This window comes from Rosa chinensis, chromosome 7, assembly GCF_002994745.2.
Source record: "Rosa chinensis cultivar Old Blush chromosome 7, RchiOBHm-V2, whole genome shotgun sequence".
NCBI classification, from domain to species: Eukaryota; Viridiplantae; Streptophyta; class Magnoliopsida; order Rosales; family Rosaceae; genus Rosa; species Rosa chinensis.
Window position 1 is genome coordinate 27,336,824 of NC_037094.1, and position 72,089 is coordinate 27,408,912.

Sequence of the window (72,089 nt, forward strand, 5' to 3'; positions counted from 1 at the left end):
TAGGCCAAGGGTAGCAAAAAGCAGCCGTAGACCAAAAATGAGCTTAGAGAATCGGCTAAGAGAAGTGTTGAACAACAGAAGGTAAACTGATGCAACTAGTCATTTGGTTATTGATTGGTTTTCTAAGTTATTTTTCTTCTCATTATTGTAGAAAAAGAGGGATTAAAAGAAGGCAGCTGCAAGGGCATCAAAAGCATCAACAACTACAGCTGCTTCAAGTAAGGGCATACCTCTAAAAGCTCCTTCAAGCAAGGGAAGACCAGCTGCTTCTTCACAGGCTTCATCAAGGCCATCTGCAAGGATCCGGGAAAATGCAAACAATGCTGGAAAATAGAGCAGGAGCTGTATGGGTTAGCAACCAAGGTTAAGTTATGATTTAGAGATGCATGTTGTAATTTTTTGTGCAACCTTGTGCTATGCCAGAAGGTTGCTAGGTTTAATATTTTGTTTAGATTATTAGACCTATGATTTTGTGCAACAGAGGATCCAAACTGTATTTTTTGTTGGTTTGGATGTAAAACACTTTGATGCATCTATTTGGTTGCTACAACAATTTCTGGTAATTTATGCACTCCATTTTATGCTCAGTTTTAGGTTTTGCTAATTTTCGAGCCATTTTCTAGTCTTCATCATGTTTTGGTAGTTTTATAGTCATTTTCTGGTCTTGTTCATGTTTTGGTAATTTTCTGGTCTTGTTCATGTTTTGGTATTTTTCTGGTCTTGTTCATGTGTTGGTTCAAGTTTTGGTAATTTTCTGGTCTTGTTCATTATTTGTTGTTAAGCAGGTTTATTTGGAGGTTTTGACCTCATTTTGGAACCCTTTTTGTGGTTAAAAAGGGATTAGATTATGTAAATTAAATTTTGGAGGGAAAATATTGTGAAATGTCTGTTATGCCCTTTTAGGGGTGATTAAATCTGACAAATGGGGCCATGCTGTCTGGTCCAGCTCAGCCAATGACGTCACATTTCGAGCCATTTTTGAATATTGGAGGCTTCTGATGGAAAATAGAAGTGAGAGGACCATCATAATTTAAAAAAAAAAAAAGGTTAGGGACTAAACTGAATTAGTCCATTTTTTATCAGTGTGAAAGTCAGTAGGTTTAAAATCAGTGTGGGTTGCTAGTTTTGCTAGTAGTGTGGCCCATTCTATACTCTTTAGTGATCACATATCTAAATAAGTTTGGGGTGAAGCCGTTCTAACCATGTCACAACCCAACCTTGAGTCATGACTAATGTGGTGGTTAAAAACTGAAATCATAGTGAGGCATTTTTTTTTTTTTAAGTGAGAACAAATCTCTGATCACAAAAGAATAAAGGCAAAACTTGATGTTTTCAAACTTTACGTAAAAGCCATGTTTAAAAAAAAATCTTTTGACTAAACAAGACTTTCAACAAAGTTCCAAAGGAACACTTCTCGTAAAGCCTTTCTAAAATCTGAGAGAAAGGTAGTTCATCTTATAAGCTTGAAGAGCAACTTGCTTTCAAAGTTTTCCACTACAAAAGAATGCTACAGGTTAACACTTCAGTTACTTACAACATATGTACATTGCAAAAGTAAAAAGAACAAAATTCTGGAATGATGAACATCCAGCACCATGGAGCAACCATTTAAACAAGGAAAGCACAGTTCAGCACACACTTCACAAGCAAAACAAAGCTCCAAACATTTTCTACTCAAGACAATTCTGGTATCTCACTAACATGTCCACTCATGGACTCCTTTCCTGAATATCACAACAAGAACATAGGGAATGAGCTTCACAAGCTCAGTAGGTACAGCAAAACAATCAATAAGCTAAGATTCTAATTCAGAATGCACTTGGAATGTGAAAGAAGCAAGTGGGATTAAACCTTAAAAGTTGCTGCTGAAACCTTTGGAATGGAATCAATGACACAATTGGTATAAAGTTATGATATAAGGCTCATATTTACATCATAAACATTGTTTAGCTTAAATCAGTTCAAGGAACAACTGAACAAGAAGAGAAGAGTAAGCAGAAAACCAAGAATTTCTTGATAGTCACTCAACCAAGTTGGAAAAGTAAAACCCGTTGTAAATCCAACTAAAACAACAATGAGACCATAAGGCCTTTTTGCTTCAGTCACTATGTTCAAAATTCAGAAATCCTTTTTCTTTCCTTGACTGTAACTTTTAGCAATAAAGGTTTAAAACTCTTAACTCAAATCCCAACGAAATCCTTGAAAATCCTTCTTTTTCTGGTTAGAGCCCATTGCTAACATTAAGGCCACCGAGCACACCCCGTACAAGTGGATCCTAATCAGGTTTTGGGTCTTTCACCCTAGGGAGGCACAATCCCTACTTAACTTTTTCCCGGGCATAACCAATAAAACAATTAAAAATCCAATACTCTTTCCAAAAACCTTTTGTCTCTCAAACCAAACTGAATAGTCCAAGGAATTCTGATAAGAACTTAAAATCTTTTTTCTTTTTCTAAAGTCAAAAGAATTTTGCCAAGATAAGGTTTATAACTTAACTCTCATTTCTTTTATGAAACAGAAATTCAACATAACAAATACCAAAGTTGAAATCTACTCCCCTAGAAATACACCTTCAGTGGGGTATACAAAGCTGAATTCATTAACTCACAGATGAAATGAGAGAATAGTCAAAGAATGGAACCTTGTTTCTGAGTAATCTCATAAATGGAAAGTAGTCTCAAAACTTAATAGCAAGCATGTTAAAATTTCAGATTTCAATAGGAAGGCTGCATGTGATATAGATCTTTAAAACAAAATCAATGTTTTAAACACCATCGAAGACTGATCAAGTGGTAAAGTAAAATAAATAGGCTCAAGAGCAGCTGTATAAAGACTCATTTACCATCGTAAATCCAACTAGGTTGAGGCATATTGGAAGCGAAATAGGCTTTTGATATTGAAAGGATGCATGAATAATTTTCTATACAGTATTTTAATAAAGTAGTACAGTTCTTGTGCAAAACGTAACAGCTGTTGAATCAAATTCAGTCCAATACATCAATCTTTGAATAAAATCCCTTACTTGTTGTAAACATGATTTAAAAGATTAGATCCCTTTTCAAATTTCAATTAAAAGAGAAGGTGGATAAGCATAAGGTAGAGACAAAACTCTCTTGAGAACTTTATGCTTATGTTAATCGGATTGTAAGCATGTGGACATTCAAAGTGCTTTTTATGAAAATTAGTAGAGATCGAAGGAGTTGACTCAGAATCTTGGTGAGAGAATATATATTAAACATTAGCTTTTAATAGGTAAACATGGACATGTAGCCGCTACATGTAAATTTTTAGCTGCAAAACTTTGCAAGAAGAGAACAAAGTCAGTGGCTATCCGACACTACAGTATTGGGAGAGAGAGAGGGATGCTTCCAAAAATCATCGTTAAAACTTTTGCTCAAAGACTATTTCAGATAAAACTAAAAGAACAAGGTGTAGTGATCATAGGAAGCAAGGCATCAGTACTTCATGCAAAACAAAAAAATCAAAGTTGCACAAAGAGAAAGCATTCCTTATCAAACAAGATTCCACTTACAAATCAATTACTACCCAAAACAAAAATCTCGTAACAATTCGTAAAGAAGACATTCCAAAGCAATCACACTCACTACGTACACACCAAATTAGAAACTAAGCTATAAGAGCATCTCCAATGGTTGAGTCAAAATGCCTATGTCAAATTTGAATTTGAAGGTTGAGGTGCCAATTGTCAATTTTGACATACTTTTACTCCAGCAAATAGGTCTAATTTAAATATTATTTTTTTATTTTTTTCAGAATATTTTATAACAAAGAGAAAAACGTTTTCTCTTTCTTCTCTATCTTCTTCTCCTTCTGTTTCTCAGTTCCTCTTCTTCTTCTTCTTCTTCTGCAGCTTTCTTACTTCTGTTTAAATCTCCCCATTTATTTCTCTCCTTTTCTTTCAAGAAACAATAGCACATGAATTTCCATAACTTCCAAAGGTCTAAAATCGTCAATTCCTCCAAAATATAATTACAAACTTGTCCCATGAAACCTCCATATCTCCCAAACAGAGATGATCAGATGACCACATACTCTAAATGACTCAATCTCTATTTCTCTCCCTCTTTATTCCTCAAAATCGATCTCCTACCTCACCTTAATTTATACATACATTATCCTTAGGTTTTACATATATACATAACCTCTGTTGCGCCCCGCCGTCAGCAAAAAATGGCGACCTTTGCTACTCCCAAACTGCTGGTTTGATGCCCAGCTCAGCGAAGACCCACTGAAGAACGGTGGTGATGCCAAAATTACAGATCTACTGAGTTTTTGCTTTTGGTCTAGGTAGGAAGAAGAGAGGGAGGTGAAGGGAAGTGGGATAACGAGAGAGAAACAATAATAAAAAAAAAAACAATTTCATTTGGGTCTATCAAATTTGACAATTTGAAACCAAATTGTCATCCACGGTGGCAATAACACATGAGTTTTTTTTTTTTTTGGGGGGGGGGGGGGGGGGGTACTCTCATGTGTCATTTATAGCTGTTGGACTTCCAAGTGGCAAATGACCAATCCGTTGGAGATGGTCTAAGAAAGTTTTGTCTTTCCTACCTCACGCCTTAGTTCAGTGGCTAACAAAACCACAATCCCTGCTACAAGCGGCAAACCAAAACCAAATGCTAACACCCACTCTATAAACAGCAATTCCAACCACCTAAACCAATTTTAGGAAAAAATCATACCCAAATTCATAGAAAGGCTAAAACAGAATGAATGGGTTTTAGAAGGTTGAAAATTTGACTTACTGGAGATAGCTGCAAATAACCAAGAAATTTCAATTCGTGGTCAGTGGGTTTCACAACAATCTCTCTGAAGCTATTGCAAAAGTGCAAAGTTTTGACCTTTGAGTGAGTAAATGGAGGTCAATCTTTGAGGTAAAAGGCAAAAGAAGCAGTAGAAGAGGAAGTAGGAATGACGTTTATGGTTGAGAAAAAGAGAAGCATAAGAAATAAACAAGTGACTAGCACGTGTTGTTTCTCTAGATGGTGACTAGATGCTTCTATATTCATTCAGATATTTCTAAAGTAAAACCAATTAAATAATCACCTATAGAGACCTAACAAAAACAAACCAATCTCAAAACTATAACTGGTAATCCATAATCTAATCAAAACCAAATCCTAGTCAGAGAGCAAAACACACAAAAGAAAAGGACGAAAGAAACAATTTGATAACATATCCTATTTAAAATTGAAGTCGTCACAAACCACCTCTCACCTTATCAATCACCTTCTCTCTAGTATACTCAAAGAGTCGAAGATCAAACCTCATTTAAGCTTTTTGCAAACATTTCCATATTTCATCCCCCTAATAACCTTCCTCCCCATGTCTTTGATTGTGTGGCATTTGTTGATATATATTTCAAAAAAAATCAAAGAACCAAGTTGGATGCTCGTTCTCTTAAATGTGTGTTTGATGGTTATAGTACCTCATCAAAAGGCTACAGGTGCTATTTACCTCATACCCAAAAATTCTATGTCACTATTGATGTGATTTTTTTGAAGATGCTTGTTATTTCACTCCCACCAAACCATCTTCACGGGGAGAATCATTCATTTCGGGAAGAAAAGTTCAATTAAGTGTTAGTTGTGCCTCAAAAAATTATTCCAAAAGTTGAAGTTGTACTTCAAGATGTTGTGATTATGCCTCAAGGATTTGTCCAAGAAAATGTTGAGGAAGTTGTAGAACAGGATCAAAGTATTGTCTAGGAAGATGTTGAGGAAATTGTAGAACAGAAAGTTGTAGAGAATGGTCATAATGTTGTCCAAGTAAGTGTTGAAGGCCCAAGATCCCCCTCTGATGCTTCTTTTGACCAATGTGCTCCAGAGGTAAGTTCTGGACTCATACATGTGTATGATAATATATTCCGGTTTAATTACCTGGTCATAATGTTGTTACCCTCTAAATGTGTTACCTAACCGTACTACTCGTGGTCTGTCTCCTTAAGTATATGGAACCATTCTTAATGCTAAAGCCAAATATTCTGAATCAATTGTTGATCTTCTGTATCTATTCCTAGTAAAGTGTAGGATGCTCCAAGAGATCCAAAGTCGTCTAAGGCTATAGAAGCAGCAATATATGAACTTGAGAAGAATAATTCTTGGGAACTCTTAAACTTTGGCTTGATCAGATACTTGATCAGAGCAGAATAATAATATCTTTGGCTTGATCAGATACTTAACTAGAAAATGGCTTTAATATCTACAACACTCTAATATCATCTTGTACATTTATTAAGTTAATTGATTACAAGTTCAAAAGTAGTACTCTAACTATAAAGGTGGTCGTGTGAACAGTGAAGTAGACATCTGGTCGTGCATGTAAGCATATGGAAATTCTAGAGTACATTCATTTTTATATTTTACTTTTTTACCGGAGACTTTCGGCGATGAAAAGTTCTCTTTATAACCATATCTTTTTTATTTTATTATTCATTGGGAGTTTTCATGACAAAAATTTCATTCGGAAATTGTGTCTCCATTTTTTTATTTTATATGGGGCTAGGGCTTTATCTGATCAATATTTCCTCGGCAAAGATTCATTTATTTTTTCTTATGATCGAGAGGTTTTTGTCGATTAATTTTTCGTCAAAAAAGGTATGCCCCTTCTTATTATATATAAAGCTTTGGGGCTCATTGGGTTGAAGGCCATAAGCTTTGGGGATCTAAAAGTAGTACTCTAACTATAAAGGCAGATCGATCTATGGCGTGTTGGACTGAGACGTCAAAAAAAGATTTGGGCTCGAAGGAGGCTGTGTAGGTGAGCGGCTCCGCTTGGGCGCGGCCGGCGGTGACGCAAGAAGAGGCAAGCTTGCGATCTGTCGCTCTAGTGACCAACGGCTGTGATTATCGCTGGACGAGTATGGTAGCGGCAGCGACACTATCGGCGTCGGAGTTGCTGGTTTGGCAGATCAGATTCCTCATCCAACCTTTTTCGTTCATCTGGGTCCAACCAGATTCAACGTTCCATGGCGTGGGCTAGGGAGTCCAAATGGTGCAACTAGCCCTGTGGTTGCACTTGAAGCTTTTCAATATGGTGGTCTTTGTAGCGTCCGGTGGCGGTGCAGTCCGTGGCATGGGGCTGCTGGATCATGACTGCACAACGCTAGGATTGACTAGGCCTTTTGGGCTTGCTTACTTCTTTTGGGCTGGGATGAGGTCTTTGGGCCTTATTTTGGGCCTCATGAGGAGTGGGTCAACCTTCTATGGTCGGGTCTCATTTAAGTTTTTATGTACTTAGCCTATTTACTTGTCTTTAGTAACAAAGTTTATAGGCTTTCTTGAACAACTGAGCATGGGTACCGTCAAATGATCGGATCTAATCTATGTATCAATGTGGTATACCACAAACTCTTTTTCTACCCAGAGATGGTAGAGGGAGGATATGTAATGGTCCTTTCTGGCCTGAGTTTATTAATCTATCGACGTGATATTCTTCAAAAAGGACTCCAGTAAGGCAGAGCTAAATTTTAGTCCTTTCAAGTTTTTTATGATTTTACATTGTGTTTTTTAATTTTATGATTTTATTTTATTATACTAATATTTTAGTTTAGACTAAAATTAATGTTTGAGACAAGAGACAAGAGTCACTGTTAACAGCCATGTTTAATTAAGTTTAATTAATGCTCGTTTTCTGTGGATCCCACAAGAGCCAAAGAGCCACTTTTAGGGCTATTTTCAGCCCTCTCCACCCCCTTTTGGACTTTTTGTTATTGGAGTTCATAATTTAGAAAAAAAAATTTAGAAATCTTATTTTAGCCCTCTTATTGGAGATGACCTAAGGTTTAAGAGGTCAATTAACCTCGATGACCTAACCCGCCAACGATGGTTTAGGAGGCTAGATGGACGACCAAATCAGACATCGGTTGGTGGTCTAGCTTCGAGTAGTATTCATGTCTTCTTTTAAAATTGTTTCCCGCCAAAACGAAGGCAGAGAGAAAGAATTTCCAAATATAAATGAAAACATTAACATAGAGGAGAGAAAAAAAACTTATCTTATAACCCTGTTGTTGTTCAATATTACTTCTCTACCATTGCGTCCTCAACACACCTCTCTCTTTTTCCCTCCACAGCGTTTCTTCTCTCTCTTTTTCTGAAGCGACCTTTTGGTTCTAAAAAACGACGGCCTCAAAGTCTCAACCTTTTTTGTAATCGAACTGAAAAAGTTTCAACCTTTTTCAAGTTCAGCGCTTCCAACAACGTCGTAGAGATTTCTGAAGCTGCCGTGCGTCTCCACCCGGTGAGTTTTACTCATTGTTTTTGTTCTTATTTCTTTATTTGTTATCTCATCAGTGTTGCTCATTGTCTAAGTTAGCTTCTTGGATGTTTTGTTGTTCTGCTGTTCTTACTTTAAAGGGCTTCGTATTGTGGATTTATAAACTTGGTTGATGAAAAGGTCGTGAATTTGGGTTGTTCTCCCAAGATTTGGAAACCTCTTCCTCAAATTGGTTTTAGGTTTTTTAGGGTAATATATTCTCGCTTGTGTATTGGTTGCTGGCATTGCTGTGCATATAGAATTATAGATGAATATACTAATGACCCCAAAGGACAATAGTACATTGATCTCCCCCTCATAGCTAATTAATTATTTAGTCTATAATCTAGTTTGTTTGTCTTTTGAACATTGAAGACAACAAAACTGTGCACTATTGATTAATTAGTTACAAGAAAACAAATTTTAAAAAAATTAAATTAAATTTGACTTTGCTCAGCCCAACTCCGTTTTGTTTAGCTTTCTGATTAGCCTTCAAGCCGAGAGTAATGAGTGCTTTATGTCTGCCATGGGGCTTGACATTATGCAGGGGTTTGTGTTTGTGAGTTGAACGAATATGGAACCGCCGTCGTCGACATTGCAACTTATGGGTGAGCTTCGTGAAGATAAGGAGGAGTTAGAGATCACTTATGGTGTTCAAATCCCCGAAGATGCCCTGTCTCTCGCTTGCAGCATTGCCATGAGATACTCTGATGGTTGGGCTACTAGCTAGCTCAAACTGCTACATATAGTTCTTTGACAGTTCTTTCACTATACGTTTCTAACATGCTCCATCCTCTTTCTTTTTCTGGTTTTGTTTTAGTTTTATTGGCAGCCACCAAAGATGTGAATTATAAGACTGAGAAGTCATTACCGGGACAGCTGGCAGTTCACCTCTTAGCTAAAGCATGTTTTGAACTCATTAATGATTTTGACATGGGTGTAGAGAATTGTTTCGACGTGTACTCACTCATCCGCGCACATATTGAGTTGAATGAATGTAAGAAAGAAAAGGCTCCTACCAGCCAATGCTGGATCGACTATGTAAGTTGGTGCATGCTATGTAATATGTACTATTAATTCCTTGGTAAAAGCCAGTCTTGGAATTACTCTGGTTAATGTGGTTTTGGTGCTGACTTTAGGTAACAGATGAGTACAAAGATCTTAAGGAAAAGTGGCATACACTCGAGGGGAAATGGAAGCTAGTCTTGCAGTCCAGGCGGAGATCAGAAAGAAGAACTCAAGAAGTAGAGGCACTGAAGCATGTGCGCGTAAATCTTCTTTCTTATTTGCAGCAACCGGAAGTGGTGAAACCAACAGACCTTATGCAGCTTTTTTCCCTTGTACATGTGCTTGGCAAAGATCAAAATGAGCTGTTAACTATTTACCCTTTTATGATAGCCAAGGTGCATAAGTTTTCCACTTTTACTTTTCCCAGTTGTTTGATTACTTGCTTAAGAATGGTTCTTGAATTTTAAATCTCCGTTTGTGTAGGTAGCGTGGTCCTTGACTGGTATTCCAAAATCATGGTTACTTCATTCTACGGAACCACTATTTCTCCCAGATATTGGCCCCACATTTGCGAAGAGGGTTGTGGGGCAAGAGCTTCCTAAACTTGCTGTCACCGGTGCCTTGACAGAGCTTGGACCTGGGGCGCACCCAATTGCTTCGTTTCTATTTCTTTGCCGGCCTGGTTGTGGCAGAACAGAGCTTGCTAAAGCTATAGCTGAGCTATTTTTTGATGAAAAGGACAGGTTGACTGAACTCAACATGGTAAAATATAAGTGTGCAGATCATGTATCGGATGAAGATGAATATGACTTCCCACGGTATGAACCGAAGTCAGAATTTAGGGAGCATCTCCTAGAAGCCGTGAAGAAGAGTCCTTTTGGTGTTGTCTTGCTTGATAACATTGAAGTTGCTCGTCCATCTGATGTAGACATTTTGGTTGAAATTTTAACCCATGGAAGACTGAGCGATGGGAAAGGACACTATGTTGATTTCACTAAGATAGTGATTATTCTGACATCAAATGTTGTGCAAGATCCATTTATGTTGCGCTGTTGCAAATGTACTGTGATGGTTGAAAACTGTTTTTTTAAAGACCTGGATGAAGATTCACCAAATGGTGTTTGCCGTCACCTTTTGATTCTACGAAAGGTAAGGTGAAAATGTGGCCTTTTGAATCATTGCTCTCATTTTCTTTAGTAAACAAATTTTCTCCGTGTTTCCACAGGCAAGAAAGCATTTTAGGACTGATTTATTTGAAACTCTGAATGATGTCATTGCATTCGAGCCCCTTTCACTTCTGCACTACAGATGTGTTACGAGGTTGTTATTGAGGGACATCGCATGCTCCATTACAGAAAAGCGCCTCATCATATGCCCATCTGAAGCTGCAGTTAGAGCTATATTACTTGATTCGGATTTTACCCGTGTAAGTATGCTGTTGTGTTTTTATGAGTCACCTAGAATCTTATACACATAGATGTTCTTTACATTTGTCTGTTCAGAATTCTGTCAATGTTACCCCTTTTTACTTTTCATACTTCCCCTTATTATTTTCTTTCAATTCTCAATTTTTTCACTTTCCCTTGGTCAATTTAATCTCCTATTCATGTTATATGGCTGTTGTTGGGCGCACATTGGCCTGCCTAATTGAATGGAGGTGAAAGGATGCCTATACCCCTGCATGTGACGTGCAACCTTTCTTCACTCCTATTAGATTGATAGTAGGCCTTTGTCCTTGAATTGGTAGAACACATTGTTGAGAGCACACATGTAACATTGAAAGAATGGCCAAACCACAGGTGGAACTAGACTGATTTCAGTAGATTCTTTTTAAGAGGACATCTGTGTAGGTATGAGCTTCGTACATTTGTTGAACCTTTTTCGACCGTTTAGGAGTTACTTGAAATTGTTTGCTTGATATACACTGTTAACCTATTTCCTAACAACTTTAGCTTTTGGCATAGGGGTTGGCTAACAGTAATGTCAAATCAATTTGCAACGAAGAATCTTATATCTGGTAGCTCGTAATGGTGAATGTTGATTGTTTTTATTAATGTTTCAGGATGGCACAAAAAGTATAAAGAGCTATCTTCAGACCAATGTAGAAGCTATGCTAAAGGATCGCCTTAATGAGATTGATGGCCCGTGTGTTTTCTATATGGATGCCTCCGTGGGGACAGAGGAGTTGTCTTATTTTAGATTTGAGAAGATGAGTGCATTAGATTATGATCAGGAATTAAGGGACTTCGTAAACTCTTCAAGTGAATTAAGATCAACATACAAGAAAGAGAAGGTCTGGCTGCAGAAAGTTTCCATGTTGAAACGAAGTTTTCCTGAATTTCTGGCTAATCAAAAGGCGGTGAAGGATCCGGCCAAAGTTTCTAAGGTTCTGCATATAATAGATAGTCTATTAGAAAATGCAACTCATGAAAATGCCACAGTGGTAAGTACATACTTATTCTTTTGCTTTTTAATAAATAGAACATTGAGCATGCCATTATCAATGTCTTCTGGCAGACTTACTGTGAAGTTGTGAAAATTACATCGTGTATATTTTTTGGTTGGTATAGAATGCATTTGGCTCCTTGGAGAAATCTGTTGAACCTCGGGATGATCAATTGGGGAGATCTAAGAAGATGGCTAAGAATGGTATCAATGGTCTGCGGGCATCTTTGTCCAATCTGATGGTAAAGGACGAATTCATTGGTACAGTAGCTGCCGCCTTGCTCATGTCTATTGATTCTCCACCACAGGGTCTCCCATGTAGACCTGCCAAGACATTTTTACTGTTGGGTCTTACGGAAGTTGGTAAGGCAGATCTTGTTAAAGGTTTAATGGAGCATTTTGTGAGTGATGATGGGATGAGCCTACTGTTTCAAATTGATATGTCCAAGCATGATGACACAGAGACATGTTTCTCAAGCATGTAAGGGAGTTCTGATGCATCATCACCAACACTTTTCTTTTTCTTGGAACTATGGGTCAGAATGGATTTCAATTCTTTTGGTATTTGTCGAAGCATGTCACTATTGAATTTTTTTTTATATTCAGGTACACTAGCAATGGGCAAGCGGTGAAGATAGTGCCTTTTGGTATTTTCCTTATTGATCGAGTTGAAGATGCCCTTCCCTCCGAGTTCAATGCTCTAATACAACTGCTTGACTGCTGTACAATGAGTGACGAGCATGGACGCAAGGTTATTTTTAGTTGCTGCATTGTCATGGTTGCTTCAAGCGCTGGGAACAAGGACTTCATTGAAAAACTTGTCCTCAGGAAATATAGTGCCAGATTTAATGGGAATGTCCTTGGACAGGTACCTTATGTTAAGTGCAGCCAAGTTATCACTTTCCAGGGTTTTAGTTGCTGATGTATTCAACCACTAAATTTCTAGATTCATCACAAATTTATTTTGGTGTACACATCAGGAACTAAAAACATTTAGGTTCGAATTGCTGAATCGAATGGATGAGATGGTACTATTCAGTTCGTTATTTGGTGATCAACTTGGAAAATTCCTAAGGCTGTCAATGGATGGTGGAGGTGATCTTCATGAGAATCCTGTAAAGGAGGCTCTTGCATTTGAACTTGCTTTTCAGGATTTGTTTCTGCCTGCTAAATCTCTAGTGAGTATCATTATAGCACCTATGGGAATCTGTTTTGCTTGAATCTGTTTGGATATTGTTTTCCTGACTAATTTCATACTTTTTGGTAGTCTGATCCACCCAGTCCACAGAACCAAGCAGATTCTATGTTCTATCTTTTAAAATGGCGTGTCATCAGAGATGGACTTGAAGTTATGGACAAGAGTACCTTTTATCGCCACTTCTTGAATGGTTCATCAGGGAATATGAATGAGTCGGATACAGGACCAGTATTTCAATTGTCACTATAGCTTTGTCGGTAGTAGAACTTGTATTTTGCACAGGAACTACTAAGATTGCAAGGCATGTAAGAGAATTTCAAAGTTATACTAGGTTAGATTCAACTCTTGAATCATATTTCAAGTTGCTTTGACCCTGTGAGCCAAGTTTTGTCTCAGGTCAGTCACAAATGTCAAATTTTATGTTTACTAATTCTGTATCGACCCCGACCGTGACTGCCTTTTTAACCATAACCACCGTATGAATTTTGTCTCAATATTCATTGAGGCAAGGGCATCAGCAAGGGATTCGGTATGTAAACAACTGAAGAAATTCTACAGAAAGCGGAGGAAAAGAAGAAAAAGAGGTTCTACCTAGCTGTGAGGCATCATCATATATAGTCTACATACCAGAAGAAATTAGAGATTGACCAGAAAATTGTCTAAGTGAAAATTTTGGGGATTAGAGATTGACCAGAAAATCGTAAAGTGAGAATTTTGGGCCTTATTTTTGTCATTCGTACAACGATGAACCAATTCATCTCAATATGTATAGCTTAAACAGTTCTGTTGGTATTAATAATAGTTGAATTTACATGGAACCTTACAATAAATTGGCTTCTTAGGTCATAAATTGAGAATACTCCCTTAATTCTTAGTCCATTCCCTAGTAGTTGATCGCTGATAATAAATTTCTGATTCTAACACATTCCTATGGCTTCTTCTCCCAAAAAAAAAAACACTAATAAGGCTATTTTGATTCACAAATACCACACTGTTCATGACTCTGGTGGAGTGAATCTCTAGAAAATGGAAGGCTTAATCCGTTACCAAAGTGCAGAATGCATGTAAAGACTCTCCATGACTAATGTCCTTTGCCAGCTATAGTTAGTGATTAATAAAAGATGGAAGTGGAATTGGCCTAACGAAACTCTGTCTAGGACTGCAGATGAGAGGTGATTCTTTGTTTGGATACCCAGCAATTCTGGGTGCGAGAGGTGTCCACACACATGGAACTATACAAAGAACCAGGCCCCTTCAATATCTGAGTTCGTTAGGTATCCATCCATCTTGTTCAGCCAAGCCATTGGAAAGAATTCCTTCTTGGCTGCCCAGCTGGTTAACAATAGGACAGCTACTGGGCTAGGTATCACTGCATTTGTAATTTTGTATCACAACTGCCCGGAAAACAGGAATCACATTCACTTTGAATACTTCAGCCAAAGGCTTAGACAGACTGCTGAGCATTAAAAGCTATCAAGCTTAGAGTTCGCAGGGCAAAGATTGCACACTCTTTCAAGAGATCCAGCATTATCATCAGATATAAAACTCCCCCAGTAGGAGAAAACGAAATTAAACCTCCCTTCTATTTGGGTAATGGCCTTTGTAAAATTTATATTTATATGATATCCTATAGAATATAGATTGAACATTTTGAATTCAAACTTGGTGGCAAAGACTAAAGTAGTAGTCAAACAGAACGTTGGCAATTATATACATTCTATGTGTTAAAGAAGTTAGAACCAAAGCTAGTAAACGAAAGAGCCTGAATAATTGAATATACCATTTGCAATATACTTTGCTGACCATGAAACAAATTATTTAGCTCTATGACCCTATCGTTATGTATGCAGAAGATTTCTGTTTGTTTAGATGCATGTAAAAGAAAATAAACTTAGCTTTAAATGTTCCAAGCATGAAGTAGTTCCATTATGCACTATTAATATGATGATGATCAGACCAGAGGGAACCTCTCTCTTACTTTACCTTGAGAAGCTAATGATCATACATCTCATATATAATGATAGTTATACATCTTATGTATGATAAATACCCTAATGCACTTTATTCTGTTCCATATACAAGAATCATATGAACTCTATTCAAAGGAACCTAATACGTAGCTGGCTGTTATTGAAATGCAGATTAGTAGTGGCTCTAACACATTCCTATAGCTTGAAAACTGGAAACGGGATTTAGATTCACAAATATGGAAAAGATTATGAGTTTGGTATCATTTGCTTGCCCAAATTGCTGATCATAAAAGATGTACAAGTGGAATTAGCCTGATGCAAGGCCTAACGGATTCTGTTGAAAATTGGATTCTGAACTAATACTGAACTAATACTGGGATACACATATTTAAATGCCTAAGAACCCTCAATCTGAGGTGGTTTGGAAACCCTTCATCTAGCTCAAGCAAACCATTCGAAGGCTTTACTTCATGACCCGGCTGCTCAAAACTCATCAAAACTAAAATAAACGAGCAATTGCAACTCAAAATGCACAAGACATACGAATTAACTGATACGTATGACGAAATTTATCTCAATTTTTATGAAAAGAAATGTACATGTGTGACATGGACCGGCTTAATAAAACACCGGTTTGAATCGGATATATGAAAAGAAAAACAGAGCAAGAAAACTTGACCTCATCGACAATGCCATTTCCCAAACTGCCCCTCACTCTCCGTTCACAAAATGCCGGACGTCCTCGAGAATATTGCGACCCTGATGAGGCCTATCCTGTCTTTTCACGTACCGTTTCGCCTCATTCTCTGTGAACTCGCTCAAACCCTCCTTCCCGTTCCTCTCCCACATGGCCTCCCCAAAGCTTCTGTGCGCGAAATAGGCCTCGGCCTCGACCGGAACGACGTCGTCTCTGTCCGCACTGACCGTCAATTGAACCGGGAGCCGCTCGTAGTGCCCGATGGAGGTGCATTCCAGCTCGTCGAACCGGGCGAGTCCCCGGGTCGAAACGGCGTAGAGCTCGCCCCTGATCCGGTGACCCAACCCGGGGAGGTTGATGAGGTAGGGAAGGCCGTGGGGGCCGCAGACGAGGGGGTGGGTGTGGAGGGTAACGTAGGGGCCGATGAAAACGGCGTCGTCTTGGTCGATTAATTCCTTGGTCAGCTTGTGGTTGTGGAAGCCTCGCTTGAGTGTGCCGTAGGAGAAGATGAGGTGGGGTTTGGATTCGTCGTCGGAGATGTCAGCCATGGTTTTGGCTGAGAGAGAGAGAGAGAGAGAGAGAGAGAGAGAATCAAGAAAAAGCTGCAAATGGGATCAAATTGGAAGTCGGAGTCTCGGAGAAAGCCTTTTTGTTCTCTTTGTTTCTGGGTCAGAGCTGAAATTGGGCTTAATTTCATGTGGGTCGAAAGAAGCGGGTAAAAATTGGACACGGTCAGACAAGTCTAAAACGCTGCCGTTTAACATTACGGCACTACCTTGTATACAGTATACCATATGATACAATTAAAAAAAAAAAAAAAATTCGATCACCGTCCATAGTCATTGAAAATACACATAACGACTCATTCTTGTGGAATTAGAAAAAGAGTCAACACCTAAGTAATTTAACATTTTTAAAAATAATAAAGTACTTTCAAAACTATCTACAACAGCCATGAGGATCAAAATGGCATAAATGCTGCAACTACAATATTAAGATAATCAGCCAACACAATTTCAGCATTGGTATCTTCAGCAACCACTAAAGAAGAAATAGTCTCGCTCACCTCAAGCGGATTCAAATTTACTCACCACCACCTCAAGCTTCTGAAGCACACGCTTGCTTTGGACCTTTGGACCCTTAACCTTGTTCTTATTCGTTTAAAGTTCTACCCACTTCCACGTTTATTAGAAGATCAAGCTATAAATTATAATACATGTAGATAGCACTGAGCCTCTCTTACTAAACAATTATAAAAATTAAAATCCAAAACACCTTCTTTTCTTTTTTTTGAGCGATGAAAGAAGGATATAGGGCTTTTGTTTTATTCAACGAAGACTCAACATGCTTAACAAGCCTCAGCTCAAGTACAAATTACTAGTGTCGTCGTCACCGCCACAAGCCGAAACTAATCGTGACACAGAGACGTCACGAAATCTACCGCCAAACGCTTTTGGAAAACCGCCAAATCAATCCAACGCAGGCACACCTTAATAGAACTCATCCAAACACGCACAGGATCTCCACAGTCCAAATCTCATTGTCATCTTCAATCAACAACATCAAATAGCCAGGCAAGTACTGGCCTCTGTAACCAAGTGGGAAAAAAGAAGAAGATCGAGATGAGCAGTAGTGAATCCGCCATCTTGCCGATGTAAGACAAGCGATACATGCAACATCGATTTCGAAGAGGATATCTCTGAGAAAAAGATGAAGCAAAGATCTACCACAAAGAGGGTAGAGAAAGACGACGAGACAAAATGGAAGCCTCCCCATAGGGTTTTATCCGAAGCATCAGAAACACCAGTTCGAATCAGATACATGATCTACAATGCCATCTGCCGAACTGCCCCTCACTTTCCATTCACAAAATGCCGCACGTACGTCCTCAAGAATACTGCGACGCGAATGAGGACTATCCTGTATTTTCACGTACCGTTTCCCCTCATCCTCCGTGAACTCGCTCAACCCTCCTTCCCTATCCTCTCCCAAATGGCCTCACCGAAGCTTCTGTGAGCGAAATAGGCCTCGGCCTCGACCGGAACGACGCCCTCTTTGTCCCCATTGACCACCAACAACCGTGAGCCGCTCGTAAAGCCCGACCGAGGTGCCTTCTAGCTCGTCGAACCGGGCGAGCCCCCGGGTCACAAGTGCGTAGAGCTCGCCGTTGATTCGATGACCCGAACCGGGGAGGTTGATCAGGTACTGAATGCCGTGAGGGCCGCAGACGAGGGGGTAGGTGTGGCGGGTAATGTAGGGGCCGATGAAGACGGCGTCGTCTTGGTCGATCAATTCCTTGGTGAGCTTGTGGTTGTAGAAGCCTCGCTTGAGTGTACCGTACGTAGCAGAAGATGAAGTGGGGTTTGGAATCGTCGCCGGAAGTTTCAGCCATGGTTTGGTTGAGACTTGAGAGAGAAAGAAAGAGAAAGCTCCAATAAGGATAGAATGGAAAACCCGAGAAGCCTTTTTCGTTTATGCACTATCGTTTTACTCATCAGAGAGATATTACGTACCATTGTCCATTCCTTTTTTCACCGCATGCGTCGCAGGGGATCAGCACCTCCAGGATGGTGTATGTCTCTGTCGTTTTGTGGAGGGCCCGAGGGGGGGCACAGAATCGGAGGTCCCATAAAACCGAGTTTCGAGGAGAGACGTTGAGACGTCGAATAAAAATGGGTGACTTTGTCGGCAATTAAAGCTGATTCTTACTGACCATACATCCGAAAACGACGCCGTCACGATGTACGGTGGAGCAGCGACCACATGAGTGGTTCCCACGGCGGCGAGAGAAGGACGGGTTTTTTTTTTTTTCCGATCTTGGGAAAATCGCAACTAAAGGATTTGTTCTTAATCCAAGGCCGTACGCGTGGAGGGATGAGGAAGTGGGACCCAGGGGAAAAGCTACGTTTCAGAAGCGAGTGAGGGGTAGGGGGCCTGTAGTCTGTACCTTGCATTTGCAGCTGACAAATATCCCGTCCAATCCAAAGGCTCTTCTCACTCTTGTCACTTTTGTGCTAACCGAAGCTCTCATTTTAATGCAGATCTTGCTGAATATGAAATAAAAGAAATTATAATTATTATACATCTTAAATTTTCATTTTGGAGAAGATAATTTGGTTATATATTTCTAACCGATCCAGACTCTTAAAGAGTAAATGACTTCTCTAATTTCATTCAATGAATCGTTTGCCATGTCATGTTTGTGTTCATTCTTAGTCAATTAAAATTTAATTAATATAATCAATTATATTAAATTGATTAACTCAATAATAAATATTAGGTTGTACATGTTTGTCTGACACAAATATATCACCCACTAAATAAAAAAAAAATTCAATTTCAAATTACAGTTTACACCTATCTATCACAAATTTCACTGTTCAAATTCACACTCAACCTTTTTTTAGTAATATAAAATTTGTGTTTCTGTAAGGTTTTCAAATCTTCGATGAATGTAAATTGTGAGTTATAGCTTATGAATTTCAATCTGTTTTTATATTCACTAATAAAAATTGAGTGTGTCTGAATTGAATTGTGATGGGAACATATATAGGTGGAGGTAGGTTTAGGTTGACTGTAGAATTAGCTTACCTTTGGTTGTAGTTCTCTTATGTAGGAAGCTTATAGCTATTTTCGATACATAGACGTCAACACAGTAATGGTGGTGAACGCTTTGTTGGACTGCACTTGTATAGTCAATGGTTTGCCTGTATATAGTCAACTCTCCTAGAAGCTATGTATGTGTGCATGCTTGTTACTAGAAGAAAACATTATTTTACAAAGTGTGGAAATAAACCTTTTATTATTATTTTTTGGATACGAAAAGACTAACAAAACAAGCTAAAGGGAGGCTCCTCTAAAGCAACCCGCGTCAAAGATATCAAAGATAATAGCTGAGCTAACACTCGGGGGAAAGTGACTGGTCCAAGAAAGGCGCTCGTCCGATCCATGGCCTATGGAGGCAAGGGCATTTGCCACAAAATTAGCTTCCCGTAAAGTGTGGGTGAAAACGATTGAATTGAAGTTGGATGCTAACTGTTTGATGTCATGGATGATAGACTGAAGATGCCAAGGAGTGTTGGTCTTCCCAATAACACAGTGAGTGACCAGTTGGGAATCCCCTTCAATCAACAGGTTGATGTAGTTAAGCTCTTGAGCTTTTAGGAGGTTTCCCGGAGAGCAACAGCTTCAGTCAGAGGGATACTAGGTTTCCCAATTATTTTAGCACAAGCAATAATAGGACATCCAAAGCTGTCCCTGATGGCAAAGCCAATAGCTGCAATGTTGTTTAGTTGAACGACTGAACCATCAAAGTTGATTTTAACATGGTCTGGAGGAGGAAGATTCCATTTGATGTGGTCACGCTGATCTAGAGGACGCCTTACAGGAGGATTATGAATGAGGAAATCTTGAGAGGTGGAAGCCGCAATATTTAACTTTATGCATTAGTAGACTAACTTAGCTTGATTTTGAGCCAATATACGACTGCAGGGAGCTAATTTGCTGCTATAAAGAATGTATCTATATTTAATATATTAATACGTTAATATACTGTAAAACTGATTTTCTTTTGTTATGAGTGACATGTTAAGGGCTCATGCTTGTATCGTTGTTGTTGTTGTTTTTTTTTTTTTTTAGGAGGAAAATAACTTGCAACTTAAAATCTCTACTACAACCAAAACTAAACTAATAAAAATTAAAAGCAAAAAAAGCCGAGAAAAGTAACTTTCTTGACCAAGTAATAGGAGTAGATGATTTGTGACTGAGATGCTTGTATCGTTCAGTTTATTAAGTATGAATGAACTTATTTGATGAAAAGTAAATTTTTATTCATAAACGATGTTTGCGTAAAAATCCAATACTTCCACGTTTATAAATGCAGATAGCAATTGATCGAAGACTATATCTTTTTTTTTTTTTTGAAAAGGTCGAAGACTATATCTATAGCTAAGCAGTAGGTAGCTATTACAGCAGTACCCGCCTGCCTTGCCCTAGGCTATAGTGACAGCAGCAGCAAAGTTGTGGTTCCCCGAGATGGAGTGTGATTGATCGATCTCGATCTTAGGAGTACTGCAGTGATTCGATTAATATAAATTTGTATGAATCAAGGGGCATGTATTATGAATATTTGCATGAACTAAAGCTACATGAATCTGAACCTATTTGCTTGGCTGTTTGTTTTAAGCAGCTACTGAAGAAATGGATATGTGATCGATTCTCTTTCTATCGAAACAGCTCCCTTTACGACTTTTTGGGTTTCAATAACAGCCACTAACCTACTGACCCATCCACCCAGAGATTCTCGATCTCTTCCCAGTTCCCACTCGATCAACTCCTAAACTCCATCTTACTAGTTAGTCACTTTTCCCTGTCCCATGTATGTGCCCTACAGAGAAAATAAATAAATAAAATAAAAATTCCCCAAAGCTCTTATGATTATCAAAACTAAGATGTGGTAGGAAAGGAAAACCAAAAGGTTCAAGAATGGAGCCTTTCAATTGGGTGGTAACTGAAGGGGATCAATCCGATGTAAGAACGGCTAGCGGAGGAAAGAGTGCAGGCAAAGAACAGGAAAAACACCAACTCTTGTCCACAATATATGGCCGGAAATCGTTTGAACGGTTGGGGAGTCACGCAAGCCAGAAATGATGAAAATGTCACCTGAACTTAAGTATATAATATATTTGTAAAATATTTATCAAAAAAGTTTGAATCTTTGACTTAATTTTTAAATCTTAATACCGAGTAAAAGATAGATAAAAATAAAGAGTTGATCACGTTCTTTTAATCAATGGTGCTAGAATACTATGTGTAGTTTCCATGTGTTGGCTGGGGGACTATTGACATCGAAATCCTCTTTAGTATATTTCTGCCTATAACAATCCCAATATATATGCATGGTACTGATCTATCATTATCATGAAGCAGTCAAACAATATATGGCTGTATGCTTTGTAGATATATGATTGAAGTTAGAACAGACGGGACACTATATATATAGAGAGTTACGTGCAAGTTGGCCAGTTACAAATAGTGGTGGTGATAGCAACAACTCACAAGCTAGAGATCGATATAGGCTATTTGCAGCGAGATATCTCAAATTCTCGAGCATGAATATATCTATGTAGTTCATTTGATGTCCAACACGCCAACCATCGTCATGAATAATTGTTCCCCACTCAAATAGCAAAAGCTAGCTAGCTCGATCATCACCCTAATTTGTGACTGGTCACAGCTTATATATGCAAGTAGATATATAGAAATATAGGTGAGCCTATGGATAACAGAACGAGTATGTGGATGATATATAAAGTGGTATATATGAACATACCTAACTAGCTACGAGTAAAAACTAAAAACCAATGAACGGAGGTACCAAAATGAGACAGATCGATAATGTGCAATTAATTATAGAATATCCGACGGATCGATATTAGTACGGTAAGTCTGTTGCATATCAATTCTCCTCGAAACTTTGATGTACACTAATTAACTGCTCAAATGGTTAAACCATACTATTACCAAAAAAAAAAAAAGGTTAAACCATACTGTGAAGTGAATCTGGTCAGTGTCATAGTTACATTATATAATGTTGATTATGTACTTTAAACATTCATTAATTTGACTTTCCAATTTTTTAACATGTCCACAATGTTCTGGTCCAAAAGCGCTGGCAATCAAAATGCTATAATAAAGGGTTTATCGATCACACTTTTGTGGGCAAAAGGAAAGTCACAATGCACTTTACTTTCGAGTGCCGATCGAGCGGCAAATTAAAATATAAGTAATACTAAATCTATAATCAAAGCAATGTTTAATTTATTGTTGAAGAAGATTTAAACAGTTGGCAGCTCTACTATTTAGTTCTTTGATTATGATTAACAATATAAAAGGACGAAGTGAAGCTCAAGTCCATCTCAAGCACGCCAACAAGGAATATTACTTGGTCAATAATCTTGACACTGATGTGGCTTTCTAAACCCAAATTAGAATTGGCCAAGAAAAAATCACTCAAATCATAAGGGGGTTTGTCTTTTAAATTGTGTGATGAGTTGAAATATTTCTTTAAACTATTTGATTTATTTTTATGAGGTATACATGTGCTAAGGTTCTCATAGTTGCATACAAAATTGCTGGTGTTTTTGTCGATCCAATGGTTACGAATCTATTTGCAGATACGTAATCCAAATAAATATTGCAAACACGTGGTTTAAGGTGTTTACTCAATGGATTTTTGTGTTTAGTTGTTTACTCCGACGACTTGAAGCCGGCGCTACTATTGCGCGGTCAAATGAAAACATTCTGTTTACATGTATCGAGATATATATGGGGTAAAATTAATGAAAAAGCGCGAAGACCTAACCACCATCTTACTAATGAGACATTTCAAGGGCGACATCTATCGTCGATTTGGACAGGTCAACACAACCGTTTTCGATCGAGAAATGACCGTCACTCGTCGGTTTTCAATGATAGCTTTGATCATTGAGTTTTGTAGGTGACTTCTTACATTGGGGTTCACTTATGTTTAGATTAGGCATCTTTCAAAGGTGGCGATATGATGTTAGTAGTTATCTTGGTTCGGGTTTAGTTGGATGGAAATTATTCTATGTACCGACGGTGTAAGTGACCCAAACCTTATAAAATAATCTCAACCCTTGATATTTATTATCAACTTTATTTTTAATATACAAAAAGTGTATTTAATGCAATCTAACCATTCATTTATGTTGGTGCAAGTGTACGGTGGTGCTCTGAATAATCTCTCTTGTGTTTATGGCGTTTTAAGGTTATGTTTAGTCATTAGTAAGTAAAGATTTAAGACTTAAGTGTTTTGCTGATTTCTTGTTTATTAATTTGTGTGCGCCAATTATCCATGTATGAGAAATTCTTGCCATGACCTCTCATATTGAAATTGAGATGATCATCATAGTGACTAGCTATTAGTGTAATATTTCATTAAGTTTGAATGGAATTCCATGACCTCTACTATGGGAAATTATCAAAATGAAAAAGAAAAATATTAGAGTAAATAGTTGGCTTTAGGTGATTTTCAAAGTTTCTGTTTAGTAAACTTGGGTAGACTTTGAACAACATTTTGGAAGTTAGTGCTTTAGAATAAACAAAATGATGATTATTTCTTCACAAATCACCAATTAGGGTTACTAATTTCTTAATCACGGATCGAACATGTCATTATCATCGTATACATTTGGTTGCAAAATTGATTTTTTCTGTGCAAGTCATGCCTCATCATTAGCATCAAGACTTGTATCAAGACTTGTTGATCTACGAATCTAGACAAATAATTATCAAATTGTGGACCTACTCATACTAAGCTATTCTAATCCAACAATAATAATTCAGAGACAATAAGCCGCACTTTCAATATCCTTCATTCACGAGAATAGATATGCCCATTATTTTGAGTTGAGATCATTTGCGCGCTGTTCTTGATCGATGATGATTCTATTATTGTTAAACTTTCACACCAACACTTGAAGACAAGCATTCTTAAAATTTCTTTTGAAATTATTAAGCTCTGTGTGAATGATTACCCAATTGGGAAAAGTAGTACCATTATTATTATTTTTTTTGGTGTGTGCTCTTTTGACATTAATAAGTTATCATAGACATTGTGTACATGAAGGATATATGTATGAAAATGACAGAGATGTTCCCCTGGTCAGCTACTGATCAAGGATTATTTGCTCAACTATCGTCCGATTGAAATCGGACTGTTGACATGTATCTAGATTTTCTAGAGATGAGATCTGTCAACCGTCCGATTTCAATCGGATGGTAGTTGAGCAAATAATCCCTGATCAGTAGCTGACCAGGAGAACGGGACTCTGAAAATGAAATGTGCATCATTTTATGGCTTTTTCTTGAGTTTTTAGGTGAAATACTTTTATTGTATTTCCCTTCCCAATTTGCTTTAAACAAAAATATCTACCATATCCTTCCTGTGACTTGCACAGGTCATATACAAAGATTATATCCTCCAAAAGATTCTTTAAACTAAAACACATCTAAACTGCGGGACATATGTAGTTTGTAAGATGATACTGACTAAGAGTCATAGTAAATCAAATAGCTAAACAGTTTTCAAGTTAATTGATTGATTGCATGAGTGATTCTCGCATGGATAGCTAAGAAAAATAAAAACTTTTTTGCGCACACTCTCTAGTTTCAAGCTCACATTCTTCTCTAGTTAGCAGAATTTATATATTTGGAAGTGAAAGTAACATCCACTCGAAATGGGTAGACGCACATGCTAGTATCCCAAATGCGAGCTAGATATCGTACGAAATATACAAGAAATATTAAAACTTATCTTGCACAAATATTTTCCAAAGTATCCAAACACATTTGTTACATTCGACTAGCAGCTTCCTATAAGTGATCCCAGACATAAAGTTACACAACAAGCTTAATAACTTTTTATCTAATTCAAATTTAGAGGGAAAAAGAAAAATGTCAAATCCATATCGTTGTTACGATTTCTACATCCGAACCTTCCTCTTAACCTAAACACTTGCCTTTAGTTTTGAATAATGAAAGGCTTCCAACCTTTCATCTCCACCACCATCATCATAACGTGCCGCCCCCCTCATCCTCTAACTAATGAAGTGACATAAGCCAGGTCCCTAGTCCCTACAAACATCCAAATCCCAACCTTACCCAAATTAATCAATCCCCTAACTGCTGGACAAGTCTTGCAAAGTACACTAATGTCATTCTTGAAAAATTAAACCAAAACCAAACCCTGGTACCACTAAAGTATCCTTTTCAATATTCAACCCCCATTGATTGGCATTATATACACGTGCCATGTGGACCGACCTAATTAGGTTTGACTCCTCACATTTTTTCAGTTAAAGACTCCCATCGTATGCTATGCTAGACTGGAACTCGTCAACAAAATCCGCTATATTGCAATTAAAATCTGCGGCTTATTCACACCCGAATGAGTGTTACGAATTACATTACGAATTAAATTAGATTAAGAGTTCGAGTAATTAGATAAATATGCTTACTGGCATATAGAAAAAAAAAGAAAAAAAGAATAATAATGACTAACTCAAACTGAAAATTAATATTTAGCCCAATGGATACACAGATGGATTGCAATCATTGAAATGGCTAAACTTTGCACCACATAATAGTTGTGCTTGCTTACAAGGAAATTATTATCATTGCAAATTCCCTTTTCAAACTCAAAAAGAATTAAAGAGGAAATAAAAAAAGGAAGTAATATTATTAGTAGGAGTTTCTTTTTTCTGTTAATTAATAATTGTAAAAGATATATTATTAACCTCTGTACACAGGCGACCGTTCAGAACCAATCTTGGAGATTTTGGAATGCCGGAAGGCCTTGATCGGACTTGGAAAATGCCATCCCCTCCCCTTCGTTGGCGGCTTCCCGGAGGAACCGGAATTGGTCGACACCATCGGTACCGCCACCGACCTCGACCTCATCATCATCGTCCTCCTCATCGCCGCCTCGTCGTCTTGTTGTTCCACCTCTTCAATCTCGCCGAACTTCTTCACCGCCGGGGCCGGCTCGGGTTGTACGCTGAACTCGCTGGCCTGGCTCCTCCGCGACGAGCGGAACACGGACGACCAAAAAGAAGGAGTCTTTGGCCGCTCGCTCCTGTCGCCGGAAGTAGTGAGGTCGAAGAGGCGGCCGCCGCTTCCAACGTAGCGGGAGCTGGAGCGGAGGAAAGAGGGAATCGCCACGGAACGGGATCGCCGGAAAGAGGGCTCGCTCTCGAGAAGCTTGGCGACGCGGACGCCGTCGGCGGGGAAGCGGGAGGAGTTGGAGGAGGAGGAAGAGTCGGAGGAGGTGGTGGCGCAGCAGGGGCAGGGGCGCACGTTAGCGCAGTCGGGGCAGAGCGCGGCGAGGCGCTCGCGGAGGCAAATGTGGCAGATGCCGCTCTTCCGGCGCTTGGAGGGGTGTTTCAGACATTTCCAGACCTCCTCCTCGTCGACGTAGACCGCCGCCATTACGGTGCCGTTTTTCAGTTCCGAGTTCGAAGCAGTCTAATCTCTCCTGCTTCTGCTCTCTCTCTGGTTTGGTTTTTCTTCTGTGGCTTCGCTTCGGCTTAGGTTTATAACAGGTGGGGTTTGATTGGGGGAGACAACTTAACCATGGTTAAGGATGTTAACCGCAGGTGGAGTTTGGAAATTTGGATTGGTAAACCTTGGCGGACGTGGAAACGCCGCGTTTCGGGGCTAATGGAATTGGTAGAGGTCTTGAATGGGTGTCTTCATGTTGCGAGACTACCCCGAATTTTGGGTTTATTTACAGGAGTGCCATGGCTCAGTTCACACGTGCTGTATGGGAATTGGGAATGAAGGTAGAATGGGACTGGTCATAGGCCGACAACTGGTTCGATGGATACCACAGGGAAAGGAGGGTAGGGGTGGGATTATATTGTAAAGTAAGGAATATCTTTATAGGTGTTTATTGACCTTTTGGAGTTGAAAGCATCTAATTTTGTATTGGTAAAGGGGGTATTAACTTGACTTTTGCAAACGACTAGGTCAGAATTATTATCCCATCATTTTCTACTTTAGCTATAATAAATTTAATTTTTTTGGTAGAATTAGCTTACCAAATATCCTCCTGCGAGGAAGGTACAAGTTTCCATGCATGTCTTTTTTTTTTTTTTTTTAGAGATCTAACAACTGGTGTTATTTATTGTGAGAAGTAGTTTTTTGTGATATGTTTATCACATTACGCTATATGAGAAGCAAATTTTGTAATTGATACACTCGTCATTTTGTTTAAATTTAAAATTGAGAGCATTTATTCTCTCTCAATGCATGTATACTATTGTTCTTGACCAATTCTAGTAAGTTTTTATATTGTCTGTTTACTTAAACTAAACGATGAGGATTAGTTTATTTTTTTAGTTAAAGCAAAACGAGCAGTTTTATGCCCAAAGATATTGTAGATAACAAAATTGCACATTCTTCTTCACCAATTTTTTTTTGAATTTGCACAATATTACCGACCATATTTTAGTGCATTTCTCTAATCATTTCAAGTAAGTAATACATGATTAATCCAAAGTGAGAAGGCTCCGAGCAATACGGAGCGACCTTGAGAGTGCGAAACCTAGGGTTTCGAGTGGCGGCGGCGACCGTGCGGTGTCCAGACCAGAGCGACGGCGTGCAGACGGAGCAACAGTTCCTTGGTTGGCGACGTCGGGTTCTGGGGATTGTTCGAAGACCCCATTTGAGGTGGTACTGCTCCGATTCGCGGCGGCTTTAGGCTGAGGTGTTCGAGGGTGTGGTGTGTTCGATCCAAGTGGTGCCGGGCTACGATCGCGTCAGGTTTGTGTGGGTACTGGAGTCTTGGGCGGTGTTTCATACAGACAAGGCGAGAGTCGTCGAGGTCGAGGTGGTCGGGGTTCGACGTCTGGCCATCTTCTGCAGAGTTTGACAGACCGTTTTGATCGAATCTGATGTGGTGGTTAGGTTGGCCGCCGGATCAAACGGCGGTGGAGGCAGCCTGCCAGAAGTGGCCTAGGGTTTCTGCCCTGTTGACTCGAGTTTGGGTTTGGGCCTTTAGGCCTGGGCTCAAGCTTGGTTTGATGGGCTCGAATCTGTGGCAACTTTCTGGGCTTGGGCTAATGAGGCAGGCAAGCCTTCCTAGGAGGCAAGGTTTGATTTGGGCTTGGGCCTCTGGGCTTGGGCTCAAGTTGAGGCCAGCTGGGCCCTAATGAATTAGGGTATTGAGTTTGTATGAGGTTGGATAAACTTCTATGAGTCTTCTATGACGTTTCTAGTTTTTTGCTTGTACCACAATTGCATGATTGGCAAGTGAGGGCTAGTTGAATAATTTTTTTCCGTAGGAGGCAAGGTTTTTTCATTCTTGTATAGGCTCGCTTAAATGTGAGCGTCCCAGTGATCCTTAATGGTGTGCTTTAGCTTAGGTAGGTTAATCCGGATTTTCTTGTCGGATTTCTTATGTAAGTTTCGGTAAACTACATCCTTTTTGCTGTTGATCTAATGATATCAACTTCTATTTCAAAAAAAAAAAAATACATGATTAATCCATAACTTAATATTCTTGTTTTTTTTTTTTGTTTATCATAAAGATATTTACCAATTAGGTATCTAACTCTTATAAATCACACAAGTGAACTATCTCTGTCGCTATGTTGAACATCGGAAATGTTTTCGAGGGTATACATCAAAATTGAAAGGGTGCGACTATTTCCACCCTACTAAATGCTTTGTTCACCCTACAATCAATTTTTTTCTTTAAAATCCCAAAATTATCCTTAATTACAATTATTAATAGAAAAAAAATAATTGGAGTTAAGTACAATTTTATGGATAAATAAAAATTTATCCATCAGACATCCCAATTATCATCTCAACTTTCTATACCAAAAAAAAAAAAATTATCATCTTAGCTTCTTCATCGCCAGTCTATCAAACAATTAGTTAGATGAAATTTTCAATCTATAGCAGCAAGTGAAAATAATTGTTGGTTAGTATTATTTTGTTCTACTTCATGTGACTCGTGTTTGATTCTACGTCACAGTAACTGATGAAGGGAGAAGACAGTGAAGAGGAAAAAATAATTAAAAAGTAACAAGAAAAAAAAGAAAAAGGGGTTGCACCACGATGATGTGCTTATTTTCTTATTCTTTTTTCTTTCCCAGTTTTACATTTTCAATAGTAATATCTTTTTTTTGTTTGCTTAATTATTTGAGGGTGAAATTGAAATTTTCAGGGTAAAAATTTAATGGTAGGGTGAACAAAGCATTTGGTAAGGTGGAAATAGCCTCACCCAATCGAAACCATGTATCTTTAATAGTTCCAACAGTTCCTAAGTTTATAATAACCGATAGCTAACCTACAATATCTAACACTCAACCTAATTTGACTTCTTGACATTAACTTGATAAGTTCTCACTCATTTCTCATGAAACTCAAACAGCTTATAGAACCCCCATGAAGGATTGACTTTTGTAAAATTATAAGGATCGATCTATGAATAGTTTGAAAGCATGTTTCCTGACTGCACATTGATAAATTCCTCTGATTCGTAATAGAACAGTATTGAGAAGCATAGAAGTTTGTTATTCCATTTTAAGGATGCAAGCTAAATGCATCCTTAAAATTAATTAAGTGTTGAACAGATGAATACCATAAAGTTCTATCATAACAACCATACAATAGCATCGCATTAAGATAGCATCGCATTAAGTTCATGTACAATTTGTGATAAAACATATATAACATGATTTGATCCAAATACTTTGATCCATGCGCGTTGTTTGTAAAATATATTTGATAGAAATTTGATAATTTTCTGAATTGAGGGTTGGAAAATATATAGTCTGTTGATATTATAGTAGTTGCAAATATGTACTGCGTACTGCAGACTAGTGAACCATTGTTCATGTACCCAGTTAAATATTAATGTTACATTGAAAATAAGTAGTTAAATCAGCATATATTAGTCATGAAAGATACAACTCATCTAACTAAATGTCCATTTGCTAAAACTAAAGGACAATTTTAATTTTTCATTTTCTAAAGCAAAACCTCATTGCATTCCATACATGCATGTAACAAATTTTTCTTCCACATCGTCGTCAGCTTGACTAAGCAGGACTAACTTGTTCCACAACATTACCAAGCACAGCTCACTTGATTGACCTCCATTGCAGCAACGGAAAATTGAAGCCACATTACACGCCTTAATTGATTGCTAATTTGCTATAGCTAGTTACCATCGATCAACTATTCCACAGCTCCTGTCCTTGTCACTAAGACTCCAGCACTTAAAGCAAGTCCACCGGGCATAACCAAGCCCGGGCACCACCTCACAAAATGACCCAGGACAGTAAAATGTCCATTTTCTTCCTTCCACGCACTGGGGTTGGGGCAAGCCAACAATAAATAACCCAGGCCTATTGCTGGGTCAAGTTGGTGACCCAAGGCAATGAGGCATGACCTAGGCTTCCAGTGTGGCCCAAAGTAAAGAGAGGAGGAGAGACGCGCTGGTGGAGAACGTGCGCTGCAGTCGGTTGTCTTCTAGCGGGGACAGAGCTGCAGCGCGCGTGGAGGCAGTTTTTTGTCGATGTCTGGACGTGGGTTGCTGCGTTGGCAAGTACCCATTGGCTGCTTTTGAATTTTGAAGGAAACGATCAACAGATCTGCCCCGTTGGTTGTAATAGTAATTGGGATCAGATGGTGAATAATTAATGACCTAATTATACCAGGTTTAGGAAGGTGAAAAAAAAAATTATAAATAATAACGGCTACATTACAATGATAAGAAAAAAAAGAAGTCAAAATGTCCTATAAATTCCTCACCTTCTATTTTAGCTCTCACACAAAAAAAATCATCTTTCTTAGTTCCTCCTCCTCATAGCTTTCATTTTCCAAAATTTTTTGATTTCAATATGAGCGTACAAGCCAATACAAACGCACAACCCATAATACATCCAAGTATTGACCGGACGAGATGGCAGCCTATGGAAGACATTCAATTGTGCAAGTCTTGGAGATATGTTAGCCAAAATCAGGCAAAGGGTATGGATCGAAGAAAAGATGATCTATGGATAGACATTCGTAAACACTATACCGAACATTGGAATGAATATGTCCGATCAATTCAAGCTTATATGGGGAGGTGGAAAAATTTGAAAGTCGAACTTTATGCTTGTCATTATTCGTTAAGGCAAGCGAAAAATTGGTACAAGAGTGGTGCGAATATAATTGATGAAGTAATCCTGACTTAAAATGCTTGGTCTATTCAATTTAAGGTTACCCACATTTACAGGGAAGGCAGCAGCTTGGCTGACAAATTAGCTGAGTATGGAGCTACCAACCTAGGTTCTATTTGGTGGATTACAGTCCCCAACTTCATTGCTGGGCTCTATGTGTTATGAATTCGACCTAGAATTCCTCTTGCGGAAGCAGACAAGTGCAAAACAATATAGATAAACGATTGAGAAAACAAACACGAACTTGTTAACAAGGTTCAACAAAGAACTTTGCCTACGTCCCTGGGCTGCTTGGGTTTCACTATAGAAGAAGAATACACGAACAAGAATACAAGAATCTCTCACAAGAAGTTCTCACCAACTCTCGAAACCTCACTTGCTCTCTCTGTTTAATGCTTCAAAGACTTGATCTACTACTACAACCTATGCCCCTATTTATAGATATCTAACCAGACCCTATAATACATTGGAAACCTATTCTCAATAGACATAGAAACCATTACCAAGTATGATTATGTAAGCAGGTAGGAAACAATCAAAACTCCTCTTTGATCAAGGATTAACAAATCCTTATCCTATGTGGAATTGGATCCACACACCCAACACTATGGTCATGATTTGTCCTTAGGCATTATGTATCGTTTCAGATGGTGAGCTTTTGATTAATTAGTTTTTGTCGTTGTATTGCTTTCTCTATTGTTTTTTGCTCCTATCAATAGCACTTTTGATAGGTACTTGCACTACTACATGCCAGTTGATACACATCGGTTCAAAACTGATGTCTTTTTCATTTAGCAACTGATGTCTTGTTAAGTGATGTCTCTAAAAATACGAAGATGTGCTTGGAGATAGATAAAAAAAATATATAAAAAAATAAAAACAACAAAAAGAAACAAAAGAAAAAGGATAAAGCATCCATACTTAGCGGTTCCCCATTTCCCGCTATTCCTCAATCTTTTTGTTTTTTCCAATACTTAGTTGAATCTGCAGCTTAGCCTTATCTATTCACAATATTTCAAAATAATAAAATAATATTAAGTCTTATAAGGACTCATGTCTATATTCTTAATAGACATCAGAAAATATCAAATTTGATGTCTAAATTTTTAAGACATTGGTTTTCTTCTCAACCGATATCCTTTAAGTGATGTCTATTAAAAGGTTTGCAGTAGTGTTGCCATGTTGAATTATGTCCTGTGAAAGTGGTTTTGGCCTAGTTCCCCCTTACTCTTGTACCTTTCTTCTCTTTTAATAAAATTTCGACTAAGGGCGATGAGTTAGCTCTTATGTCGCTTTCCTAAAAAAATAAAGAAAAAAGTATGAATTTGTAGTGTAACACGAATATTAATTTTTATGATCTTTTTAGTTTATATTAAAATTTAATTACTTGATACAATTTACTTTAAATTATTAGTTGATACATTATACATAATTTATACTTAAAATTATTAGTTAATACATTATACTCACCTTATACTTAAAGTTACTAGGTGATGTATTAAAATTTAGGGTTAAATATTGTTTAGTCCCTGAACTTTTGCTGAAAAAAACTTCAGTCTCTCGCCTTTTAATTTGACATGTTTACTCCTTGTTCTTTCAGTTTTACACCGAATAGGTCTATTCCGTTAGACTCTGTTAAATTGTGCCGTTAACTCTCTATTTTAATTATAAAATTACTATTATACCCCTGACTTTCTTTTTCTTTAATTTTTTAATTGTTTTTATTCTTCTCTCTAATTTTTTTCTTGAGATTTGCACCAATAAAATTACTAATTGTTTTTATTCTTCTCTTTTATTTTTGCTTTCTTTAATTTTTTTTCTCTTTTATTTTTTTTTATTTTGATTCGCACCAATAAATTACTAATTTTTTTAATTGTTTTTATTCTTCTCTTTAGTTTTTTTAGTTGTTTTTATTCTTCTCTTTTATTTTTTCTTCTCTTTTAAGGATAAAAATTACTATTATATTCCACCCCTTGTTTCTTCTGTTATGACTAATTTTACTGGGTGTTTGGGTGAACCGGAGAAGAAAAAAATAATCATAACCAATAGGTCTATTCCGTTACAATCCGTTAAATTGTGCCGTTATCTCTCTATTTTAAGGATAAAATTACTATTATAGCCCTGAATTTATTTTTCTTTAATTATTTCAAATTGTTTTTATTCTTCTCTTTTATTTTTTTTTCTTCTAATTCACACCAATTCTTTTATAAAAGTCATATTAAAAGTTAGGACTATTTTTTTTCTTCTCTTGCTCACCTAAATTAACACCCAATAAAATTAGTCATAACAAAAGAAACAAGGGAGGGAATATAATAGTAATTTTTATCCTTAAAAGAGAAGAAAAAATTAAAGAGAAGAATAAAAATAATTAAAAAAATTAAAGAGAAGAATAAAAAAATTAGTAATTTTATTTGTGTGAATCAGAAGAAAAAAATGAAAGAGAAGAATAAAAATAATTTAAAAATTCTAGTAATTTTATTGGTGCGAACTAGAAGAAAAAAAAATTAAAAAAAATTAAAGAAACCAAAAATAAAAGAGAAGAATAAAAAAAATTAGTAATTTTATTGGTGCGAATCAGAAAAAAAAGAAGAAGAAAAAAGAAGAATAAAAACAATTAAACAAAATTAAAGAAAGAGAAAGTCAGGGGTATAATAGTAATTTTATCCTTAAAATAGAGAGTTAACGGCACAATTTAACGGAGTCTAACGGAGTGGACCTATTAGGTATAAAGCTGAAAGAACAGAGAGTAAACATGTCAAATTAAAAGGCGAGGGACTGAAGTGTTTTTTCAGCAAAAGTTTAGGGTCGACTAAACAGTATTTAGCTAATTAGTTGATACATTGTACCTCATTTATATTTGTACTAATACAATTTTTTTTTTAAATAACGTAGCAACTTCAAGCACAAGATTTGTAGAGAGCTGCGATGACCAAAGAGAAAAGAAGGCCAAAAAAAGATGATTTCAATAGTTTAGAATGTTATGAGATCGTGTTGGGCTTTCAACAATTTAGTGACATTCCAAGCCATACCTCTTCGACTGGAGGAACCTTAAGAGGAGGAAGTGAACGGATGCATACACAACAATCCGTTCATGATTCTCATGTCAACTTGGACATAGTTGCAGATGAGGTAAATGTTGATGTAACTCCCAATCCTTTGGTGAGGCCTCAAGGAAAGAAGGCTATCAAAGAAACTATCCGGAAAGGAAAGAAGACATCTAAAAGAAGGCTTCCAACCTCCTTTCACCGGTGGATACTATCCGCAACATCCTTTGCCGGTGGCTTCCCACAATCACCATTCACCAATGGATTCCCACAACCACCATTCACCGACGGTTTTCCACAACCACCTTTCACCGGTGGTTTCCCACAACCACCTTTCACTAGTGGAGTCCCTTCACCTTTCTCTTCGGGTCGATCCACCAACCCCAACCTACTGATGACCCCTCAAACACAAATTGGATTCCTATTGAAGATGAGGATGAGGAAAATTAGGGAGTTATATATTTTAAATAATTGTATTGTTCTTATTCCAATGCTTGGTCTGTCACTTATGTAATATAAATGTCATGAAATGAAAATTTATTTGAATATGTGGGTACATTGAAAGGAAGTCCTCAAGCAATACACTTACAAATGAAAAGCATACAAACATAATGAAAAACACAAAAACTAAATGAAAACCACACAAACATAATGAAAAACACACACACTAAATGAAAAACACACAAAGAGACAGTAGCCAATTATTCAAATAGCAGATCTAGATACGCCTGTTGCCTTTAACTTCCCAAAAGTGCTTAATGAGATCTTCCTGAAGGTTTGAGTGAGTGTACTCAGATCTAATTTTTTGGTATCGATCCATGGATCCGTTCATATAATGATCATCTCTACCAACAGGATCAAAGTCACTACCGGTGAGTCCTTCCCATACCTTAGAAATCTTGGGCCTCATATTGTTCTCCTCTTCTTCATCGGATTCCAACTCATCATCGCTGTCTTCAGGTAGTTCATCCTCGACAATCATGTTGTGTAAAATAATACAAGTCAACATGATGTATTGATTGTCCTCTTTATCCCACAAGCAGCTCCTCTAACAATACCAAAGCATGACTATAATATACCAAAACATCTTTCCACATCCTTCCCATACCCCTCTTGAGCCTTTGAAAACTTGATTTCTTTGGGGCGTGTAGGACTACGAACAGTTTTCAAGAAAGTTGCCCACCGAAGATAAATACTGTCAGCCAGATAGTAGCCTAAATTGTGAATTTTGTTATTCACTTAGAATTGGATCTGAGGTACTGTACCAGCAGTAAGCTCGTCAAACAACGGGGACTTTGCCAGGACGTTGAGGTAGTTGCATGCTCTGGGCATTCTAAAGAATGCGTGCCAAATTCAGGTGTCGTACAATGCGACTGCTTCTAGGATGATAGTGGGGATATGTTTTCGACCATTATATTCTCCAGCCCAACCAGAAGGGCAATTCTTCCATTGTCAATGCATACAATCAATGCTCCCAATCATTCCTGAAAAACCTCTTTTCTCAGCTTTGGCCAAAAGTCGTTTGAGGTCGACCGCATTAGGAGCGCGGAGATATTCTACTGAGTATAGATTAACAATTCCTCTTGTAAATTGCTGAAGGACTGTGATGGAGATGGATTTCGTCATCCGACAATACACAGCACATTGATCTGCCCCAGCACCGTACGCAAGCATTTGCAAGGAAGACGTCATCTTTTGCTCTGTAAGTAGTCCGACTTTCTTGGTTGAATCTAATTTTTGAACAAGTATCAATCATACTGGCAGAGGTCAGTAAATATACGCTGGAAGACATTGCATTGAGGCTCATCCTATAATGTGTTCGAAACTCCCAATCTTTGAACATTCGATGTTTGACAAAGTAGTCGGCCATCAAATTTTTGCCCCTTTCTTCTCTAAGTCTCTCCTCGTTTGTTGCACGACCCGGATGAGAACCGCGCCTTCGAGTTTAGTTTGTAGATTCAAAAACTACTGCGATCACAATGACGTTGGTGATCATCATCTCTTCATCATCTTCATCCCTAGACCGTCGAATTTTATCCCACAATGTATTCATTAAAATCAGGGAAATTGAGGAAATATGTAATGCTAGAGATAAGAAAAAGGTGAAGGTTTGTTAAGCTTGGATTGTGTGTATATGGAGTGCAAAGATTAGGTCTATTTATTGATATTTTTCATACCGATTATGATAACTTGATGAGGATACATGTCAACATTTCATTCTTCGTAATCTTATCCAAAAATTTAGATAAGATTACATTCACAATAACAGTCAGATTGAATAGTGTGCGAGTGATCTAGTTCGTCCAAACTTGTCGGTGAGTTTTTTCACTCTTTTAAAAAAAAATGTCGGTGGTGTGTGATAAAAGTGTCAGTGGAGTGTTAAAAATAAAATTGGCGTGGAGATATAATTTGTCTACCCAAAAAAATATCTTTGGTTGCATTTCCAAAATGTTCATAAATAGTATTTATTTACATCATATGTTTCTCATTTACACTAAAAAAATTAATAAAATATTCAATGAACAGTAACTGACCCGGTGACCCTGACCCAACGGGTGAAAACATATGTCCAGTGGCAGTGAACAGTTTACTGACTTGGTGACCTTGTGACCCTAACCCATTGACCTAACGGTTGAGCTTGCTCTTAGAAATAGTGTTATGGTCTGTTGCAAACTTCTCATTGACGGCAATGATGAGAGTGTTTAATTTTTGAGAATTAAGTTCCTAGTCAAAGACACTCGTACTGTGACTTCATCCTTCATTTCATTTTTTTTACTCATATCTTGCGAGAAGCAAACTTTGTGCTAATATTAGGGCAGACATTAGTTAGTCTTCTACACAATCTCTTTCCTAATTAAGATCACACTCTTCCCCTCTCAACAAGTAATGCTTTTTATTTTGATCAACAAAATTTCAGCTATTTGAGAGTCTTTCGATATTTTCAAAGAAAAAAATATCAAGGTTCCATCATTTATTACGAACCATCAGTCTTTCGATAATATCCCCATCAGTTTCAATAGCTCCTCCATCCTAGCTATAACTCGATCAACTTTAAGGGCATGTTTACTTACTTGGAATGAGAGAGAATGAATACGGAGTAAAAACATTCTTGTGTTTACTAACACATAAAGGAATCGGAATGATTCCGGGTAAAAGAATTCCTGAGTTTACTAACACATGAAGGAATCAGAATAGGTGTAGGTCCCACCTCTTTATCAGGAATCGATTCCCGAATATTCAGGAATTTGATTACGAAGGGAGGAGATGGGTTTATGAATCAATACCGATTCCTTTCTTCTCTCATTCCACTTGTCTCCGATTCATGATTATTTCTATTCCAAGTAAGTAAACGTGCCATAAAAACTAGCTAGAGCTTAATTAATTGGTCCACACTTTGGATATCTATATCAATGTACCCTCTCCCAAAATATCAGGTTGACTATTACTAAGCAGCCATGACTGCAAATACTACTTAAGATAAACTCTTAAACAGAAGACGAATACGAGCCTCTAGAAAGGGGCCGGGAATGATGCTCGGATACCACTAGGAATAGGCCAATAATAACACAAGGCACTTGATGCATGAACATATATTAATTAAGTATTTAGATGCCCCTAATCACAAGGCAGTTGACAAGTCCCCCTTAAAAATGAGTTATTAGACCAGTACCTAAAACACTAATGGCCGAGAAAGAGTAGTGCCGCCACATTGCCACTTTGGTACTTCATTCTTGAGCGATGAAACTTCCAAGTGATTTGTTAGTTGTTGCTAAGGGCAACTCCAACCATTGGGTGCCAAATAAAATTTTTGCCAATTATAAGACTTTGGTTCTCCAACCATGGGTTTTTGGTGGATCTGATCCTATAAATATGTGACTTGGACTCATTTGTATTCTCATATTTAAGACAATTCCAAGACCAAGACTAAGCACAGTGGCCCGGGATCACACTTTCTGCTTACCCAGCCCAACATCGACAAGGATACGCTAGAGGAGTTCGGTGGGTAGCATGCGCAGAAGGGAGAACGGGGGAGGAGGAAGACCCGCCCAATTGCGCTGGAGAGAGAAAAAGCAGCTGTAGTGGTCTGCTCCAGTAGGCCCCGCAAGGCTGGGTTTTTTTTGCTGCCGAGCGTTGGGAACATAATCCACGGCTGAGATCGCTCCATTTTGAATATGGACGGTCCAATGTGCCTTTATTTTTATTTTTATTTTTTTTACTCAAACTGATCTATTTTCAATCTGATGGCTCAGATTTGAGGGAAAAAAAACTTATCAACGGCTCTTATTAAATGAAGGGTTATTATTTCCTTTTTGTTTCGAAAAAATATTTAAAAAATTACCAGAAAATTGAGGGAAAAAAAATATACCCGTTGGAACAGTAAATTGTAGGAAATTCTATAAATACCAGCCCATTCTTTTCTATTTCCTCACACCAAATATCCTTCATCTCATTATACTCATATTATATTTTAATCAGGAATAGTGAAAATAGCACCCCTATATGGCACCTGATTGTTGGAGATGAGAATTGAGTCATATATGAATAGTGCAACAAGGGGGTGCTAAAATGAGAATAGCACCCCCAAATAGAGCCAATGGTTGGAGTTGCCCTAACAGCATTTCCATCGGTTTGTCTATGACCGGCCTCCACATAGATTTGTTGAGGTGGTGACTGGCCTACCCCAAAATCTCTCTTCCACCAACACAAGCTTGACCGGGCAAAGGATGACCTTTCTTGACCGAAGCCAAGAAAAAAGGCAAGAGGATGACATTTTCCTTGACCCAGCCAAGGCCTGTGACAGCTCGGCCCACACCCAAGCGTGGGTGACGTATGCGGAGAGAGAAGAGAAACAGATGCGTTGATGAAGAGACTGAAGCAGGAGAAGCTGACGCGTGGCGCCGTAGCAAGCAGAAACTGAAGCCCAGTCGTTATAGTGAGGGGGCCCGAAGTTGCCACGTGGAAGATAGCCGTTGGTCCTATTTGAAATCTGGGCCTAACGGTCAGACAATCCTAGCCCTTCGTTTCAATTAAATGGCCGATCCTACGGTGGTCAATTAACATGCATTATATATGTTTGTAACGTAAAAATGAACAGTAAAATACTCAACGAACAGTGGAAATGAACAGTAAAAGAAAAACGGGTAGAAACCCATGTCCAGTGGCAGTGAACAGTAACTTGACTGGTCGACGCCTTGACTTTTCGACCTTGACATTTTTTAAGTACAGGTGCACTTGCTCTAAGAAGAGCCTAATATGAGACAAGTCAAGCAACTAAGAGAACCTGTGTTTAACTCCAAACCCACATTTAAAATGACCAGCAATACCATTATATATATAGACTATATAATCACTCGTTTATATATGAACGAAATTCCCCCCAGCTTTCAAACTTAATTTAGATTATCCACTTGCACACACGGTTGGTAATCAACTATAAATTTGATGTAAGTTGTCCGGCCATTTGTTATTTGAATTTGGATATTTAATGATTTTTTGTAGTACACGCATGTTTTTATTATGTATAACATTTTTCAGATAATAATTTATTATTTAGATAATTTTTATTATCTCCATGACAATTCATGTGGTAAGTAAGAAAAATTCTTTAATAAGGTACGTAAATAAGGTCTTTATTAGAGTAATATAGAGTATTGTTAAGTAATGAGTTCGCAAAGTGATAATATTGTATGCATGTGAGATACATGCACTGTAACATGAATTTTTACATCCAAGTAAACTGATTACACCAAGATTAAATATGTTCATAAATATATATATATATATATATATATATATTTATATCCATTGATGGAAAATGAAGTGGTGGCGATCTTACAGAGGAAGTTGTTGCATTTCATCCTTGGTTTCTTCCTTTACCGAGTGAATTTATTTGGCCGAAAAGAATCACAAGCATAACCTCCAAAAGAATACAACGCAGGGAAGAATACAAGAAAAAAGGAGACAACATGAAACTATAATATGCAGAAATGCTTGAACAGCAGCGGATATGCACATTTCGATGGGCATTATTATAATTTTTTTTTACCCTTCCAATGAAAGAACAATTAAGAGTGCCAAAGCAATTGGCTGCTTGAAATGTCAAACAATTTAACAAGGAGAAAATGTCGATAAAAGTTCAGTCATGGGATAATCAAAATGACGAACAAATGGCCCATTTCCTCAGACTCGATTAACTGAAACTACTTGCTTCCTAGGGCATTGTTTCTCCTTGAATAAAGTAGAGTCTTCTGCATCACCTCTCGACTGCAAAGCCAAACAAGGAATTTTTCAGTGGTTTACTTCCAAATATAAAATAAAAAGTGTATAAGCTAACATGCATATAACATTTTTTTTTTCACTTGAGTAAAAGCTATGAAGTTCTGAATAAAAATGGTGTGAACAATAGGAGACACAAAGTTAAGACCATAATAGATGATTGAATAGAGTTAAGAGTCTATACAACCTTTAGGATCCTTAGTTTGGACTTTGTATTCTAGTTACAGCGAACAAATGGTTTATAAACTTTGATTATTTATCACTTTCACTAACTCTTTCATCAAGTATAAGCTTAAAGGTAGACTAGAGATGCACATACATGGTATCTGCCGGCTATAATCAGCACTAATACCAGACCACCTCACTTTGTCAGAGGAGTCTTGACGGTGTGACCTCCGAGAACAAACAAGCTAACCTTCACCGAAAAACCAGTTCCATGCCGAGACTGAAACATGCCTCGACGCACCTACACGCCCCACCCGAAGTCGTCCGTGTGGAAGGGATGAAAATTCATCAGACTGAAGCATATTAGTCCCACATCGAAAACAAGACTGAAGTAACTCATTGTTCCACCTTAAAAAGATCCACTTCTCTCTCTTCATTCATTACACATTTAATAGCTACTTACTGCTACCTTGTCAATACAAATACATCGTCTAACTTTAGCATCGGAAGAGCGAAGACAGCCAACCGCGGCCTCCCCTCTTGATGCCGTTGTATTTCTCTTGATAGATAGCAGGACCTTGCGAACTCACAACATATCGGAAGATTAAACCCTCGTCCATGTTATCAGAAGTCGACGCCTTGCAGAGGTATTCTAAGCATTAACATTGGTGTCGTCTGTGGAAACCCCTTTAAACTAAAGGCCACTCCTCTATAAATCTACCATGGCTAGCGGTAGCGGAAATGGCGTTGACGACCAGACAAACCAATCTGTCAACCCTCAACCCACGAACCCTGCCAATCCAACAATCACAGTCAACCGCAAATTGTTCACTACACCGGCTAACACTGATAGGTGACCCCTCAGCACCCCCGAGGTACCCCTAACATAGTTCGCTGTGGAGAACCAAATCGGCACCAGCCGTCAAGTGCCAAGCCGAGACCTCGCCTCCATGTTGGAACTAGCTTTGGCAGACCTGGACAAAGTAAACAGAGAGCGGGAGAAAGAAAGAAAGGAGAAGACGGAAGCTCAAAACCAAGTGGCGTCACTATTATCAAAATTCGACGAGCTGAAGAAGGCACTAGGGACTAACGCAAATTCGGCACCAAGCGAACACTCGCAAAGCACAAGGCTCAACCCAAGCACAAGGGTAAGGGCAGCACCGACATCAGTAATCTGGATGAATGTCGCTCTAAACCCACCTAAACTGACAAGATTAGGGCTAGCCCCACCGCCACATTTGGTGCAGGAGCAGGTAACAGGTAGCAGACTCACAGCCATAATACCACAACTCATCCAACGCAGGCTAGCAGAGAGGAGCGGCAAATGTGCCAGCTACCTGGAAAATTGTGGCACAAAATCCGCAAATCCCCAGGCCTACTGTCGATGCCACCACCTTAATCCTAGAAAAAATGCGGGAACTAGAAGAAAGGTTAATTAGAGTTGCAACAAGCACCCTACAACCAACTCAAAACCCGCTATTTGACGCGCGTCTAGGCCCATTTACTGCTAAAATTTTGCAAAGCATCAGACCGACATATGCGAAGACTCCCAAGATTGCCCAATTTAGCGGTTTGACAAACCCATTTGTCCACATGGACAAGTTCAAAAAGGTAACCAACCAACAACAAAGGTATGACGACGCAACTCTCTGTCATTTATTCAGCGAAACATTGGACGGTGAGGCAATGAGCTGGTTCTTTGAGTGCCCCCCAGGCTCCATACACTCATTCTCATCCCTATCAAATGCATTTCTGTCACGATTCATCCTCATGACGGACAGTTATCACAACTCAAGCCAATTGTTCAGCGTCAAGCAGAGCATTGACGAATGGTTAAAGGCATTTGTAACGAAATGGAGGACTGCCACATCAAGGTGTCGGGACCTGGACAAAACAATGGCATTGGCGGCCTTCAAGCAAGGGCTCCTCAAGGCAAAATTCTTGTACCACCTTAACTACAATTGCCCAAATGACACATACGACCATGTCATGAGTGAAGCAGTCTTACACGCCCAGGCGGAGTACAACACTTATAGCGCAACCCCACCACCACCATAAACTCCACAAAAGACATCCCAGCCCCCCACATTCCAACAAGGAAACACCACCACCACCACCACCCCAAATATCAACTCACCACCAAATAACAAAAAGAGGGAATGGCAATAGGGCAATTACCAAGACAAGCGCAAAGAGACCAGCAATACCACAACAAGGGAAATAGATTTTTCCATAATGATCGCCGCGACAATTGTAACAATAAGCCCGCTACGAACCCTCAAAAGTTTGAAGTATTCATGGTATTGACGACTTCGTATGAAGAAAAATATGATCAATGTAAGGATTAAATTCCGCCACCACCCCCAAGAAAATATTCCAAAGTAGGAAAGCCCAGAAACATTGGCAAATGGTGTAAACACCATGAAGATAGTGGCCATAACACCAACGATTGCAACGCCCTCAAAACTGCAATCGACCTCCCTCTCAGCTATCTCCATTTTTAGGGCCGCCAATTCGGAGTTCAGGTCAAGGATGGTGGCAATGTCAGCGATAGTTTTGTAAACTGCATGCTTGAACTTTTCCTTCACATCAAGGAGAGCACAATCGAGCTTAGCAATGTTCCCCTAGGTGGTTTTGTTCTTCTCTCTCTGCCACCAAGTCACGTTGAGCTTGCAGAAGTTCCTGCTTCAACTTATGCTCCTCCGATGAATCCTGGTAGAGGTAAAGCTCGTAGGCACCCTTCAAAATAAGGTCCAAGGATGTCTCTAACTTCGATGCCACCACTGGGCAGGGAACTCTCCCCTCGCTGCCAAAACCAAGGCGCTCATACACCTTGTACAGAAAACCTTATTGACTAGTGGGCGCACGTTGCACCAACCCAAGGACAGGATTGTATGAGACAAACCCACCTCCCCTGGAACCTTGGCTACCGCCAACCGCCACATGCTTCTCGACAACCTTTACCTTTTTTGCAGGATCAGGAGGAATGGCGAAGGAGCCAATTTTCCTCTTCTGCAGGACAGTAGATAGCCCCTCAGACTAACCAATGGCGCTCCCGCCAAAGCTTGAACCCTCGACAACGCTCCCACCAACATCTTTCCTGTCATGTTTGACCCCTCCCTTGTCCGCCATAATTTTCTTTCTCTTCTCTCTCTCAACATCCTTCTTCTCCTCCTTGTTACCATCTTCATCTGCCACATTCAGCTCTCCAACAACAGTCGTAGTCTTCTCTTGAAGCTTGCCAGTAGGAAGTTCCAGAACCAATCCAGTCTCCTCTTTTTCCTGCCCAGCCTCGTCCGCCACATCTCTCTCTTTGCAGCCAATCTTCTTCTTCTTCAACTTTACGCGAGTGGAATGCAGGAGAGCTTCCAGAATCTTCGCTTCTGTCCCTCTGTTACCGCCCTCGTCTTAGGGTCGATGGTCTTCTTGTGCACTTTGACAGACTCGTCAAGCATGAAGTGAACATAATCTTTAATCCCACAAGGGTCTGCCATCGCCTTCTTCAGAACTTCGTCGGTCCTCTTGTACGTTTGAATTGCCGCTGCAAAAAAAAAAAAAAAAAAAAAACACACACACACACACACAAAATTCAGGTAACAACAAGAACGTAACAAAGTACATAGATCCAATGACAAGTATCAATTACTGGGCTCACGAGTCAGGGCCAAGTGAATAAGCAGTGACCAATGTGATAGAACGCGGAGATCAAGACAGTTCTTGTTTGTCCGACAGTAGTGCACACGACACACCGGCTATTGTTCACTATCCGTCAACTTCGATCTCCAGCCCTCTGCAAACACACACACAAGTTATCACATAACGAGGCAAACACAATGGTTAAAGGTAATGGCAGAGTCAACAAAAAAAAAAAATGAACACTCAATACAAAGATAAGCAATCAAACAACAACCTTTTATTGCTTGAAACTTCGATGAAACCCTAAATCGCGGAGGCTTGGCCCCTTTTGGCCTTGTGTCATATTCCCAACCTTCCGTAGCAACGCACACGACAACATGTCATGTAGTAGAAGAATCGGGGGTATGTTCCAGAAGTTTCAGAGCTCCAGGCCGACGAGTTAGTTTCAGGGTGCCACCATAATTCTTCCTCTCATTGTATGTCAACTTATAAAAGAATAAAACCTCCGCCACCAAAGGAAATTCTCACCCCGACAAGTCCCATAAGGCGGTCAAGACTAACAACATCTTCTACATATTTATGAAAACTTGGTCAACCGCAACATTCAACTTGTGCAGCAGATACTGTAGACTCGGAAGTAGCAGCAGCTTCACGTAGTGGTGGAGGATGGCTTCATGAATAGCGGTATAACCCTTCTCTAAGTAAGTAGCTTTCTCATCCTTTTGTAATGGCCGCAATTTCATGATACTGGGAAGTCGGAATCGCTCTCGCAGCTTATTTATTTTCCTCCACGACATGATAGAGGAATGTTCATCCGCCCCGGTACCATCATTGAGGGTCTAAGAAAAATTGGTAGGCTGAGAGTTTGCCCCTTCTCAACTCCAACCCCCTCGTCACTTTGACCCGAAGAGTCAACACTATCCTCGCTACTGTCGGACTTCTCCGCCACCTCACTTTGACGAACAATCTCATGCTCATCACTTTGACGCTACACCATTCGTGGCCGAGAAATGGTTTGTAGCGGAGCTATGTCTAGCGGTTCCTCGAAACTACCTCCTACAGAAGTAGGACGATGCAATGAGTCAATAAAGTCTCTCTCCGAGGAGTTAAGTGACGACACATCATGCGCAGATTCTTCGCTACTTGAAATATTGATAACGTCCCCCATACCCCACAAATGCTCTAACCTAGAAGTTAGCAGTCAAGTTAGATCTAAACCTACCCTATGCTAGTAGCCACAGGAACTCACTCAAGAACACAATCGTTCAAAACCCAGAAAAAAAAAACCAAACAAAATCCACAGACCATCAAACACAATACATAGCAAAACACAAGCATATTTGTACGACCCCTATAAGGCACTGGCACTCGCAAAAAAATGCAAAACCCAAACAAGAACATAAAATCTCAAAAAGAGGAGGCATACCTCAACTTTACCAACAGGAAGACAGAAGAACAACAAAACAGTTTAGGCGAAGACGATATCGGTTTCTCCACTCGATTTTTGCTCCTTCACTCGATCGTCAGTACTCTCACTCACTTTCTAGTTCTCTCTCTCTCTCTCTCTCTCAACAAAGAAGACAAAGAAGAGTTTGCAAAATAGGGCAAAGTGAAGAAAACACGACTTCGTTTCCCCCTTAAATACAAACACCCTCAATAAATACCCACTGTCAAAAAAAATAACCGCCATACAAGATTGCACTACGTACCCCCACTAACCGAGACGTTGCCTCGGTAAAACACCCATGAAGTCATAAATGCGCATTTATGGCCAAAAGATTGTTCCAAATCTTAGCACAAAAGTAAAAATTCAAATGGCTCACCGCCAACACCCTCGTTTCACCGTTAACACCTTAGTCACACCGCTAGTAAACATCATGTTTCGACAACAACATTGTTTCTCCTCTAAGGTTATACCCAATGAAAGTCAACATTTACAAAGCCAATATTCCAGAAAACTAGGCTCACTGCAAAAATCCATGCTCCACCGTCAACATCCTTTGTGCACCGCCAACATCTTGTTTGCACCAACAACTTTGGAACAACTAGCATAATTGTTTGTTAATAACGGACCTCCTCGCGGTAAACCAATTTCATTCCAAGTTCATACCCCGTTAACCGCTAACAAACTTAGTTTCCCAACATCGTCATTATAGCCGCCAAAAGGCAACATAATCACACCAATCGACATAATCCAAACATAGCGGGGAGGTAACCAGTAATGGACACCCCACTTATTATCAGTACATCGACCTCTACGAGAATGTGCAGTCAAGTTTTTCTCCTCCGGAAAAGGGTAAGGGACGTATTAACATAGCCTACGAAAACCACTGATCAAGCTGTTAAACTCCCAACATTAAGGCACCCCTCAAGCTGTCAAGCAGCTCCCCTTACCAAACAATCACGTGACCAAAGTCTTTTTTAGTTGGGGAATGGCGGACTCCCTGGAGGGCCCGACAGGGGCCCACCAGAAAGGGCATAAGCGTTCGCTCAGACAAAGGCCATGATTGACGACGCACTCTGACTGATTACACCCGAAATGTAGCCTAGGGTTTCGCCTCAGCTACAATAACTCCCCAACCAAGAAATCCCTCTTTAACTGGGGACTTAGGGGACTTGTAAATACATGGTATCTGCTGGCCATAATCAGCACTCATACCAGACCACCTCACTTTGTCAGAGGAGCCTTGACAGTATGACCTCCAGGAACACAGCAAGCTAACCTTCACCAACAAACCAGTTCCATGCCCAGGCCGAAACATACCTCAACATGCCGACACGTGCCGCCTGAAGTCATCCCTATGGAAGGGATGGAAAGTCATCAGATTGAAGCATATCAGTCCCACATCGAAAACAAAACGGTAGTAACTTATTATTGTACCTATAAAATGTCAATTTCTCTCTCTTCATTCATTATACAATTAATAGCTACCTACCGCTACCTTGTCAATACAAATACATCGTCTAACTTTAGCATCGGAGGAGCGAAGACTGCCAACCACGGTCTCTCCTCTTAACACCGTTGTATTTCTCTTGACAGATAACGGGACCTTGCGAACTCACAACATATCGGAAGATTGGACCCTCGTCCACTTTATCGGAAGGCGACGCCTTGCGGAGGTATTCTGAGCATTAATAAGAGATAATTTCAACCATACACAAATCTGACACTACCATAGTTTACAATTCATGCATTGTTATAGTAGCTTAAGAATATTCTAAAAAAATAAAATAAAAAAATATTTCAATCAAAAGGAGTTACAATCTTCAAGCGAGCTTGTCTTCTGAAGAACAACGGAGGGATGTTGTCATATAGACTAACTCTATTCAATCATCTATTATGGTATTAACTTTGTGTCTCCTATTGTTCACACCATTTTTATAACAGAATCCGAACCGGATTTCAGCCTGAAACCTGAACCGGGCCTGCCGGGGCCTACCTTAGGTAAAGTTTTGTCAAAAATTCGATAGAACTTACCTAAAAATGGACTACTCAAATTTAGCAAAACCTGGACATGAAGCTTAAACTAACATCTCAACACCAAATATACATTCCAAATATTTACATTCCAGGTATTTTACATTCCAGATAGTAATTCATCTTAGCACACCCATAACATCCAAATTCTCAAGTATTAAACATTCTTCCAACTTAAGTTTGGTTATTAGAGCAATTCTACAAATTTAAGCTGATATAATACATAAGTAGGTTAAGTGATAACCTACAGTCAAAAAGGAAGTGGTGGATCCTAAGCCTCGAATTCCTGAATGCACGACCTCGGCAATCTAAAATCTGGGCAGTTGAAAAACCGAAGGGCCCAGGGAAAAACATTCAAAACCGTTAGAGTGAGTGGACAAAAATAAAGTACTTTACTAAAGAAATTAACGTAAAGTGAATGCTTTCCCATCTTCTTCAACTTAAATCCGGCATGCAACTTAGTGAAATAACCATTTAAAGCCATCACTTAAAAATCAAGGTTCAGTGTAAAATATTCGATGACTAGAAGGTACTACCGACTAGTCACCTCATGCCATCTGGAGGACACTGCTGACTAGATGACGCATCGGAGGGTATTGCTGACATAAACCGACCTAAGTTTCACCTCGAAACCCTAGTACGAGCCTGTGGGACCCTCTTTCAGTGAAATCCTACCGAAAAATCTACAGAACCTCCCCTAAAGTAGGCTACCCAAAATTCACAAAACCTGGACATGATTAAAATTAAGCTCCTACTTAGATACGCATTCCAATATTTACATTCCAAGTGTATATGTTACATTCAGGAAGTACGAATTCCACCTTAACCTCCATACGATAACATCAGAGCGGTGCTACATAACTAAGCCGATATCATACAAAGTAGGTTAAGTATTAACCTACAATCAAAACGGAAGCGCTGATTCCTATGCCTCAAGTTCCTGGACGCGATCTCGGCCAATCTGAAATCTGGGCATTTGAAACCAAAGGGCCTAGGGGAAAATATTTAAAAACCGTTAGAGTGAGTGGACAAAACTGAGACAAGTTATGAAACAATTAATTGAATGCTTCCCCATTTCTCTTGTTAACAAAACTGACAAACAACGAGATTTCACAACGTTTCTAACTCAATTTTTTTTTTTTTGAAATATCCTTTTTTAAGAAACCTCGTTTGATGACTAGAGAGGACTGCTGTCTAGTCATCTCATGCCATCTGGAGGGGACTGCCGCCCAGATGTCGCATCGGAAGGGACTGCCGACTAGATTTAAGAGGCGGTGGTTAGAAGGGACTGCCGACTAACCACAGGTAGTTAGAAGGGACTACCGACCAACTACCTCATGTCACCTGGAAGGGACTGCCGACCGAGATGTAGTCTGGAAGGGACTACTGATCAGACTATTATCTAGAAGGGACTGCCGACTAGGTAATGTACGCATGCGCCGAAGATAGCCTCCTTGCCAACTCCTTTCTTTAAATCCATTTCTTTCCATGAAACCACATATACTCAAATAGTATTCCATTAAAAACTTAATACCATGCTACATGCATTATTTAAATAAAATAAAAATCCACTCACAGGTGAGTCTCGCAGCTAATCTGCTGCCTGCCCATGTCCTCCTTGCTCGAGGGATCAGTACGTCCTGTAACAATTGGCAGGATAAAATTAACCTCGATAAGAAATTAATCTAAGAGTCAAAGCTTAATCCTTTGGAAATTAATACTCATTACTCAAAAGAAATTTCCTCTAACAACTAATTCTTCAATTTAGGATTCAACTCTTGAATTTCGGAATTCCTTACAATTTCAATGCTCTCAGAACTCTAATCTTCACAAGGATCATTCCGATAACTTAACCAATTTAATTCCAATTTCTTAACCAAAACTAACCACCAAATTATAAAATAATTCTCTTTCCAAAATCTCCAAATTCTCTCTTAATTTTTCCTTTTCAAATCACAATCTCCTCTCTAATTTCCCAACAAAATAATTCAACAATAGCCTTTTACCAAGAGATTTAACCCATAACATTTATAAACCATAATAATCAAACAACCATAATCAATATCAAACTCCAAAGAAATCTCAATACCCAACAACCTCAAGTCTAACACAAAACTCAAAGATTAAATCCAATTTCGGTCAACCTATTTAGCTCAAAATCATCTCCACAACACACCCAACAATTAATATACCTGCAACAATAACCAAATTGAAGCAGAAATGGACGGAAAGATCAAACAAAAACCAAGAACTCGACAATTACTGTTCATGTTACTGTTAACACTCTCAAACACCTTCACATCTTCCTCCACCGATCAAAACAAGCTGCAACAAGGTTAGGAACGCGTTCAGCACCTCACCAACAACCAAAATCCTCAAAGAATCCGGCCGGAAACTGCCAGAAACTGGAGATTAAAGCAAATCCCGATTTTTCCCATTTATGAAAATTTCCTCTTCAAATCTCAAAAATCAAAACTACCCAAGGTGAAAAACTTACATGACTAGGTAGAGAAGGAGGAGAGGATCACGCCATGCCAAGCGGTTCGTCCTGGGGTGGCCGGACGGCGACAAAATCGCCGGAAAACCAGAAACGGCACAAAGGAGAAGAAAAGAGGAGGGGGAGGTCGGGCCTGTCCCTTCTTTGGCTGCTTTGACTTCTCTCTTCTCTATCCTAAAATAGAAATTCTTTTAAAACAACATCTATGAATAGTAACTTTCCATTTTTGTCTTAACTTTCCCGAAAAACTCCGATTTAGATAAACGACGTGTCCACGAACTTTATTTTTTGTATACTACGGCATTCTCGAGAAAATTTCCAACTTAACAAACAAAAGAAAAAGTCAACTCCTCGGTCAATAATGGTAACCAAATAACTAGTAATAACTTTAAGGTACGGGGCATTACAACTGCCAACCGGAATCTAGGAGGCGATGCTTAGAGGGTACTGCCGACTAATCACACATAGTTAGAGGGTGCTGCTGACTGACTACCTCATGCCATCTGGAGGGTGCTTCTGAGCAGGTAACGCAAATGAGAGGATTGCCGACCGGAATATAGTCTTAAGGGTACTGCTAACCAGACTATTACCTGGAGGGTACTACCGACTAGTTAATGCATGCATGCGACATATGATAGCCTCCTTATCAAGTCACGTTTTAAAAATACAATTTTTTTCGATATCACTGAAATCGTACTTAAACAAATATTTTTATGTCTCAAATTAAATTCATAATCGTATTCCAGACTGCATGCATAATTTAATTTAAAATCAAAAGTCCACTCACAGGTAAGCCTCACAGCTATGCCTGCTGCCTACTAGGATGCTCCTCACTCAAGGGCTCACTACGTCCTGTACAATTTAGCAGCATATAAATAATAAAAGATGAACAGTTTAAAATCGACAATTACTTCCACAAAGTATTAATAACTCAATTATTTACTCAATTCCCTTAAACCCAGCTTTTCCAATTTAGGATTCATAATACTCGGAATCCAAGATTCTCAATGATTTACCAATATCAAAATCCTCTTTTAACATTCCCTAATTTTCTTTTAACATGCTCCAATCCTCTAAGGATACCCATCAAGTTCAATTTATAAAAACGAATATAAACCTCCAATAAATCTCAAAACTAACTCTCTCCGATCAACATCGAAACTCAAATTCTCCTAAAATGGTGGCCAAAGAATCCAATTCACTAGGTATAATTTATAAACTAAAACAATACATTTTTAGTGGCTGCATGCGCCACACCAGTGGCGGCGCGTGGGCTTCATGCGCAACCACACCAACACCAACATCCGGCCACACCACCTACACCAAAATGATCCCCACAACCTGTATCATAACTTTTATACCTACAGCAACAATCGATTCACAACTAATTGGTCGAAAATCGGCCCGAAAGTAAAAATCCGATAATTCCACTATTCAGTTTTGATTCTTCCTCCTTCGGCCAAATTGAGCTGCAAGATGGGTAGGAAAACGATTAGTGCCTCCCTAGCAACAAAACCCACTAAGATTTCCTACCTGAAACCGCCAGAAATCAGAAACCGAAACCGAAACGAAAATCAGCGAAACGCTGAATTGACCAAACTCACTTCGATTTGCTCAAATCAAGACTTTTGAACTTGAAATACTTACATGGGATGGAAGAGAAGGATGAGAGGATCAAATTGTGACCGGCAGCGTGCTCGGCGGCAGTCTGACAGCGAAGAAATCACCGGAATTCGAATCCGGGTCCGAACAACGAAAAAGAGAAGGCCTCAGGTTTGGGGTCAGAGTTTTGCTGCAATAATTCTCTCCCCCTTTCCAAAAATAGAAACCCCAATAAGTACACCAAGACAAGGAATACTAACTTAAGTTTTTCGATCTTAACTTTTCCATCTGAACTCCAATTTGGGCAAACTACGTATTTACAAACTCGGTTTAACATATTCTACAACTTCCACAAGAAATTTTCTAAATTATCGGGTAAAAGAAAAAGTCAACTCTTCATCCCCTAAACGGTAAAGTAGAAACCCAAGAAGTAAAAAAATCGTCTTTTACTAACGGTAAACTAGTAATAAGTTAAAGTTTTGGTACGGGGCATAACATTTTATTCACAACTTCATGACTTTTACTCAAGTGAAACAAATGTTATATGGCAAGTTAGTTTGTAAGTCACACTCAAGTAATGCTGGTAAAATCTAAATAGACATGATACACATTGAAGTTGTATATATTTAAAACAACTAGCGTGATGATTTAGCTATGATGAAATTTCGCCCGTCTCACACTTTTCGGGAAGGTAATAAAGTTGCAGACTTGTTAGCGAACTATGGTACTACTTCTACAACCTTGGTTTGGTGAGATTTGATCTGTCTCTTCATTCTGTCATCATGTAATAGTGACCGTTTAGGTCATCTGCAATATAGTTATAGATAGTTTGTTCTTGTCTGCCTATTGTTAGGCATTAGGGAGGTATTGGTTTAGTCCCTTTCTCTGTGTATCTCTTTTATTTTTCTTTTAATAAATTTTGAGGCGATAAGGAGGTTTTTGCCTCCCTTATCCCTCTATTCAGCTAAAAAAAATAATAAATAAACAAACTACCGTGATGATTGTCTTTTTTCGTAGTAGGCTTGAATGCCTTCTCGATTTGTCACATAATAACCATTGTGTTAATAGATGGTAATAAATGTTGGAGACCGAAATATGTGACAGGTAAATGAACAATGTACACATTAATAGAAATTAAATACTTGACCAGAAGTTATACATGATAGTTGTTTATCAACATTTATTAGCAAGCAGAAATTGAGTGCAAAATTGTAATAGTCAACTAGATTGCTTCATTAGTTGAGGAAACTGAAAAGAGTTTAAGAGGCTCTTTAACTAGATGATGATTTACTTCATTAGTCTCTCGATAAAGACAAGATTTTTAACACAATTTCATGAAGCTCATATGAAAAATTTGTAAACTACCATTTAAAAAATAATAATTTAATCTAGTTTAGTTATTTAACGTTTTTTTTTTTTGTCTGAAGTTATAATGCTTGCTCATCTAATTTTTGTTCAACCAAACATTTTGTATGGGTATCCTTCACATCCAGCTCCTAGCTTTCTAGTAGATCTTGTTGAAGTTTCAATAGAGAATTAGAGATTGAATTAATTCAACAAGACCATTGCAACATGCAGATTTAGACCGACAATCTCAAGACCAAGCAGCAGGCCATCAAGGCGGCTATCACTACGTACGCAGAGTCTGGTGGCTAAGCTGAGATTATTCCCTCTCTGATTGATTGTTGCTGTGCGTCTGGGAGAACATTGTTAGTTTACTTTAATCTTCTGGTAAAGACTTGGGTGCTTGTCGTTGAAATTCTTTCAGGTTTACAATCACGTAATGTGGCAGGAATCACCCTGCGTCCCTGCCAAGTACTTAGTTCAAGAAACGTAATCTACTTCGTAGCTAACACTTGAAAATCATAGACTCGGGAACCAAGCCAGGTCCAAGATCTCTTCGACTTTGATGTTGTGGCGGCTACCATTAGGACCGACTGCTGTGTTATTCAAAATCACAGCCTAAATGGTCTTGGCATTCTGAACTCTGCTTACTCTTCCGTACTCGATACTCAAGCTTTAATGTCCTCGCTGGGAAGGAGTTGCTGAAAGAAAAACAAGACCCTAAGGATCAACTAACTAAATTAAACAAGCAGTAACTAACTAACTCCAGCAACAAAGAACATCCTTCAAAGTTCAAAGGAAAAAGAAAAAAAAAATCAGCCACTTGGGACAGTTTTAAGTTATTATTCGTGTTTGATGTATCTTTGTGAAGAAGTTCATAACGTATTTTAATGGGTTCCTTATTGGACCTTGGAAGAAAAAAGTCCAACTTCTCGGCCTTTTAGACTGGAAAGAATAGGGCCTAGCTGACACTGAATCAAAGAATTGTATGTTCATTTTGGTTTTTTTTTTTTTTCCTTTTTGAGGAGATGTTCATTATGTCAATCCGATTACTTGTTTTCATCAGATTATGTGCTTTTAGTGAGTTTTCCCTTGCATTAGCTTCAATATTCATTTAGTACTTAGTGTCGCCCTAGTGCCAATCAATCACTGGAAGAGGGATGCTACTGTTCTGACTAGAAGACCAGTGGCGGATCCAGAATCCAATTGTTGTCTAGGTTAATTAGAAGTGTGCAATTTTTTTTTTTTTAGGTTTGGAACTCGGTGGAAGGCTCATCCTCACGCCTTTATTATTTTCAATCAAAACATACAACGGAGGGGACATAAAACCAAACCCTGTAAATTAAAAACTACAAGCATACATTTGTTGTAAAACAACAATAAATTAACTAAATCGTACCCTCCGAGACCCACTCACTTCAAACTCAGCAATCACTAACTAGATGGAAAGGGCATCAACAACAATCTCGGTATTAGGCATAAACCCAGACACTATCACCAAAACTCTCAAATAAAAATTCTCCAATCTGCAACACAAAATGCACATCTTTAAATAAAAAATAATCACAACATAATTAGAAGCCAAAGAAAGCATCAAGAAATCCCAAAGCCCAACAAAACCTCATTCACTTATTGTTACTTTATTTTTTCTTTTTTTTAGCCAGTAATTTATCATCACAGACATCAGTCGGTAATTCTAACTAAATATACAATCATCATAGCCTCATAGGCTATCCACTGACTGACCAACCATGATCAAGAATTCAAGATCCTCAGCTAACATGGAATCTCTCTCTCTCTCTGTGTCTCTCTCTGTCTCTCCCCCAATCCTCAACTTATACAGAAAAGCCCAACTCACAATTAGTCAATTACATCTGCCACTGGGAGCAAACAGAATAGGCGAGAGGAGATCTGGGATTTCTTTGAGAAAACCCCATTGGGAAAAACAGAGCAAGAAGAAGAACAGAGATGTATCAAAAATTCAAAACAAGGGTGATCGATAGAGCTTCATACCTCGTTTACGAGAAGGCGAAAGGTAGTGTGTGAGGCTGTGAGCTATTGTCAGTGCTATGGGAGACTGGGAAGTGGGAATACACGCGACTTTGATGGATAATTTTTTTCTTCTTTGGGTTGGTATGGGCTGAAAGGTAGAGATGTATATATACTTAAAGGATTTTTGGGATCTTGTCTAGGCTTGAGCCCATATAGCCTTCCATGTCCGTCCACCCCTGTAGAAGACCATATTATAAGATGCGTAAAAGAATAAAAATGAGAAGAAAAGATTGCTAACAATATCTTTTTTTTGGTAGTAAAAAATTGCTAACATTCAAGAATAATGTAGCACTATTCGCCTCATGTCTAGAACTAGGGCCTCCTCCCTTCAAATACAGTTTCCAATCACAACTTTATTCTTCCTTAGAATCTAAAGCATGACGGCTACAATTGATGATTACAATGGTAGATAACAAGAAAGAAAAAGGGTTCTAGGCTTCGGAATTTTTTGAAGTATTGATGGGTGTATTGAGTAGATTTTGAACTTTTGTGGGTTGGGGGAGAACTGGTAGGTGGAGTCGGCAATGAAGTCACTCTCGTGGAAAGGTCTGTTCAAATCATCTATACTTGGTTTCTCTATCTTGTCGAGTGTTCTCATTATCTTTATGGCTAATCCATTTCAAACTCATGACAAAACAAAAGGTGAGATTGTTTGAATAATTGATCATGATCCAGCACATCAACTCACTAAGAAGGCCAGGTGTATGATTAGTTTCGACTCTTTTAGTGTTTTGATTATATCAAATTTTAGGCATCTCACTCTTAATAGTCAATCTTCCAATTCATCAATTCCGAGCATAAATTGCTTACACTTTAGGGTCTTCATTTTCTTTGGTTTTTAGTTTTCATTTTTCTAATCGGGAGTGTATTCCATGCACTGTCAGTGCATGGGTACTTGCAATATGAATGGATGTAATTTTTTTGATATTAAAATATATAAAGGAGTGGATTAGATGAGTGAATGTTATTTTTTTAGAGATTAAAATAAGGGGAAATTATAGGTCACTCCCTGTACTTCTAGGGCGTCGACAGTTCAGTCCCTGCTATCTTAATTTTAACAAGTTACTCCCCAGACATTCAAATCTCACACAATGTGGTCCAAAATGACTATTTTACCCCTCACTTCTTCTTTTTTTGTTTTTTGTCTCCCCCCCCCCCCCCCAAAAAAAAAGGTGAGATTGTTTGAATAATTGATCATGATCCAGCACATCAACTCACTAAGAAGGCCAGGTGTATGATTAGTCTCGACTCTTTTAGCGTTTTGATTATATCAAATTTTAGGCATCTCACTCTTAATGGTCAATCTTCCAATTCATCAATTCCGAGCATAAATTGCTTACACTTTAGGGTCTTCATTTTCTTTGGTTTTTAGTTTTCATTTTTCTAACCGGGAGTGTATTCCATGCACTGTCAGTGCATGAGTACTTGCAATATGAATGAATGTAATTTTTTTGATATTAAAATATATAAAGAAGTGGATTAGATGAGTGACTGTTATTTTTTTAGAGATTAAAATAAGAGGAAATTATTGGTCACTCCCTGCTATCTTAATTTTAACAAGTTACTCCCCAGACATTCAAATCTCACACAATGTGGTCCAAAATGACTATTTTACCCCCTCACTTCCTTTTTTTTTGTCTCCCCCCCTCCCCAAACAAAACAAAAGGTGAGATTGTTTGAATAATTGATCATGATCCAGCACATCAACTCACTAAGAAGGCCAGGTGTATGATTAGTCTCGACTCTTTTAGCGTTTTGATTATATCAAATTTTAAGCATCTCACTTTTAATGGTCAATCTTCCAATTCATCAATTCCGAGCATAAATTGCTTACACTTTAGGGTCTTCATCTTCTTTGGTTTTTAGTTTTCATTTTTCTAACCGGGAGTGTATTCAGTGCATGGGTACTTGCAATATGAATGGATATAATTTTTTTGATATTAAAATATATAAAGGAGTGGATTAGATGAGTGACTGTTATTTTTTTAGAGATTAAAATAAGGGGAAATTACTGGTCACTCCCTGTACTTCTAGGGCATCCACAGTTCAGTCTCTGCTATCTTAATTTTAACAAGTTACTCCCCAGACATTCAAATCTCACACAATGTGGTCCAAAATGACTATTTTACCCCTCAATTCCTTTTTTGTTTGTTTTTTGTTTTTGTCTTCCCCCTCCCCCCCCCTTCTCTTCTCGATCTGTTCTTCACCTTAACCATTTTACCCAAAAAATATATCCATAACAACCCAAGAAGCTTATTTCTTCCTCGTATTTATTCTCAAACAAAATCAACTGATCTTGATTCTTTTCTGAATAAACCCAGATCATACCCACAACTTATAACCAAGTTTTTTGCTCAAGATCAAGCACAAAGTCATACCCAGAAAACCAAGAACAATTTCTATTCTTCAATACACCCAGTACCCATACTATACAATCAATTATAGTAATTGAATCTTATGTTAACTCAATTATATCATGTTGACTGCAATTATATGGTTTATGCCATCCAGAAGACAAGAATTCAAGATTCAAGATCAACTGGAAAATGGAAATAGTTGAAATTTGAAAACTTGAAATCAACCCATTTCAACAATTCAAGGCTACGGTCTAATGGGTCAATTCTATTCTAAGAAGTAAGAACCAACAATCCAACAACTCAACTAGTTACAAGTCATAAGATCAAATCGAGTAACCGACAAATCATCAAATATTCAAATGGAAATCGACTAAAGATTAGAGGAGGAGAGGACTAAGGAGCCGACCAGCCCGACCGAGCTGTTGCCACTCGCCGAGAAGCAGAAGAAAACGGAGACCCGGAGAGGGAGAGAGAGTTCAGGGGCGGTACCTGGAGGGTGGAGGCGGAAACGCCGAGACTGGTTGCTGGAGCAGTCGGGAGTGCCGGAGTGCTCCAAGGACTCAAGGAGGAAATCGAGGAATGGAGGATTGCAGTTAGGGCTGTTCGGCAGAGGAGAAAAACTAGCCCAGAAAAAAACTCGACGGCACCAATGCAAAGTCCTAAATCCGGAGGTTTTTGTAGCAATTAGTGAAGAACATCATGCACCTCAAATGAATCCTGCCAATTAATCTTCTTAGATTGACAAAATAAGGCAAACCCATCAATCAATTTGGCCTTAATTCAATATTTGTAAATCGCCGGTGAGGAAAACAAGAACATACCAACCTGATTGGTCATGTTGGGCAATCAACCCACTGTCACAACTTAAGAGAGAGAGAGAGAGAGAGAGAGAGAGATTTCATCTGCATCACCAGCCCTTCCGACGACCAAGACCAGTGACCCCGAGATCTTGAGAAGCTGGTATCATCGACACCGACGAGCCAGACGCCTGCGAACAAGAAGGCTAGATCGGCCGCTCCTGTTTCGACGACCTGGGGTGCACACGATCTTCGTCTTCGGCTTCTGATCCATCGATCACCCCTCTCTCACGATTTTTTTATGTTTGGGTAAATGGTTAAGATGAAGAACAGATCGAAGAGAGAGAGAGAGAGAGAGAGAAGGATGTGAGGGGTAAAATAGTCATTTTGGACCACATTGTGTGAGATTTGAATGTCTGGTGAGTAACTTGTTAAAATTAAGATAGCAGGGACGGAACTGTCGACGCCCCTATAAGTATAGGGAGTGACTAGTAATTTCTCCTTAAAAATAATCGTCAGTGCACTTGCACTGTCGGTGCATACAATCCTCTCCAGTATAGTATAGGACTGAACGAGTGAGGTCAGTGGCGGAGCCACATTGGGACACAGAACCCACTAGATTTTTTACATATAAATAACTTTTAGTCATCCAAAATGACAAGCTGCCATTATAGTGCAGTGGTAAGGTTTTGTTATGCCTTGCAGGAGGTTCAGGTTTTGAGCCTTTACTTTTTTTGTTTTAATTATTTAAGGTTAATTACTTAATTAGTCTATAATTTTTGGTAATATAATCTGATAATAATACACTGGTGTAATTATGACTAACTCCATTAACTGGAACACGACAGGATTATAAATTGGTCTCATTAAGTTATTTGACATAATTAATTATTGATTTGAGATTTTGAGTTAGAATTGACTATGACGCGATACAAACACAACTTGCTAATATATATTATATGTATGTAAAATAAAACTTAAAATCCAATACTAAACAGAACGATCTAGAAACTCTTCATCAGATCAGTTTTCATATTAAAGTTTTTGTTTTCATATTTCTTCATTTCGTTCTGTTCCCCTTTCTCATCCTTCCGCATCTTCTTCTTAATTTTCATCTTCCTCTTTTCTTTCATATATTTCTCTTTATATTTTCCAAGAAGAAGAGAAGAAGATTACCAAACTGGCCTTTAGTAAACATCAGAGTCTGGGATAAACATTCATGATAAAGAAACAAGATTACGCGTACCATTGAGATTCACTTTACTGTCATTATCATATTCTGTGAAAGTTCCGGAAACCTAATTAATTTGAAATTAAAAAGCATTTATGTATGCGAGCTGCCTATTGCGATAGGGAAAGGCTAGCTAAAACAAAGCCCGCACGGTAGAGAAAGAAGCAAAGCATGAGACCCATATATTGTTCATTATTGATAGTGCTTCTGGCAATGATTGGCAGTTTGCATCTCCATTACTAATTGTTTCAATTTATCTTTCGCACGTTGGAAGACGACCTTATTGTTCGTTTCTTGTATTCCCTCTTGGGCTAGAATTTCTACTCACTTTCTCTTAAATGACAGTGAACTTTCGCGCATTTATGTTTGTGTTTGAGTGGGATTTTTGAATAGGATTTCTCGAAGGTATCATCTTTTCCTAAACAAACAAAGAAAGTGAATACCAACCTTGTGATTTCACCGGTAGAGTAGTTGATCAATACTCTATTCAGCTCACACTAATCGTGAATTAAAAAAGAAAAACGCACATAAAGTAAAACAAACTACTCTAGTTAAAAGTATGATATAAAAGTTTATGAATTGAATGTATAAAGTAAAATTGAACGCTAAATTCTCTCTTAAATCATGAAATGATTTATATATCTATCGAACTAATTTTTCTCTTTAAAAAGAGTTTTGATGACACAGGAATCAAATTACAAATGCACTCTAGATTAATGGAAGACAGTACAAATAAAGTTAGGGTAAATAGGCCCATGTCCCCTATTTGTGCAAGAAATCCTATGTAAAAGTACTAGTACAAACAAAATGAGGAGTTTGTTAATTGCTTTTGAGCTTGATTCGGGGTTCATGAGGCTTCATTACCCTTAAATTTGGGTGACCATGTTTTAAACTACAACGAAGATATGCAAGTCCAAATAATAAAGGGGCACGAATAACAATTAAAAAGTGTCCTCCATAAAGATCAGAATTGTAGTTCACTTCTAAATGCAATTCCATCTAATTAGTGTCATCAAAAAAATTCCGTCCAATTAGCTTTGGCATTTTTGGCCGCTAGACTCCAAAATTAGAAGCTTTCAAGTTAAGTTTCATCAAATTGGGAAGATATGGATCAGCCGAACATGATTTTAGTTTTCTGCAAACCTAGCAATCAAGAATAAATTAGTCGGAAAAGAAAGGTAGTTGATATTTTCCTAATTGTTTGTCGACCCTTGGACATCCCAAGTCTGCAAGAAGTCAGATATTTAGCCACCATGAAAGTAATGTTCATCAAAGTGTTTAATGAGGACAAAAGAAAGTTGGATCAACATGTCTGGCCTCCTCTCTGTGGCTACAAAGTCATGTGGCAACTTGCTAAAGCCTTTGTAATCCCAGAAATCTATTTGATTCATAGTTTATTACAAGTTTATAATTCGAAGTACATGTACTTCGAATTGTAAACTTGTGCAATCAGCAATTCATCAAGCCCCTTTTTCTTTCCTTTTTCTTCTGTAGCTTTTTCACTGATGTTCAACTTTTAGGATGTACGTGCTAGTCGTTAGTAGTTATATATCCAATTTTGAGTTAGGGGGAAATTATTTTTGGTTATAAGTTCTAGTATCTAGACTTCTGTATCGCAAAGTCCCAAGTGTTAAAATGAATTGTTGGTAAACTACAATGACTATCGACGGGGACTTGCATAATATAATTCAAAAGATGTCTTATAAAGAAGCTTCTTCGGAAAACACCGTCTTCAAAAAGGCCATTGTATAGAATAGTACTTTGATAGTGCTTATGTAATATATATCTCGTATGCTCATATGTTTAAGAGTAATCAGATCATTAAGTTTGTTCAACTATTCAATCAATGTCATGTCCATTAATTTTAAATATTTTTGAACTTTTGCATGAAATATTTATTTTATGTACGTCACTTCAATTTTTTGAACTCTAAATAAGTGGTTTGAACAAATCTTTTCCATATATTTGAGTTATTGGATGAGAAACTTTATCGTATTGTACCGCATGGATAGTAACTATATTGGAGAACAGACTCACTCGGATCGGTCCAGACCTGATCCCCTGGCCTCTTTGCCATTACTATTCCAATCTTCTAGTTATATATCTTGTTGGAGTTTCAGTTCAATGATGATTCATCCATAACTCTTGACATAAGCAAAAGCTGCTTGTTTTCGTCGAAGCTGCTCCGAAGTTTAAATAGTACGACGTAAGAGGTCGACTCAGAAAGAGCTCTGTCTCTCTGTCCAGGCCTCAGGCCTGGCCGGCCGGTGAAAAGCAGTTAGGAGAGGACCCCACACAACGCGACGAAGCTGCTGTTAAGATGGGGGTGGTCATCATCGAGAAGCCATTATTAGGGAACGAAGGACCCACATTCGGATCACAACAACCCGGAAACGCCGTGGGTTTTGGAGTCAACAAAAGCAAAACTAGTGTACAGACGACGCAGACTCGTCGTGCTTGGTGTGCCGTGACCGTGGGGTTGAAGCTCTTTTCATCATTGTCTCATGCATTGTAACCTAGCCCTTCTTTTCCAAGTCAAGTTCGTACCCACCATTTGTTTATGTCTCTCAATTTCTTCTTCCTTTCTTGAAGAATACCCCAACTTACTATTCCTAGCTTTTTATATTTATTTCAATAATTTCTTCATCAGTATTGTTCTAGAGAAATAGGTTTTGATTTTTTCAAGACGGCAGGTCTTAAATTTCACTATTCACACCGAAATTATAGTTGTTGTCATGAGTGTGTTAAGACTAGAGACAAACAAGAGGAAATGATGATAGATGAGGAATTCACCTTACTGAGGTTGACTAATGCAATTATAAAATCAAATTCATTTTGAAGTGGAGTATTTGGAGATCATCTATTTCATCATCATGTGAGACTAATGGATGAAACAGATACACCACAAATTTTGGGTGAATTATTGTTCTTGGGATACAGAGGTTCAAAAGATTTAATTGGGTTGAAAAGAGACGAAATTAGTGATTTTATATCGAACATAATTATTTATATTTGTATCGAGTGTTAATTGACTGAATCACAGGAAGTCGTGCTTACAACTCTTAACTAGTACAATCAATAAGGTGAATGGTGTAACATGGAAGATGACCATTGACCAAGTAGGCTGTACACCTTTCAAGGGCTTCAATTCTCACCCAAAAAAAAACACAATAGGAAGGGATTGAAGGAATGTCGACTCAATTTTCAATAACATGAGCTGAATAACCTCATCAAACTCAATGCATATATGAATTATAGGTGTCAAACTCTTCGAAAGAATGTGCATAAGAGCAACTCTAATAGCTTCCCTATAATTTCTGTATTAGAGCAACTCCAACAGCTTCTCTATATTTTGATTTTACTCTATTTTAGGGAAGAATGAGCCTCTTTTGCTCCAACAGATTCCCTATAACCATCCCTATTTTAGAGATAATGAAGAGAGAGAAAACCAAATTCCCTAAATTTACAACAATCTCTAAAATTTAAGGAAGAATTATGGAGATTTTAGATATTGCTGCAAAATAGGGAATCTGTTGGAGTTGGAGAAGAAAAAAAAACTAAAGCTTTGACTTTTGCTTTCTTATAATACAAAAATTATAGGGAAGCTGTTGGAGTTGCTCTTATAGGAAAGCAAAAGTCAAAACTTTAGCCTCGTTTTCTTCTCTAATTCCAACCGATTCTCTATTTTACAGCAATCTCTAAAATCTCCATAATTTTTCCTTAAAATTTTAGAGATTGCTGTAAATTTAGGGAATTTAGTTTTTCTCTTTCCTCATTATCTCTAAAATGGAAATAGTTATAGGGAATCTATTGGAGCAAAAGAGCCTCTTTTTTTCTCTAAAATAGAGAAAAATCAAAATATGGAGAAACTGTTGGAGTTGATCTAAGTCTGTTTCATGTTGAAAAAAAAAATATAAGAAGCAAAAATATTATGTCACCCTCCCTTATCACTCGAGTCAACTCATGTTAAATAATGAGATACTTCAACCGCATTTCTGTTAAAGGAGACTTTCACACCTTAAAGTAGGATTTTTACACTTTCACTGTAATAAGCCAAATTCTTAGTAAAATGTAATGCGTTCCTATTTGTTCATATGAAACACAATATCAAAGTGGATCAAATATTATTTGTCCACATGAAATTAAAAAAAAATCATTAAAAAAATAGACCTATAAAATTATTATGCTCATGCTGCATTCATCCTTTCTTCTTTCACACAATTTCATGGATTTTACTTGTGAAACTTGGGGAATGTGACATAATTGTAGATATAATTTGTCCCAGTTACTTAAGACTAAAGAAAAAATAGGACTGATCGACCTGCATGAATTAGTCCTCAATGAGGTGCAAAAGCCAAAAGGTATTTTGCTTCTCATCCTTAGCACAATAGCGCTTGTTGTTGTCATAATACGAACAAACAAATTAATTAATTACTTCAATCTATTTAATTTGATTAGTTAACAAGAGGCATCCATTTGATTATTCCATCTGATTGAGAAAATATTGTTTTGGTTCCTTTCATGATTGTGTAAGCATAATCCATCTAGGGAGTACTTGGTCAACTCACGCCCTTAAGCGGTACTGTAAACATGCGACATATATGCCCCAAAATAAACACTAGAAATCATGCAACATTCATTAGTTTTAGTTTGTTTTGGAGTAATTTACACATCATCACGAATAGGTTTGGATTTTTGGAACATTTTATACATCTAAAAGAGTAACGCTATATTTATTCAAAAAAAAAAAAAGTAACGGTATGTATATTTACTCTTTCCTTCTCTTAGTTTCAAGTTTTAAAGAAGGAAGAACCGTTTATTAGATAAAAGTGCAAATCCATATTGAAAAAACCATTTACTTAGGCCCAGTTTAGAATATTGTGATAAACAATTAGCGGTTATAGTTTTCAGTTTATAGAAATTGTTTCTCACCAACTAATATAATAGATGTGAAAATGTATCTGTAGAAGAAGTCTCGAGTGTGTTGCACTCGAAGAAACCTCCTAGCTCTAGTTTGAAGGGCAAAGAGAAAATGTAATTTTTTAGTTTTAAATCATGCCCATTACTATATCCGAGATGCTTGCTTTAATAAGTGAGCACTTGTTGTATAATAGATGATATGTAGTCTTATATATGTAGTAGGGCTGCCACTTGGTTTGGTAATTACCAAACCGACCAAATACCAACCAATACTTTAGGTTTGGTAAATCGATTTTTTGGTAACTAAGACCGATAAAACCGAAATCGAAAATTACCAAAAAAGTTGGTTTGGTTTTGGTAAATACCGAATCTACCGATTATCTAAATATTAGCTTTATATACTATGATTTTCAATACACATACATCTATATTAAGAAATAAACATAAAAGTTTTCATAATAGTATGAACATTACTCAATATACTACATAATTAATAATACATGTATTTTGAGTAACCTAGTCCAAAATGGTTAAATAACCTAGTCTTATTGAAAATAGATAAAATTTGATGTCATATATACAAAAGAAAGCTATGATTAGTAGATGAATACGAAGTTTACAGTTATAAAATTGAAAAACCTAATTTTGTTTATTCTAATTTATATTACAAAGAATTAGTTGTTCTAAAGTTGGTAGTACCGAAAATCGAAATACCGAATTTAGTAGATATGATTAAAAACTGAAAATTTTGGTTGGTAATTGGTAGCTCAATTTTGAAACCGAAAGCTTTGGTTTTGAAGTTGGTAATACCTATAACCGATTCGAACTGACCGAGTGATAGCCCTAATATGTACCATTGTGGTTTTTTCCCACAACATCTTGCCTTTCTTTCAATGGTAGTGAAGGGGTATGTAATAGTCATTCTAGCTTGAGTAATTAATGACAATCATTTATGAATTGATTCAAAAAAAAAAAAGTGAAAGAGTTAAAACTGGATCTGATCCGTTAAAGGCAATTACAATAGGATAAGGCTATGATGTATTAACATTTCTCATACATGTCCAAAATTCATGTAATATTTACCATTTTGAGTACTCATGTTACCACTTCGACGACTCATGTGATAACTAGAAAAAAGTCATCATTAAGATAAATAAGATCCTCGTTAGAGTAAAGTATAAGTAATTAAGTCTTAAAAGTAGTAACTGTATGTATGTCATATGTTAACATATTATAGTATTTCCCATTACAATAAGTATAATATTAAACGATCAACACTATTTGTTGATTAAAATTTGGGAATTTTTTAAGGATACCTAGTTTGTGTGTCTACCCCAAACTCTAATTACTTATCTAAGTTGTAATATGATTAGTTTTATTGATATCTACAGAGATATTTTAATCATTATATGATTCAGTTACCTTGTAAAACGCAGATTCTTTACTTGTAATCCTTTATATAAAGAGGCTCCTATTATCAATGAAAGTACAACTCATTCTCTCCAAATTTTTGATTTTCTAAAACAAGAACATAATTTATTTATATATTTAGAAATGTGTATGCATTTTGCCAAGTCAGCTCAAGGGTGGGAGTAGTCATTGAATAAAAAAAATTTCAATTGAACTAACAAAAAGTTTGTATGTTGTAAATGTATATTTTAAGCAATGTCGAGAAACGAAAAATTATATAAATAATGATAGATGAAAAATGGGCTATATATTAACAAAAGCAGGAAAACAAAACCACACCTCATTTGCTCAGTACCATTTGGTCTAGTGGCATAAGTCTTCTATTTATAAGTGAAAAGTTGTGAGTTTAACTCACAATAGACTAGTTATTGTATATAAGTTATTTATTTGATAATAAAAAAATAAAAAATATAAAACCACACCTCATTTGAGCATAATTTCACACCTACACCAAAATGAATAGAAATGAAGGCTATGATCTAGCTTCATGAACTTGAATTAGTAATCTTCTACATATTAAATAGAACTTCCAAGAATTTGAATAAAAGAATATAAATATTCTACAACTATCTGGATGCGTAGAGAATATGTTTATAAAATTTAACAAACAACACGATAGAGGACCAGCAAGGAATGATGTTGACTAGAGCTAGTGGAGATGATGAACCACATCACAACATAAAGCATGTAATTAAAGACATTAAAACCCATATACAACACCACCTTAGCTAGTGCTTAGCTATAATTGTTTTTGTGAGACACTTTTTAGGTACTTGTCTACACCACTTCCAAATTTCAGATCGAATAAACAATAGATGCATATACGTACATTTCTAGCTTTCTATGAGGTGGGTATTAACACGTATAAAAGATCTGAAGCAATACTTCGTGTGGTTTACGCCCTATGCTAATCATCTCGTATGTGTGCTTATGTTCGTTCACATTCACCTCAAAAAAAAAAAAAAGTGCTTATGTTCATCTGACTATTATTTCTTGTTTTTTCTTTTATCTTCACCTTGATCTACATAATTTTAACTCAATTTTCCACTCTTCTCCCATCTCCATTGCCAAAATCGATCGACTTGGAACAAACTGCTCCAAACAAGTGGTTCTGTGGTTGTACCTCTTTCATCGACTAAAGAAGACTATTCACAGGAACTAGGGGCCTAGAACGCTCTTTATAGTAGCGATAGAAGCATTTAAAATCATGGACTGAGCTAGCCATCAAACGCTTATAAGAGTGTAATATTTATCTCCCATTCAGAGCCTAGATTTTTTTATTTTTTTTTGGAATTTCGAAGAAGATACTTCAAGCCAAGTGAGAAAAGAAAATTAGAGAAATTGGCCTTATTATAATCTATTAAACAACGATAAACGTGATCTGTGGCTCACTATTGTATCGTTATTGTCTCAACTAAACCATTCATTACGTGTTGAGTTTTAACTCAAAATATATTGATAAATTGGATGTGAGCCACCCACTTATAAGTTATATATTTTATATTTTGCCATTTTTCAAATGTGAGATCTTTCATCTCCAACATGCCCCCTCATGTGCAGCCTAACTCTAGGTCAATTTGCACGTGTAATCATTAATCAATTAACAAATCCATTTCTCACATTGAAAATTGAGACACAAGTCTCACATTGGAGACTTGGCAAATCAATTAACAAATCCAACTCCCACAACAGAAATTGGAACACAACTCCCATATCGGAGATTTGGTCAAATTACAACCCAATCAGAATATTACCGGTGACCAATTTAAGGAACCCAAATTTGGTCCATGCCAATTGGAGACGTGATTGGAGAAAGACTCACTATGATACTATGTTAAAAAGCGACAAGTCTGCCTCGCGGCTCACCATTGTACCGATATTGTCCAAACTTAACGACCCATTAGGTGTTGAGTTTTAACTAAAAAAGCCTCAGTACAATTGGATGTGAGTTATCCACTTATAAGTTATACAATTTTTTGTCAATTTTCTAATGTGAGATATTTGCTCTCCAACATAATTACAATGATACTCAATTGAAGACTAGATTGATCATATTTAAATTAGAATCTAAACTTGAACAAATATGTCCTTTGACAAATGTCAAAAATAACTAACATGATATTGTGTTGTGTCATGTTCATGTCTTCATATTTTTGGTGTCACATTTTAAAACGTACACAAAGTATATCTATTCTCCAAAACCCTAAATAAACCAACTAATTTTGTTATCTGCTCTAAATTCTGAGCCATCGTTAAGGTATATCATCACATTTCCACATTTAGAGGCATATATGAGGATTAAATATTCCATATTAATTAACGAAGTTCAACGCATGGAGAAAAAAAATTATTTCTTAAGTAGGCCAACCTGCTTCTGATTATTTGTTAGATAGACCAATAATGATAGCCCAAATCATAATATATGTGGTGATTTGGAATAATATACATAATAATTTCCCCATATATGAGAACACACCGTTTATATCTCTATATGTGCCAAGGAGTTCAGTAAATGGAGGCTCGTTTTATCTGAAAAAAAAAATCGGAGGGAAGATATTTAAGATCTGATTCTATGCAAGAAATGCAACTCAAGAAAGGAATATTAAGTTTCATATGAATCCAACTATAAGATATGATTCTCATAAAATATGTGATTCAATGAGGGCGTTTGATATTTATAGTAGTGTAAATAATATTCCGTCCGTAGTTTATGGTAATGATGTTTGAAGTCAAACGTAATCTAATCTCTTATATAAACAATTTAAACCCTTTGGTTGAACTTGTGTGTGTGTGTATATCTTAATTTTCTTATAGTTTATCTAGAAACATGTATCATCTAGGCAGGGTGTTACTCTGGACCACCTTCCCACATGTAATGTAGTACTGCTCTTGAGTTGAATCTCTGTCATAAGTTCTGTGATTGAATTATCCAAAATTCAATAGCACAAGATTTATTAATCCAGTCCTCAATTATGGACGAACAAATATCTAACACATTACAATGTTTTAGTTCATAATGACTCCATATTCCAAGCTAGTTGAACTGAGCCACTAGGCCCCACCAGGTCCACTTGGGTGTGTTTGAACTTTGAAGTGCTTTTGTCAGTTTTGTGAGATAAGTTTCTATTAGGAAAAAGCGAAAAAAAAAAAAATTATTGTAAACCCTGTTTTAGAGAAACTGAATTTAAGAGGAATTTGTTGTGTATTCTCATTGATAATAGGGGCCTCTTTATATAGAGGATTACAATGCATAGAATCTCAATCATACAAGGAAAGTAATTCTACATTGATTAGGATTCTAGATCCTTCTAATTAAATTATATTACCACTAGGTCAAGTAACCTAGAGTTTGGGCTAAACACAAATTAGGTTTTTCTTGAACACTCCCCCTTGTGTTGCCCAAACGCGGTGCTTCTCTCGTTGCCTCGTTAAAAACCTTGCCGAGTAACAAAAAAACCCAGTGGGACAAAAATAACCTCGGTCGAAGGGGAAAAAGAGCACAACACACCCTTCACGTTTCGATACCATACGTGTAGACATGTCCCCCTGATGACAACGGTCATGGGAGATCGGATAACTTCCGTAAACGATGCTACCAACACGTTTCTCGAAAGTGGAATCTAGGCAATGACTTAGTGAGCAAGTCTGCCATACTGTCCTCAGACTGAATCTAATTCAAATTGATCTTGAGGAGATTCTGTTGTTGCTGATTATCCTTGGTGTTGTCGCTTTTGATGTAGCCTTACTTCATTTGTTCAAAACGAACATCATTATCCTAAATGCTTGTAGGCTCATCTTGTGGTAGACTTCAAACCACAATTGTTCGAACATGCGTGATTATGGATCCAATCCATAAGTATTCACGAACCACTTTGTGAAGAGCAATAATCTCTGCATGGTTCGAAGATATAGCGACTACCGTCTGCTCTGTAGACCTCCAAGATATCACGGTCTTTTCCCATAGTGAACACTTAACCGGATTGGGAATGACCTTTGTGTGGATCAGAGAGATACCCAGCATCAGCAAAACCTTCCAAAACACATGTCGTATTGGGATGGGGATAATGGACGCAGGCCAGTGTTGGTGGCGTTCCTGGTGTGTGATGGGTTCGAATCCATCATCTCTTTGTAGGGATAGAACAAGCCCATATCACTCATACATCTCAAGTATCGAAAGATATCTTTTACACCAATCCAATGGTGTCGCGTTGGCGCAGAGCTATATCTAGCTAACAAGTTCACGACATATGAGATGTCCGGTCTTGTGCATTGGGATAAGTACAATAATGCGCCTATCGTACTAATTAAGGCACTTCTGCCTCTAGCACATCTTCGTCATCATCCTTTCGACGAATAGGATCCTTTTCAGGATCAAGACTACGGACGATCATGGGGGTGCTTGAAGGCTTGACCTTGTCAAAATGCCTAAGCATCTATTGACACGATGCTCAAGTTCCAAACCGAGACATTATCATGTTCTCCCAAAATCCTTCATCTCAAACTCGGATTTCAAGTGTTCAGCGGTTTCCCTTAACTCTTTAAGGGCTTCTAATGAAGATCATGTCCAACATGAACCGCGATAGAATCCGAAACTTGTTATAGAAACGTGTGGGCATATCCCTTCCCAATCAAGTAGTCACTTTAGTGAGCGTTTCAACCTTATTGTAAACGCGCTCCGTGGTCTAGAACCTCTTGACTTCGGTAAATAAAGTTCACCATGAACCTTTATGTATATTCCGTATCTAGATCCCTATAGAGATAAGTAGTGACGACATTTGTAAGCTGCATGTTCAGTTATTCGGAAACTACCAAACTGACAAGGTAGTGGAGTGCAATGACATCCATTACGAGAGAATATGTCTCATCGTAGTCGATTCCAGGGCATTTTGTGAGAAGCCTTGCACCATAAGGCGAGATTGCCATCTCTTTTTCTCATCACGCTTTCTAACGAAGACCCATTAGTCAATAGGTTTTATGTCAGGAGGTGTTAGCATCTCTAGCTCGAAAACCTTCTTCTTCGTTAGAGAATCCATCTTAACTTGGATCGCATCTTTCTATTTAGGCCAAATTTCTCTACGTTGGCATTCACTCATCAACGGAGCGTGGTTCGATATCATCTGACTCAACAAACTCATGCGTAATGAAATACGCAACTACACCACCAATTATGATGGAGTTTCTATCCCACGTCTCATGTACACTAGTGTAAGTTTCATAGAGCTCTATATTCTTAGGAATAGGTTCTGACGTTGAGGCGTCCCCCAACGGTAACCATAACCTGGAAGATACTCATGAGACGGATTTGGAGTGTCGATGATCAAAGGATTGGAATGTGCCAAAGTATCCTTCGAACCCACGGCCTCCCACGCATCCTAGCTGGGGCCATGGCCTGTAACGCCAGAGTGCCACTCTCTTTGGCGTTGGCACCATGCCTACCTCCTTATAGGGTGACGCTACGTCCTCTTGTAGGAACGTCCTTCCTTGCAGGCATGTTTTGCAGCATATTTGTGTGATCTCGTCACTGTAATAGGGATCGAGATGAGACATAGTGGGGACAGGCCACGACAATTCCTGTCGTTCCTGCTGAACATCCGTGTTCTTATCTCCCTCTAACGACGGGAAGACTGTCTCATCAAAGTGACAACCCGCAAATCTAGCGGTAATAAGATCGCCTTGTAAGGGCATTTAGTGGCGGACGATTGTTGGAGTCTCAAATCCAACTGAGTGGCTTATTCGGCTATAAAGACCTATCATAATGCGCTGTGGCGGCGCAATGGGCACATAAATGGCTCACTCAAATGTGCGTAAGTACAAAATAAGTGTACCCAGTCACTAGCTGTAACGCAGAGGTACATTGAGTGGCAGTA

General features: G+C 38.1%; 5 protein-coding genes, 1 long non-coding RNA gene and 1 pseudogene across 8 annotated transcripts in view; 2 read left to right on the forward strand and 5 right to left on the reverse strand.

Annotated features, from left to right (window-relative positions):
* Window positions 1-166, forward strand: part of LOC112177714 — a 1,387-nt gene extending 1,221 nt beyond the window's left edge. Inside the window, exon 3 of the mRNA XM_024315974.1 lies at window positions 152-166. Within this exon, the coding sequence (XP_024171742.1) occupies window positions 152-166 (15 nt within the window). The remainder of the gene's footprint in view (window positions 1-151) is intronic.
* Window positions 167-8,848: 8,682 nt separating this feature from the next.
* LOC112177715 (chaperone protein ClpB1) lies at window positions 8,849-13,267 on the forward strand. The gene is made up of 10 exons (XM_024315975.2): window positions 8,849-8,987; window positions 9,095-9,315; window positions 9,414-9,677; window positions 9,766-10,431; window positions 10,508-10,708; window positions 11,345-11,725; window positions 11,853-12,208; window positions 12,334-12,595; window positions 12,708-12,905; window positions 12,995-13,267. The coding sequence occupies exons 1-10, from the start codon at window positions 8,849-8,851 to the stop codon at window positions 13,172-13,174; spliced, it is 2,868 nt and encodes a 955-aa protein (XP_024171743.1). The 3' UTR covers window positions 13,175-13,267.
* Window positions 13,268-15,606: 2,339 nt separating this feature from the next.
* Window positions 15,607-16,140, reverse strand: LOC112177716 (putative gamma-glutamylcyclotransferase At3g02910). The gene has a single exon (XM_024315976.1). The coding sequence runs from the start codon at window positions 16,138-16,140 to the stop codon at window positions 15,607-15,609; it is 534 nt and encodes a 177-aa protein (XP_024171744.1).
* A 750-nt stretch (window positions 16,141-16,890) lies between these two features.
* LOC112179733 lies at window positions 16,891-18,061 on the reverse strand (annotated as a pseudogene).
* Window positions 18,062-25,665: 7,604 nt separating this feature from the next.
* LOC112179667 lies at window positions 25,666-26,702 on the reverse strand. Its single transcript, XM_024318122.2, has one exon. The coding sequence runs from the start codon at window positions 26,600-26,602 to the stop codon at window positions 25,907-25,909; it is 696 nt and encodes a 231-aa protein (XP_024173890.1). The 5' UTR covers window positions 26,603-26,702; the 3' UTR covers window positions 25,666-25,906.
* Window positions 26,703-35,115: 8,413 nt separating this feature from the next.
* Window positions 35,116-36,089, reverse strand: LOC112177717. The gene is made up of 3 exons (XM_024315978.1): window positions 35,861-36,089; window positions 35,559-35,611; window positions 35,116-35,445 (listed from the first exon to the last, which is right to left on the reverse strand). The coding sequence occupies exons 1-3, from the start codon at window positions 36,087-36,089 to the stop codon at window positions 35,116-35,118; spliced, it is 612 nt and encodes a 203-aa protein (XP_024171746.1).
* Window positions 36,090-40,476: 4,387 nt separating this feature from the next.
* Window positions 40,477-50,582, reverse strand: LOC121050547. Of its 3 annotated transcripts, none has more exons than XR_005803316.1 (4): window positions 50,450-50,582; window positions 50,145-50,347; window positions 49,529-49,592; window positions 40,477-40,661 (listed from the first exon to the last, which is right to left on the reverse strand). It is a non-coding gene; the product is annotated as an uncharacterized LOC121050547 (long non-coding RNA). The 3 variants fall into 3 exon arrangements; XR_005803314.1 differs by lacking the exon at window positions 40,477-40,661 and adding an exon at window positions 48,721-48,943; XR_005803315.1 differs by lacking the exon at window positions 40,477-40,661 and adding an exon at window positions 48,721-48,943 and having other exon boundaries at window positions 50,145-50,277; window positions 50,450-50,564.
* Between the last annotated feature and the right edge of the window lie 21,507 nt (window positions 50,583-72,089).

Excerpts from the sequence above, each read along its gene's own strand:
- LOC112177717 (XM_024315978.1), bottom strand. The coding sequence starts at position 36,089 with ATGACGTCTTCCTTGCAAATGCTTGCGTACGGTGCTGGGGCAGATCAA. Across the intron at positions 35,612-35,860 it reads AATGATTGGGAGCATTGATT|GCTACTATCTGGCTGACAGT; the intron begins GTATGCATTGAC and ends TTCACAATTTAG. Across the intron at positions 35,446-35,558 it reads GGGCAACTTTCTTGAAAACT|AGGAGCTGCTTGTGGGATAA; the intron begins GTTCGTAGTCCT and ends TGGTATTGTTAG.
- LOC112177715 (XM_024315975.2), top strand. The coding sequence starts at position 8,849 with ATGGAACCGCCGTCGTCGACATTGCAACTTATGGGTGAGCTTCGTGAA. Across the intron at positions 9,316-9,413 it reads GCCAATGCTGGATCGACTAT|GTAACAGATGAGTACAAAGA; the intron begins GTAAGTTGGTGC and ends TGCTGACTTTAG. Across the intron at positions 12,209-12,333 it reads GAGACATGTTTCTCAAGCAT|GTACACTAGCAATGGGCAAG; the intron begins GTAAGGGAGTTC and ends TTTTATATTCAG.
- LOC112179667 (XM_024318122.2), bottom strand. The coding sequence starts at position 26,602 with ATGGCGGCGGTCTACGTCGACGAGGAGGAGGTCTGGAAATGTCTGAAA.
- LOC112177716 (XM_024315976.1), bottom strand. The coding sequence starts at position 16,140 with ATGGCTGACATCTCCGACGACGAATCCAAACCCCACCTCATCTTCTCC.